Source organism: Bubalus kerabau, chromosome 9 (genome assembly GCF_029407905.1).
Source record: "Bubalus kerabau isolate K-KA32 ecotype Philippines breed swamp buffalo chromosome 9, PCC_UOA_SB_1v2, whole genome shotgun sequence".
NCBI lineage: Eukaryota > Metazoa > Chordata > Mammalia > Artiodactyla > Bovidae > Bubalus > Bubalus kerabau.
This window is the reverse complement of record NC_073632.1, coordinates 83,428,199-83,500,287: the sequence shown is the minus strand read 5'-3', so window position 1 is coordinate 83,500,287 and position 72,089 is coordinate 83,428,199. Positions and strand designations below refer to the sequence as shown.

General features: G+C 40.9%; 1 protein-coding gene and 1 pseudogene across 1 annotated transcript; both read left to right on the top strand.

Annotated features, from left to right (window-relative positions):
* The first annotated feature begins 29,085 nt into the window (after positions 1-29,085).
* OLIG3 (oligodendrocyte transcription factor 3) lies at positions 29,086-29,959 on the top strand. Its single transcript, XM_055534689.1, has one exon. The coding sequence runs from the start codon at positions 29,141-29,143 to the stop codon at positions 29,957-29,959; it is 819 nt and encodes a 272-aa protein (XP_055390664.1). The 5' UTR covers positions 29,086-29,140.
* A 5,314-nt stretch (positions 29,960-35,273) lies between these two features.
* Positions 35,274-69,511, top strand: LOC129659914 (DDB1- and CUL4-associated factor 13-like; annotated as a pseudogene).
* Positions 69,512-72,089: the final 2,578 nt, after the last annotated feature.

Below are 72,089 nucleotides of genomic sequence, written 5' to 3'. Positions count from 1 at the left end.
AGGCTCCTCCGTCCATGGGATTCTCCAAGCAAGAATACTGGAGTGGATTGCCATTTCCTTCTCCAGGGGATTTTCCCGACCCAGGGATTGAACCCAGGTCTCCGGCATTCTAGGCAGACGCTTTAACCTCTGAGCCACCATTCCCAAATCATAATAGAATCACTACATTTTGACAGGATATTCAGACTACCATAATGGCATATGAAGATTTATGCTACAGTTTAAACAATATCTCCAAATTTTATGTACACAAATAACATATGATATAATATTATATATATGTATTTCATGTATCTAGTGCTGCAAAAGTTTTTTTGCAAATCATAAATAAATAATACATACAGCATTTGTATTATATGAATACTGGAACAAAATAATAATTAAATTGTACTAATATGGATTTGGAGATAAAACATCTTTTTTTTTTTTTCACTTGAAAGTGTCATGATCAAATTTTGGAAAATGAGTAGCCACTAGAATTTACTGTTATTCTTTAGAATAATCAGTAATAGTCATTCCACAGGTGATGAGTTTATTAAACTCAAAATACTTATGAGGTTTCATTCTCACTGTTTCAATGAAAGCATTATGTGTGGTAAAATTTTTAATTTTTTTCAATAACTTAATAACAATATTCCTGATATGAAGAAATTATCTCTATAAGTTACCTATCAGAGTCCTATTTATTTATGTAATATTTTCATTAATATAATTTAATATTATTTAGGCCAGATACCAATTTTATTTAAGCTAAAGTCTTTTTTGAAAAAAGAGGGGAAAATTACACATCTCAGACTTCAGGCTCTCAGTCCTTAGAAACCCATGCAAAACTGACGGTCCAATAGTGGTTGGGGATAGCTGGTGCCAAGACTTTTGGAATCACTGAGCATCTTCCCTGCTGGCCACACTGGAACCCCTCATCCCAAAGCTGAGGTTAGCTTACACAAATAAAGGGGAGGAAAGCTTCAAAAGAAGCTTCTTACCCTTGATTCCAGTGCCTACATGGGTCAGGAGAGGATATAATGTTTGTAGAGGGGATTAACCCCCTGCTGATTCCTCTAGTCTGAGAACACTGAGTTCTGCACCCCTACCCCCATCAAAGTGGGGAGTGTCTAGGATCAGCTGACCCTTCCAGAGCTATAATTTCCCCAGAATAATTTCCTGACAACAAATGCTCAAAACTCAACGTAAATGGTATAGTGTCTGCAAACTCCACATTCGCCCAAAGGTTTCATCTCAGGCAGAAAAATAACAGCATGGAGTGGAGTGGAGGGGCAGGGAGTGTTCCCCTGAGAAAGTAGATAGATCAGGACGATGCAGCCTTTAAAGCAAAATTAATGGTAAAAATAGCTTCATCCTAATATCGACTTAGATAGTCATTGACTTCTGACTTTAGATAAAACTGTGATCTCAGAATCTCCGTTCCCCTGGAATTAGCCACATACAACTGGAATTAAAGTTCCGATTTTTCACCTAGAAATCAGAGGACAGGGAGAAATGTGCTTGTTCATTATCTTTCTCCTTTACAAAAATAAATCAAAAGGAGAGACTGTCTTTGGGGGCTTAGTGAATGTAAAAGTGTTTCCCCCACACCTCTGTTTGCTGAACACTGGAACAAAAGTGAACATGATAACCTGTATTTGATCATTAATATATTTATCCTTCCTGTTCCTAGTCTTTTAGGTTAGGAAACCTAGGAAGGTCAAGAATAGTGTCTGTTTACCTTGCCTGGTAACCTTGCATTTAACACAGCGTCCCACGCAATGAACACCTGGTTAATGCTAGCCCACCATCATGATGCTGGTGTTGATGCAGGTGGCTGGAGTTTGCTTAGTTCCATCTAGTCCTGTGTTGAGTACGTGGTACCTAGGCAGCCACAAGTTTAAACCCCAACCTGATAAACTGACAAGTATCACCTACGGTGAGCTAATTACTTGCTTTTCAGCCCCAACCCCTACTATTTCCACGGTTGGGCTCCAGCATATAGTAAAAGGCAGAGCGTCAATCATTAGCAAGTGTGAATAATACCCAAATAACACCACCAGATTGTGTTGGTCTAAAGTGTCAAATCAAATTTTCCACGAGCATTTCTGAGAAATACCCAAAATAATACTAAAATGGGGTGTTAAACCTTTCCAGATTGTTGGTGAGCTTTTGCTTGGGGGGAAAAAGAAACAACTGAGCTTCTTAGATGGGGGTCAGTGTTCTCCCATTCTTACAGGGGCAACTAAAAGAAAGCATAGCAAAAGAAGCAGCAGAGATGGGGGAACTTCATCTTCCCTAGGAGCTCATTTTCCTGTCTACACGTAGGATGCATGGATGAAGGAAAAGAGTCCACCAGCTTTTAATCCCATTTCTTTTATGAGATGTCATATTCTTCTTCCTTTTTTTTTATTTTATTTTAAATTTTATTTTATTTTTAAACCTGAAACACTATTAGTTTTGCCAAATCATTTTACTCAGGTAATGAAGGACTGAGTTTTCTGCTTTAGGTGATTTGTAACAAGTCTTTTAATTTGCTGAAGGATTGTGTTGCCTAAATTTTGTATTATTAGTAGCGTGCAGCATACCAAATGTGTTTCTTTGATGTATTCAGAAGGAAGAAAAGGTAAGTATTGATATATAGTACTAGAGTCACAAATTAGGATCTTATTTTGCTTCAGAATTCTTTGAAACAATTAATTATGAAGATAACTCTGTTTATGAACTTGTCCTTATTAACTTAGTAATTAGCAAGATCTTGGAATTCATTAGACATTGCAGCTGGAATACTGCTTCAGTTTTAACACATCCAAATGAACAAAAAAGGCAATAATAAATAAGTTGATATCCCTTCCCTGCTTCTTACATTTTTCTAAGGCTATGTTGTGCCTAATTAAACCATATTTTAGATTAGAAATTTTTTTAAAGTAGCATTATCACATTTTTTAAAACATGAAGACAGAATATAGTTCAGTTTGGAAAAGTCTGTCACCAATAAAGTTATGGACAGAGTTGTAGAGCTACGTCCTTTTCTTCATTTAACTCAACAGGCAGCCTTGCAAGCATGAGAAAAAGTTAGCAAGGTGGATTCCAGAAAGTTCCTTCCTGTCCTTTAATTCTCAAAGCAAACCCCGCCCCCCCCATATTCTAGAATTCTGTTCAAAATTCTACTCAATGCAGTAAGCTAAGTCTCAGTTCTAGATTGGTACTTGGTGAATAACCTCTTCATTAACTCTTAACACTTCTGGTATTTGTTTCAAGTATGAATTTAAACTCATTTAGAAATTATATATTCTTTTTCCATTTCGTGGTCAGATTTTTCTGTAATGTTATAAATTTCATGTAAATTCTGTGAAAGAAGGTTGGAACCCAGGACAGATTTACATCAGCAAAGCCAGGATTCAAACTGCAGCCATGATATTAAAAGACACATTCTCCTTGGAAGAAAAACTATGACTAATCTAGACAGCAAATTAAAAAGCAGGGACATCAGTTTGCCAACAAAGGACTGTCTAGTTAAAGCTATGGGTTTTCCAGTAGTCATGTATGAACGTGAGAGTTGGACTATAAAGAAAGCTAGCACCAAAGAATTGATGCTTTTGAACTGTGTTGGAGAAGACTCTTGAGAGTCCCTTGGACTACAAGGAGATCCAACCGGTCAATCCTAAAGGAAATAAGTCCTGAATATTCATTGGAAGGACTAATGCTGAAGCAGAAACTCCAATACTTTGGCCACCTGATGCGAAGAACTGGCTCATTTGAAAAGACCCTGATGCTGGGAAAGATTGAAGGCAGGAGGAGAAGGGGATGACAGAGGATGAAATGGTTGGATGGCATCACCAACTCGATAGACATGAGTCTGAGCAAGCTCTGGGTGTTGGTGATGGACAGGGAAACCTGGTGTGCTACAGTCCATGGGGTCGCAAAGAGTCGGACATGACTGAGCAACTGAACTGAACTGATACAGTTTATTTGAGTTCCTTTAGTGCCATCTGCAAAGGGGTATTCAGTTCATTCTGATTGGAAAACATGCTATATGGCAATTTCCCCCTTTTTTACTCTAAATTTATGTTAAATTTTTCTTTGAAAATTGCTTCTTTGTTGCATTAAATTCTAATATTTAATGATACAAGTTATACTTTCTCCAGACTCAAACTGCTGGATTCCCTAACACAGATTTAGATTCCTTCTGTATTCTGGCAGCTTCCTCCTAGGCCAGTCCTGCCTGTCAATGTCTCTTTGAATGTATAGGTAATACGAACATAGAGTAATACACGAGGACTGATCAGTTTATGAAGGAAGGTCCTATCACTTCCTTAGTTCTGAAGACCAGACACCTATTAATAGAGTCTGATTGTATTTATTTGGCAAGGTACTTTAGCCAGGATTGTTCCAGAAAATAAAGCCCAAGGTCAGAGCTCTTATGCAGATAAAAGCTTATGTGCAGACAGTGTAGTGGGGTTAGTAGAACCAGGAAATAAAGAATAAAACAGAATGAAGAAAAGTCAGAGGGTCACCACTGTGTGTAACTGGGAGTCTGTCCACCCACAATACTCTGAAGAGCTGAGTAATGCACCTCAGAACTGTCTGTGGGAACAGAGGAAGGTCTCATGTATCCACTGGCTCCCTTCCCTCATTAATCCCTAGTCAGGGGACGTCATTGATCCTGGGCTGTCAGGTCCCTCACCCTTCCAGGTCTGTGCACGGGCAAGGCCAATTCTGACATGAGGGATATGAAGACATGAGGGGAGTTAAGACATGAGGGGAGTCAAGACATGAGAGGTATGAAGTGCCCAGAAGTGAAGCCTCTCACCAGCAGCAATGGCTGTAAGAACAAGTGGGCTGAGAGGATGAGGGGGATAGGGACAAGAGGCATCCAGAGCAGATAACCTCATCCCAAGACCAAGTCATATTTAACTTGCAGTTTGCTAACCCTCTCAGTCTTTTATTTCTGTACTACTGGGTTTATTGTTGGTATTATCTAAGATTTCACAAGTTATATATCCCAAATATTCTAGAGAGAGATTGAACCTTTGAGATGATTTTAGAGATAAGAAAATGGGGGCACAAACTGGGGCAACAGATCTCCCATAGTCACAAAATTAATCTAAATAACTGCTTCAGTTTTCTGCTGCACTTTGTGGAGGTCTTTTAAATTACCCTTTGGGGAAATATCTCTTAGACTTCTAGAACTACAGAATGATGACCCAGAATTCGAATACCACCACCTTCATTAGGAGCTGTCTTTGAGCTTGATTCTGCCAATCATGCAGATGTTTATTTCTTAGCTCACTGAGTTCACATTAGTACTGGAGTTTGTTAGCAAGAGATGTTGTTATCATTGTCTTCATTCTGCTTTTCCTTATCATGCAACTAACACCCTGAAAGTGTTTATGTTTTCTTGTTGTTGTTGTGGATTTGAGATCCAGCAGCACAAATAGCTGTGTGTTCAGATCAGGTGTGTCCAGAAACAAAGGTAGCATAGGAGAGGTCAAGAACCTCCCTGTGCCCAGTTTCCTCTTCCATAAAATGGGAACAGTTATAGTACCACCATAAAGAAGGCTGAGCACAGAAGAATTGATGCTTTTGAATTGTGAGAAGACTCTTGAGAGTCCCTTGAACTGCAAGAAGATCAAACCACTCAATCCTAAAGGAAATCAACCCTGAATATTGATTGGAAGGACTGATGCTGAAGCTGAAGCTCCAATACTTTGGCCACCTGATGCAAAGAGCCGACTCATTGGAAAAGACCCTGATGCTGGGAAAGATTGAGGGCAAGAGGAGAAGGGAGTGACAGAGGATGAGATGGTTAAATGGCATCACAGACTCAATGGACATGAGTTTGAGCAACTCCAGGAGGTGGTGAAGGACAGGGAAGCCTGGTGTGCTGCAGTCCATGGGGTCGCAAAGAGTCAGACATAACTGAGCAACTAAACAACAATAACAACAACTCATGGGGCTATTATGAAGCTAACATGATTTAATGTTTGTTAGTGCCCTATAACGGAGAAGGCAATGGCACCCTACTCCAGTACTTTTGCCTGGAGAATCCCCGCCGTCTATGGGGTCGCACAGAGTCGGACACGACTGAAGCGACTTAGCAGCAGTGCCCTATAATAGTGCCAGACACATTATAAGTTTTGTTAAATCACACCTATAAAATCAGTCTCTGGGGGAAAACTTTTGTTTCATTGTTGGTTTTTGATTTATTTTTTTTAACTGCATCATCAACACTATTTTTTTTATTCAAAATTATCTCAAGTTTTCTCTTAGGTGTAGAAGAATTGGACATCTCTGTAGTTACTTATTTACATACATTTAGCTTATATTGTGTACTCTCTTTTTGCTACTTATGGTACAACTTTCTATTGCAGTATTAAATATAATAAGACCACTTCCCTACTAGACTCTGGGCTATAAAAATATTGTTTGCCTAAAATTTTCCACACTGTTTTTAACAGCAATTAATAATTTTTAGAAACAACAAATGAACAACAGCAACAAAATAACTCTAAAAAAGTAGAAGAAATAAAGATGTGTCAGTTGTACCTCCTGATACAAATTTAAATTGCAGTAACCACTTGGATGGGGTATTGTGTTGATGGTTCTTGTTTTGGTCTCATTTAAGCTGAAAAACATGTATCCACTATGAGCTGTATTTAATATGATTATGATGGCTTTTCCATCAAGTGGAAATAGCAATAGCCTCATCATCTTTCTCACAAGTTTTATATAATTGAAAATTTTCACTTTTGAAAAATGTAACACTTTTGCTGTTAAGCAGCATTTTGCCCATATGACTTGATTCAAAAAATCAGTAATTAGATATGCTACCAACTTTAAAATAGTCTGTTTGCATAAGTTATTATTCGTGAATAGACGGATTCGTTTATTCTTCCTGAGGATGGGAACACAGCCACATCTCCTTTAGAAAGTTCAAAAGCTGCAGTGCCTCCTTGCTGACAATTGCTGACAAGATAGTCAGAGGAGATTCAGGAGTTGTCTCAACAAAACAGTAATTTAGAAACTTACTGTCTGTCGGCTGCTTCTGTTTGAAATATCTTGACAAGGCAGTGTCTGTAGGATGATTTTAATTCTTGATCTTTCAACATAAATTTCCACCCCTTCCCCGCTGTCTATTGGCAGTAGGAGCACCAGCTCAGAAATCTGTAAACACGCCGGTGTTTTAAAGGAAATTCTGGGGCATAAAGAAGTCTGCCCATCGTGGCGGCCTGGCCTGCTGGGTTCAAGCCACTGAAAGCAGCCGCCGGGGAGTTTCTCAGCCTTTTGGAGACTGTCTCAGTTCTCTGAGTTTGTTCAAGTGTACCAGGGCTGTGTGCAATGGAGGACGCCTGCTGGGTGGGTTTGCTCTCCACCCAGGAGCTCAGAAAAGGTGAGAGGGCTCTTTCACATCGTCTCTTTTTCTTGAACTGACACAATGCTTTCTTCAGCAGGTCCCTCTGCCAGGGAGCGCTCTGTCTCGCATTGCTCACACTGGGACATTTTTCCACATTTCCAGGATTATGGCCACTTTTCCTTAGATCTATGTGTGCTGCCCCTACGTACAAAGAAGCACTTGGGGACAGGATTAGTAGGATTAGAAGAGATTCACATATGTCCAGTTCAAGCAATTGGTATTCAAAGCTTTACACTTTCAAATGCCACCAAGAGAGAGAAAAGGGGCAGGGAGCTTGCTTTGCATTTCAGCACCTTCAAGAGAGGAACAGGGCTTTTGATTGGTGTTTAAAGCGGAGGGGATAAACAGATTCCTCCTTGGTTTAATCCAGTCCAGTACCCTGGCCTCTAATCTGGGGACCCAAATAGCAGTGCCACCAGGCTCTAAAATCACAAACTTGTGCATTTGGGAGGTTGCTGGTGTTCCGGAACACACCACAGCACAGCTGTTTACAGCAAGTTCCTTTCCCAGTTGTGGTTTACTGTTTGATATATAAGCATTCCTTCAGGATTTCCCTTGGGAAAGATTCCTAACTCTGTGTATATGTAACTAACTGTGAAACTCAGCTTCCTGGCAATGACTTAGAGGAGAGGTTTGATTTGTTTTCATGTATATTGATGGTGGGGGTGGGAGGGGTGGTAAAGGGCAGAATGGATGACGCAAAGGGAGGGGTAATAGAATGACTCTTGAAAGCTGAAAAACAGCTGTTGAGATAATGAAGTTATTTCTTATATTGGGTTGGCCAAAAAGTTCACTTGTTTTTTTCTTTCACACAATGTAATGGAAACATCCAAATGAGCTTTTTGGCCAAACCAATATTTTTTTGTAAAGACAGAAGGAGACACACCTCCACAACAGAACTAATTTTCTTATCAATCACTATTTTTTTCAGGTCATGACACAACCTATATTTTCCTCTCGATCTCCCCATCCTAGAAAGACCCATTTTCTTTTGTGAAGGAACAAAACAGCCACTGAAAACAACCATGTTTTAAGGTTATACCTATTCCATGACTTCGTAAATAAACGTGTAAGAAAAGTTTTGCTGTAGATTGTATTATATGTTGTATTTTAACTTAGCAACACTGACCCCTTGATTATAAGGTTCTGTTTTGATGGATTTTGATAGTACTTTGACATCTTTCCCAAGGCTGTAGATTTTTTAAAAAGTTAACTTCTCATAAACTCTGAAACATTACTTTCAATGAAAAGATGTTGCTAAAAGTCCTATTTCTTTTTTTAGGAATAAACCTCTCTAACTAAATTTATTTTACTCATGGAAAAAGATTTACACTAGTTATTACTGGACCTGGGGTCCAGTAGCCAATCTGTCATTAATTAAATATTAACCTAAGGGAGTCATTTATTTTCTCTTTGCCCTCAGATTCTTCCTGTATAAAATAAAGAGATTGGACTAAAATGTTAATAGCTTCCATTCTTGGCACAGCATAGTTTAAAAACTGTCTTTACATACTTTTTAAATGTATTTCTGAATTTAAACACTCTGTATTTCTCTTCATAATCATTTTAAAAGAAGTCACTTATCTCTGCCATAGAACAGCCACATTTCACAAGACAAAGACGTTACCTTCAAACAAATTAACTGCAACATCTCTTGAGCAGGAATTACCTGAAGCAGATATTTTACAGTGAGATGGCATCTCTGTAAGACATGTTCTTAAATACCAAAAAAGCTTCTGTGGTGCCAAATTACATCTGTCTGTTATCTTTTTTTTTTTTTCCAGTTCATTTTCTTTCTATTATTCATATTAGATAAAATCTATTGTTTTGTCTTCAGATTCACTGCTTCTTTCCTCTGTCATTTCCTTTCTTGTATTTTACGCATGCAAAGAAATTTTTATTTTGATTACTATATTTTTCACTTAGAAAATTTTTGTTTGGTTCTTTTTTATTAAATTATAGTTGAGTTGCAATGTTGTGTTAGTTTCTGGCATACAGCAAAGAGATCGTCTTTTTGTATACTGTTTCATTGTAAGTTATTACAAGATACTAAATATAGTTTCTTATTCTATACAGTTGGACCTCATTGTTTATCTGTTTTATATATAGTAGCTTGCATCGGCTAATTCCAAACTCCTAATTTATCCCTCCCCTCCTTTCCCCTGTGGTAACCATAAGTTTGTTTTTCATGTCCATAAGTCTGTTTCTGTTTTGTAAATAAAGTTCATTTATACTATATTTTAGATTCCACATATAAATGATATCATATAATATTTGTCTTTCTCTGTCTCATTTAGTTCACTGAGTATGATAATCTCTAGGTCTATCCATGTTGCTGCAAACAGCATTATTTAATTCTTTTTTATGGCTGAATACTATTCCTGTGTGTGTGTGTGTGTGTGTGTGGTCTATATCTTCTTTATTCATCTATCGTTAGACATTCAGGTTGCTTCCATGTCTTGGCTATTGTAAATAGTGCTGCAGTGAACATTGGGGTGCATGTTTCTCTTTGAATTACAGCTTTTTCTTGACGTTTGCCTAGGAGTGGGATTATTCATGGGCTCATGTGGTAACTCTCTTTTTAGTTTTTCAAGTCATCTCCATACCATTTTCCACAAGGTTCCTTTTTCTTTACACCCTCTCCAGCACCCTGTTTAGTGATGGCCATTCTGACCAGTGTAAAGTGATACCTCATTGTAGTATTGATTTGCATGTCTTTAATAATTAGTGATGTTGAGCATCTTTTCATATACCAATTGGCCACTCTATGTCTTCTCTGGAGAAATGTCTGTTTAGGTCTTCTGCCCATTTTTTGACTGCGTTGTTTGTTTCTTTGTTATTGAGTTATATGAGCTGTTTGTATATTTTGGAAATTAAGCCTTTGTTGCTTGCATCATTTGCAAATATTTTCTCCCAGTCTGTAGATGATCTTTTCATTTTGTTGATGGTTTTCTTTGCTGTGTAAAAACTTAAAAGCTTGATTAGGTCCCATTTGTTTACTTTTGCTTTTATTTCTACTGCCTTGTGAGACTGACCTAAGAAAACATTGCTATTATTTATGGCAGAGAATGGCTTACCTATGTTTTATCCTGGGAATCCTTTTGGTGTCCTGTCTTATATCTGGCTTCCCTGGTGGCTCAGACGGTAAAGCGTCTGCCTGCAATGCTGGAAGCCCAGATTCGATTCCTGGGTCGGGAAGATCCCCTGGAGAAGGAAATGGCTATCCACTCCAGCAGTCTTGCCTGGAAAATCCCTTAAGCCATTTTGAATTTATTTTTATGTATTGTGTAAGGGAATGTTCTAACTTTATTGATTTACATGCTGGTTTTTTTTTTTATATCTCCCATTTCTTTGCCAAGTTCTTCCACTTTTTTCAACTGTCTCAAGTGTATTGGCAATTGTTCTTTGAAACATTTTTATAATGGCTACTCTAAAATCCTTGTCAGATAATTCAAATATCAGTGTTATCTTTGTGTTAGTGTCTATTGATTATTTTCTCTTTCAAGTTGAGGTTTTCCTGTTTCTTAGTATGATGAGTCACTTCCAATATGTCCAGGACATTTTGGGTTATCATGCTAGGAAACTCTAATTCTTATTCAAATCTGTTTTATTGTAAAGCAACTGTACTCCAATTTAAAAAATTAAATATAAAAAATAAAATTTAAAAAATCTGTTTAATTTGCAGGTCTTTATAAAAAACTACTCTAGTAGTGTTCATAAAATACTAGGGGGAGACAGGCACAGATTCTTTCCCACTGGGTGAGGATATTAATCCAGACTCTCTGCTCCTTGTAATCAGACACTGATATAACCGTTCAGACTGATCCAGTAGACACAGTACAGATTTGAAAGTCAGACAACACTGAGTTGAATCCTGTCTCCCCACTTATGTACTATGTCTCTTAGGAATATGCCACATAACCTTATTGAGCTTCAATTTCCCCATCTCTACATAGAGATGATAATATACACCTTAGACTACACCTTCCAGGACTGGAAATTTTACATGCAAAGGGTCCAGCACCTAGTAGATGACTGACAAATATTAAGCATCTCTGACTATAAAGAATCAGTGTATTTCAAAAGGACATGCTGTTGAGCACACATCCAAATGTTTTCTAAGAAATAAAAACTTTACAGATCTATTTTTTTCTCCACATTCTTTTTTACATAATTATTTTTTCTAAAAATTCATTTATATGTGATACAAACACATTTGTGAAAACCTCCTCTGGGTGTCAGTGGCACAACTTTCAGGCCAATACCTTTCAATTGACTTAGTCATACATTTACTTGCTTCTTGAATTACTTCACTTTCTGCCATAAGGGTGGTGTCATCTGCATATCTGAGGTTATTGATATTTCTCCCGGCAATCTTGATTCCAGCTTGTGCTTCTTCCAGCCCAGAGTTTCTCATGATGTACTCTGCATATAAGTTAAATAAGCAGGGTGACAATACACAGCCTTGACGTACTCCTTTTCCTATTTGGAACCAGTCTGTTGTTCCATGTCCAGTTCTAACTGTTGCTTCCTGACCTGCATACAGGTTTCTCAAGAGGCAGGTCAGGTGGTCTGGTATTCCCATCTCTTTCAGAATTTTCTACAGTTTATTGTGATCCACATAGTCAAAGGTTTTGGCACAGTCAATAAAGCAGAAAAAGATGTTTTTCTGGAACTCTCTTGCTTTTTTGATGATCCATCGAATGTTGGCAATTTGATCTCTGGTTCCTCTGCCTTTTCTAAAACCAGCTTGAACATCTGGAAATTCACAGTTCATGTATTGCTGAAGCCTGGCTTGGAGAATTTTGAGCATTACTTTACTAGCATGTGAGATGAGTGCAATTGTGCAGTAGTTTGAGCATTCTTTGGCATTTCCTTTCTTTGGGATTGGAACGAAAACTGACCTTTTCCAGTCCTGTGGCCACTGCTGAGTTTTCCAAATGCTGGCATATTGAGTGCGGCACTTTCACAGCATCATCTTTCAGGATTTGAAATAGCTCAACTGGAATTCCATCACCTCCACTAGCTTTGTCCATAGTGATGCTTCCTAAGGCCCACCTGACTTCACATTCCAGGATGTCTGGCTTTAGGTGAGTGATCACACCACCGTGATTATCTTGGTCATGAAGATCTCTTTTGCATAGTTCTTCTGTGTATTCTTGCCACCTCTTCTTAATATCTGCTTCAAAAGAAGAGTGAAAATTTTGGCTTAAAGCTCAATATTCAGAAAATTAAGATCATGGCATCCAGTCCCATCACTTCATGGCAAATAGATAGGGAAACAGTGGAAACAGTGGCTGACTTTATTTTTCTGGGCCCCAAAATCACTGCAGATGGTGATTGCAGGCATGAAATTAAAAAACGCTTACTCCTTGGAAGGAAAGTTATGACCAACCTAGACAGCATATTAAAAAACAGAGATATTACTTTGCCAACAAAGGTCCATCTAGTCAAGGCTATGGTTTTTCCAGTGGTCATGTATGCATGTGAGAGTTGGACTATAAAGAAAGCTGAGTGCCGAAGAATTGATGCTTTTGAACTGTGGTGTTGAAGAAGACTCTTGAGAGTCCCTTGGACTGCAAGGAGGTCCAACCAGTCCATCCTAAAGGAGATCAGTCCTGAGTGTTCATTGGAAAGACTGATTTTGAAGCTGAAACTCCAATACTTAGGCCACCTGATAATAAGAGCTGACTCATTTGAAAAGACCCTGATGCTGGGAAAGATTGAGGGCAGGAGGAAAAGGGGATGACAGAGGATGAGATGGCTGGATGGCATCACCAACTCAATGGACATGGGTTTGGGTGGACTCCGGGAGTTGGTGATGGACAGGGAGGCCTGGTGTGCTGTGGTTCATGGGGTCTCGAAGAGTCGGACATGACTGAGCGACTGAACTGAACTGAATTACTTCAATTACTTCACACAATTGAATGACTTTTTAAAAACTGCTTAAAAGTTATTATTAAAAAAATCTCATTAGAGTATGTTTGATTTTCAGGGATACTATATTTCTTCATAAGCTTTATGGTTTTATTTATGGAGTATTCTTATTTTACTTCTTAGTACTTATTTTTCATTGTGGTTAAAATGCACCTGACATAAAATTTACCATCTTAACCATTTTTTAAGTATACAGTTCAGCAGTATTCAGTATATTAACATTTTTGTGCAACCAATCTCCAGAACTTTTTCATCTTCTGAAACTCTGTCCCCATTAAACAGCAGTTCCCTACTTCTCCCTCCCCCAATCCATAGCAACCACCATTCTACTTTCTCTTCTTATGAATTTAATACTCTACATACCTCATATGTGCTTCCTAGGTAACTCAGTAGTAAAGAATCCTCCTGCCTAGCAGGAGACACAGGTTTGATCCCTGAGTCGGGAAGATCCCCTAGAGAAGGAAATGGCAACACATTTCAGTTTTCTTGCCTGGAAAATCATGGACAAAGGAGCCTGGAAGGCTATAGATCATGGATTCGCAAAAGAGTTGGACTTGACTTGCAACTAAATGACAACAAACCTCATATAAATGAAATTATATAGTATTTCTCTTTTTGTGGTGACTTTCTTATTTAATTTTCCATAATGTTCTCAAGTTTCATCCATGTTGTAACATTTTTTCTTTCTAAGAATGAATAATATTCCATTGAATGTATATTTTATATTTTACTTATTTATTCAACTATCAATGGCATTTTGGTTACTTCCACTCTTTGGCTATTTATGAAGAATCCTATGAACATGGGTGTACAAATATGTGTTTAAGATCCTGCTTTTCTTTTTTCTTTTTTTTTTGGTAAGTATCCAAAAGTGGAATTTCAGTAATATTAAATTTACATACCTTATTTTGAAAGAAAAGAGGAACTGAATATCCCCTCTCTATAGCCACACACTTTGCATATCATGTAAAATTTTTAAATGCTGGTTATTATGTTCAAGTCTAGGAATGCTAGTTAAAATGAATATGGCTGCAAATAACAGAATACCCAAGTATTCTATGACTTTAACATTATAAGACATTTATTAGGTTCAATAATAAGACTGTTAGGAAGTGAATTCAAGTCTGCTCTGGTAACTCAACCAATGCTTGCTCTTTGCTTCCCTTCTGTTCTGCCAGTAAATTGGCTTTACATTCTCATGCAGCCTCAGTGTCACAAAGTGACAGCCACAGTCTAATAATTTTTGTTCTCAAGAAGCAGGAAGTGAAAGTAAAAGAGATTTCCTTTCATCAGAGAAGGAAGCAACTTTCCCAGAGGCCTCCAGCAAGCTTTTTTATTCTTGTGGATAAAAAAACAGAGCCGTATGGCCACTTTCATCTCAAGCAGAAAAAGCAAGTATATGAAAAAATGGAAATAGATTACCCAGCTTGAGACCAGTCTTGAGTCAGCCCCTTTTGTATACATGACAATATGAGCACATTGTCAAATATACAAAATTAGACATCTGTTTACAAGGAAGACGGTGAGGTATGATTTGGGCAGGCAACTGGTGGTACCTGTATGGTAGGCCCCAAACCCCCAGCATCTGACTTTCCTATGTTTGGAGGATGAGAGAACAGCCATGTGATCACTGGTGCATACCTGCAGTGCTCCTGGGTATGGGTGGTGCTGGCAACCACACTGCACTTCCTTAACCCATTTACTTTCCCATTCTCCCAAAAGTCTATTTCATATCATGTATCTCTTTAACTCATCAGTTTCTCATTCTTCAATTCTTACTTTCAGAAGTAACCTTGCTTCTTATTCAACTGAGAAAATAGGATTAATACAAGATACTTTGCAGAAGCACCTACCACCACTTCTACCTTCCTGCACCTGAGCGTTCCACATAAGGTCTGTCCCCTCCTGTGTGCATAGGCCCAGCCCTTCTCACCTATTCAAAGGCATAGACCCAGCAGTTGTCCTGCCCCACATAATCAGTTTCCTTTCATTACTAGAGAGCTTCCCTCATGGCTCAAACAGTAAAAAATCTGCCTGCAGTGTCAGAGACCTGGGTTCAATCAGGAAGATCCCCCTGGAGAAGGGCACACCAACCCACTCCAGTATTTTTGCCTGGAGAATCCCATGGACTGGCAGAGGAGACTGGCAGGCTACAGTCCACAGTATTGCAAAGAGTCAGACAGGACTAAGGTTGTAACACTTTCATTACTAGATCATACCCAGAAATGTATAAACATGCTGAGGTTTCTCCCATCTTATAAAGGAAACATGGTCCCAGTAATTGCATCATTTTTCTGCTTCTCTTTTCAACAGAACTATGTGATTGAGTTTTTTAGTTACATTCTCCGATTCTTCCTTTCCCATTTTTTTTGGAACCTACTCCATGCTGACTTCTTCCTCCACTATATCATCAACACCACTCTAGTCTAGGTTGTCAGTGACCTGCATCTGGATAAATCCACAAGATGAGATCTAGGTCTTTATCTCATCTTTAGCTCCCAGGATATCACCAAGTATGGACTTTCCCACCCTAGTGGCTGTTCCTTCTGAGCTTCCTTTGTTGCCTCTTCCTTTTCTTCCCTCTTTCCAGGAAATGCACCAAAGCTCAGTCCTTGGAGTGTTCTCAACTTTATCTAAATCTACACCACCTGGGGTGTGCTGGGAGCAAGATGGCAGAGTAGAACGACACGCACTCATCTTTTCCTGTGAGAACACCAAAATTGCAACTCACTGCTGAACAACCATCAACAGGAGAATGTTGGATCCTATCAAAAAATGATACCCCATGTCTAAAGGCAAAGGAGAAGCACTAAAATCCTAAACGATGCTGCTGCTAAAGTTTTGCACTCAATATGCCAGCAAATTTGGAAAACTCAGCAGTGGCCACAGGACTGGAAAAGGTTAGTTTTCATTCCAATCCCAAAGAAAGGCAATGCCCTAGAATGTTCAAACTACCACACAATTGCACTTATCTCACAGGCTAGCAAAGTAATGCTCAAAATTCTCCAAGCCAGGCTTCAACAGTATGTGAACTGTGAACTTCCAGATGTTCAAGTTGGATTTAGAAGAGGCAGAGGAACCAGAGATCAAATTGCCAACATCTGTTGGATCGTCAAAAAAGCAAGAGAGTTCCAGAAAAACATCTACTCCGGCTTTATTAACTATGCCAAAGCCTTTGATTGTGTGGATCACAAGAAATTGTGGAAAGTTCTGAAAGAGATGGGAATATCAGACCACCTTACCTGCCTCCTGAGAAATCTGTTTGCAGGTCAAGAAGCAACATTGAGACCAGACATGGAACAACAGACTGGTTCCAAATTAGGAAAGGAGTACGTCAAGGTTGTATATTGTCACCCTGCTTATTTAACTTATATGCAGAGTACATCATGTGAAATGCTGGACTGGATGAAACACAAGCTGGAATCAAGATTGCCAGAAGAAATATCAATAACCTCAGAAAAGCAGATGACACCACCCTTATAGCAGAAAATGAAGAAGAACCAAAGAGCCTATTGATGAAAGTGAAAGAGTAGAGTGAAAAAGCTGGCTTAAAATTCAACATTCAAATAGCTAAGATCATGGCATCCAGTCCCATCAAATTAATGGCAAATAGATGGAGAAACAGCAGAAACAGTGAGAGACTTAATTTGGGGAGGGGGGGTCCAAAATCACTGTAGATGGTGACCGCAGCCCCATCTGTGGTCACCATCTACAGTGAAAATTAAAAGATTAAAATTTTAAGAATTTTAATTCTTAAATTAATTTTAAGAAGTAATTCTTTAATTCTTAATTTAATTTTAAGAATTTTAATTAAAAGAAATTAAAAGATTCTTGCTCCTTCAAAGAAAAGCTATAACCAACCAAAACGGCATATTCAAAAGCAGAAACATTACTTTGCCGACAAAGGTCCATCTAGTCAAAGTTATGGTTTTTCCAGTAGTTGTGTATGGATGTGAGAGTTGGACTGTGAAGAAAGCTGATCACCGAAGAATTGATGCTTTTGAACTGTGGTGTTGGAGAAGACTCTTGAGAGTCCCTTGGACTGAAAGGAGATCAAAGGAGTGAATCCTAAAGGAAATCAGTCCTGAATATTCATTGGAAGGACTGCTGCTGAAGCTGATACTCCAATACTTGGGCCACCTGATAATAAGAATTGACTCATTGGAAAAGACCCTGATATTGGGAAAGACTGAAGGCAGTAGGAGAAGGGGACAACAGAGGATAGGATGGTTGAATGGCATCACCAACTCCATGGACATGAGTTTGAGCAAGCTCCAAGAGTTGGTGATGGACAGGGAAGCCTGGCGTACTGCAGTCCATGGGGTTTCAAAGAGTCAGACATGACTGAGCAACTGAACTGAACTGACACTACTTGGTGATCTTACCTAATCTCTTTCCTTGAATGGCAGAAATGTTTCTACAACTGCCTACTTAACATTTTCATTTGGATAGGAATCACGGACTTAACATATTTAAAATACCTCCTTCCTCAGTCTTTCTCATCTCAGTTGTTGTTCAGTCACTAGGTTGTGTCTGACTCTTTGCAACCCTATGAACTGCAGGATGCCTGGCTTCCCTGTCCTTCACCAACTCTGGGAGTTTGCTCAAACTCATGTCCATTGAGTCCATGATGCCATCCAACCATGTCATCCTCTGTCATCCCTTTCTCTTCTTGCCCTCAATCTTTCCCAACATCAGGGTCTTTTCCAATGAGTCAGTACTTTGTATCAGGTGGCCAGAATATTGGAGCTTCAGCTTCAGCATTAGTCCTTCCAATGAATATTCAGGACTGATTTCCTTCAGGATTTACTTATTTGATCTTGCAGTCCAAGGGACTCTCAAGAGTCTTCTCCAACACCACAGTTCAAAAGCATCAACTCTGTGGTGCTCAGCTTTCTTTATAGTCCAGCTCTCACATCCATACGTGACTACTGGAAAAACCATAGCTTTGACTAGACAGGCCTTTGTTGGCAAAGTTAACATCTCTGCTTTTTATTATGCTCTCTAGCTTGATCATAGCTTTTCTTTGAAGGGGCAAGAATCTTTTACTTTTATGGTTGTAGTCACCATCTGCAGTGATTTTGGAGCCCAAGAAAAGAAAATCTGTCACTGTTTCCACTTTTTCCCCATCTATTTGCCATGAACTGTTGGGACCAGATGCCATGATCTTAGTTTTTTGAATGTTGAGTTTTAAGCCAGCTTTTCACCCTCCACTTTCACCCTCATTAAGAGGTTCTTAAGTTCTTTTTCGCTTTCTGCCTTTAGAGTGGTATCATCTGCATATCTGAAGTTGTTGATATTTCTCCTGGCAATCTTGATTCCAGCCTGTTCTTCATCCAGCTTGACATTTTGCATGATATACTCTGCATATAAATTAAGTAAGCCAGGTGACAATATACAGCCTTGATGTACTCCTTTCCCAATTTTCAACCATTGTTCCGTGTCTGGTTCTAATTATTGCTTCTTGACTTGCATATAGGTTTCTCAGGCAACAGATAACATGGTCTAGTAGTCCCATCTCTTGAAGACTTTTCCACAGTTTGTTGTGATCCACATAGTCAAAGGCTTTAGTAAGTCAATGAAGCAGAAGTAGATGTTTTTCTGGAACTTCCTTGCTTTTTCTATGATCCAACAGATGTTGGCAATTTGATCTCTCTTTCCTCTGCCTTTTCTAAATCCAGCTTGTACATCTGGAAGTTCTCAGTTCACGTACTTGTGAAGCCTAGCTTGAGGGATTGGAGCATCACTTGGCTAGCATGTGAGATGAGCACAATTATACAGTAATTTGAATATTCTTTGGCATTGCCTTTATTTGGGATTGGAATGAAAACTGACCTTTTCCAGTCCTTTCCTCAGCCACTGCTGAGTTTTCCAAATTTGCTGGTATAATGACTGCAGCATTTTAACAGCATTGTCTTTTAGGATTTGAGATAGCTCAGCTGGAATTTCATCACTTCCACTAGCTTTGTTCATAGTAATTCCTCGTAAGGTCCACTTGACTTCACTCTTTAGGGTTTCTGGCACTAGGTGAGTGACCACACCATCATGGTTATCCTGATCATTTAGACTTTTTTGGTATGGTTCTTCTGCGTATTCTTGCCACCTCTTCTTCTTCTGTTAGGTCCTTGGCATTTCTGTCCTTTATTGTGCCTATCCTTGCATGACATGTTCCCTTGATATCACCTGTTTTCTTAAAGAGATCTCTAGTCTTTCCCATTCTATTGTTTTTCTCTATAACTTAGCATTGTTCATTTAAGAAGGCTGCTTCTTCTTGCTGTTCTCTGGAACTCTGCATTCAGATGGGTATATCTTTCCCTTTCTCCTTTGCCTTTCACTTCTCTTCTTTCCTCAGCTATTTGTAAGTCCTCCTCAGACAAACATTTTGCCTTCTTTAATTTTGTCATCTGCACAATTATTTTCATTGTGCAGATGACAGAATGAAAGTTCTAAAGTAAGTGTGTACTTCTAAGAAAGAGCAAACCCTATCCAGGAAATTTGGTGGGTTGTGAAGTCTTTTTTGTGTAATATCTGCCTCTGGTCTTCCTACCATAAGGAAAACACTGTTATCAATGGGGAAGTGGCATCTCTATGTTTACAACATAAAAGTTATCCAAAGAAATATTTTATGTCTCTCCAGGAACTCATTTCCCCCACGATTCTATGGTATGTAGAAGCTTTGGCCAGAAGATAGCTTATTAGAGAAACCTACACAATATTCTTTGTTGACTTGTATTCGTTGCTGATGTTTGGTTTTGCTCCCTTTGTTATTGATGGCCTTATCAAACAGGAGGGAAAGGACACCACAGACACTGAGAGGAACTGTGCTGTAGATATTCTGTGCTGTGCTGTGCTTAGTCGCTCAGTCGTATCTGACTCTTTGTGACCCCATGGACTAGAGCCTGCCAGGCACCTCTATCCATGGGGTTTCTTAAGAAATACTGGAGTGGATCCTCCTCCAGGGGATCTTCCCAACCCAGGGATCAAACCCAGGTCTCCTACATTGCAGGTGGATTCTCAATCATCTGAGCCACTAGGGAAGTTATTCTAGTCCAGTCTTTAAAAAGGTTTTCAAACCCCTGGTTGCATATGCTCTTCAGATTTTAGTTTTTAGTTTCTATAGCAACTTAAAACTCTTAAGGTGAATTGTTTAGAGGCTCTTGATGGGCCCACATCTTTCCTGTCACATATCTTTCAGCAATATTTTTATATTGGGTAACTGTTCTTGGCATCACTTTGTCAAAGACATTATTTTCCATTTAATATAATTACTTCAAATAATAAATCTAATGGGAGCAAAAGAGCTATTACCCCTTGCTTTATTTTCACAGGGGACAAAACTTTGATAAAAATATAGGTCCATTCCAGCAAGAATACTTGAAAATTTTACACATAATTGTATTTGATATTTTTTGGACATAAAAAGATCACATATAAGAGCTTTAGGAAACCAGAAGGGAAAGAGACACATGTACTCCAATGTTCATCACAGCACTGTTTATAATAGCCAGGACATGGAAGCAACCTAGATGTCCATCAGCAGATGAATGGATAAGAAAGCTATGGTACATATACACAATGGAGTATTACTCAGCCATTAAAAAGAATACATTTGAATCAGTTCTAATGAGGTGGATAAAACTGGAGCCTATTATACAGAGTGAAGTAAGCCAGAAAGAAAAACACCAATACAGTATACTAACGCATATATATGGAATTTAGAAAGATGGTAACAATAACCCTGTGTACGAGACAGCAAAAGAGACACTGATGTATAGAACAGTCTTATGGACTCTGTGGGAGAGGGAGAGGGTGGGAAGATTTGGGAGAATGGCATTGAAACATGTAAAATATCATGTATGAAATGAGTTGCCAGTCCAGGTTCGATGCACAATACTGGATGCTTGGGGCTAGTGCACTGGGACGACCCAGAGGGATGGTATGGGGAGGGAGGAGGGAGGAGGGTTCAGGATGGGGAACACATGTATACCTGTGGCGGATTCATTTTGATATTTGGCAAAACTAATACAATTATGTAAAGTTTAAAAATAAAATAAAATTTAAAAAAAAGAGATTTTCAAGAAGAAAAATAATTTTGATTCTGGAAAGAATTTTAAAATTAGTTTATAAGTTCACATCAACAAAATAGAAATTGGCTTTTTCTAGCAATGAATTTCTAGTCTTGTATTCTTATTAAGGTAAATGTCTTGTATTATAAGCAAGTATTGGGACATTAAAGTTGTCCTTCAGTATAAAATTGATAAAGTTAAAAGCTTTTGTTTCTTTTTACCAGTGGAAAAAAAATCAAGAATTTGTTTGGAAACCTTCTCCAGCTAGGAGATCTATAGCATTAATATTTTTTTAATCTATTTTTTAGCAGGGTTTCAGTCTGATAATGTGTTCCATTTGCCATTTGACCTCTACAGTAGTTTTGATGGTACTTATAAGTACCATCGCAGAAGAAGTCCTCAGTGTTTTCACCCTCACAGCTTATCTCAAGGAATTTGACTGAGATACACACACACATATATTTGCAGGATGTGTGAATGGTGAACAAAGCACCATAGAAACAGAAAACTTGCTTTTCCTGGGTCTTTGGAAAATGGCTACAAGTGGGCTCTATATTAAAATATTAGAATTAACGTTAAATTTTCCAAAATTTTTTAAATTAAGAAAATACATGAAGAGCACTTTCATGCAAACAGCTCTTTAAAATGCACTTAAAGTGGATTAAGTTTATGTATTATGAACGAAGGACATATACAAGTGTGTACTATGCCCTCCCTTTTCTTTCCCCCTTTTACAAAGTTTTTTTTTTTCTAAAAGTCTACCCATATTTATTATGCTTGCCATTATGAAAAGGAGAAAAAACAAAATGCTAAGGTATCCAATTGAAATGCTCGCTTCTGTGAACATAAACAGTCTAATATTCTATTATTTCATAATTATCAAGGGTTATAAAAAACAATCAAAATTACTAAGGAAATATGAGGGTTTGGAAAATTATCGTTTCCTTCACCAATGTCTTCAGTAATGTTAACTGAATGTTAACTTCCATTGTCATTTGATGTTGTAAAAAATAACATATTCCAAATATCTAAGACTTTTTTACTACCAGTTCTCGACAGTTGAGAATATCATTTCATTTGAGCAGGAGACTCAGACTAGTCTACAAGTGAAATATAGAATAACTAAATATCTACAAATTTTAAGTAATACTTTTCCAGTTTCCAACCTGCTTCCTTTTTTCAGATCCCACTCCCAAGATAAAAGAAAAACAGTACTTGAAACTTCAGTTGTCTGGATAATTGCTTCAATTTTATTATATAGCATAATATTAGAGATGAAAGTGAAAATTCTGGCAATATTGTAAATGGTGACAATTTGGGCTTTATAAACTTTACATTCAGACTGTTGATGTTATGCAAACAAAATAAAACATCACTAAATAGAAAAAAACAATGGTCTAGTGAGAAAGGAGAGTATATCACATTTCTATGTATCTTTAGAAATGATGAAACAGAATTCACCTGGTCTGTAGCACATATTATGTATAAAATCAGTTAATCTGTGGAAATGTTGATTTTCAAAAACTGCCATTTTGACTTTTCAAGATTCAGTGGCTGGACTCTTTAATCATCATTTTTTTGAAAATAATGTGTGCAAATATAACATTTCAAATGCAATTCTACCTCTGAGAAGGTGTGTACTGTTTTTCTTTGTCTCTATTAGCATATGAAAACGAACTTACTCCTTTTTATTTAGAATTCAAAGGCTTCAAATAAATATTTTAGTGTCTTTAATTTTATGCAAATGTACATGTAAGTTTTGGAATACACATATATAGGTACTTAGAATAAAAAGCAATGTGATAAACTGAGAACATGAATGTTAGCATCTCTTTAATTCTCTGTCGCTCGATAGGTAGGTTCTTATCATTCTTACCACTTTGTGGTATATATTCACATACTTTATGTATAAACCTGAATTTATTGAATACAAAATGAAAATAATACTCATGCTACCCAAGATATTTATCTCTAAAAGAAATATTTATCTCTAAAATAAAACTAAATTCCTTAAGCATTTTAGCAAAGAATACAGCAATATGTGTTATATTTAACTATCTAATTGAATATACCAAGATGATAAAATAGTTTCCAAAAGAAAAAGCAGAACTTAATATTCCATGTTATTTTATATCAATATCAAATTGTACACAGTGACTTTAACTCTAAAATCATAAAAGAAGAAAATTAATAACAATAAAATACTAATAAGAAATCATCTACTTAGTCCTTGTTAAAGTATTGGTATTAATGGGGCCACAAATTCAAAATGTCAGGATGCATGCCAAGAATGTGTGTATATGTATGCAAATTTTAATATAAACTCATCAGTTTAAGTGATTGATCACCAGTGATATTTAAATCAACCTAAACGTTCCAATCTTGAGGAAAAATGTTTTCAATTTATTGGCTTTCTTTAGAAGGAAAACTCAGTAGAGGTTTTGGCAATTGAGCAGATGTTTCCAGAAAGAAAAAAAAAAGTACTTAAGTATGCTCACTAATTGAGCAAAATCCTATAAATGAAACCCAGAAGTTCATATCTCCTTTGACTTTTGTCAGTCTTTAAATAATTATAATGAGACTATAAGTTCTGGCCAGCCTAGTAGCTTATGCATCATTAAAATCAAACTTCTACTTCTGTCAGTGGATTAACTTGTCTATATATCCACATAATTAGCACTTCATCATTTTATGTTATTCTGTGATTTCCTCTCACCCTCCAATCTCACATCCAACATTGCGAAAAGCAGTTACAATCGCTTCATAAAATTCTGGTGTCCTTCAACTTCTGCTATTTTCCTCGTAGGAAAATCAAATTTTAAAAAGGTGAGGAGAAATACTGGACAGATCATGAGTGTTGGAGATATTATATATATGGGAAAATCCAGAAAACTAAAGCACTTTAGCCGACCGGCCCAGGTCCATCCCCTTGGGTCCTTCTAGCACCTATTTAATTGTTGGGTTTTCAATTTTGGCATCTCCGACTGCGGGGACAGGGGGTTTAGCACGCTCGCTACATTCCATCATTCAGGATGCGCTGCTGGGAGAAAAGATAATTTTATCTTGGCTGCGATTTATGTTGACATTTCATTTTTTAAAACTTGATGTCTTCTTCTTCTTCTTTTTTGTAACGGCTTCTTTGATCAACCTAACAGTCTGGATGACCCGGTCCCCGTTGCTATTGTTGTGAAGTGAATGTTTTACTCAGCAGATAAAGAAAGAAACTACTTTTTTGAGAAGTTCCTCCGTGGTCAACTAGTTTTTAGACTATTCCTCCGGTTGCCCATGACGGAGCATCTTTAGAGATATTTGGGTTTCCCTTTTATCCCTTTTGTTTCCGAAGGGGGATTGGGTTAAAAGGTGAAGCCCACAGGGCAGCCTCCTGCTGTTCGGTCTTGGCCAAAGTTTCTGCCGGTCAAGTTTGAGGCTTGAGCGAGAAGCCCGCGGACGTGGTCTACTGACCTGCTCCTCACAGTAGCCGCCTGGCAGGTCAGCCAGCGTGACATTTGTCTCTGGACTCTTACGAGGGCTTTGGGGGGTGGGGGGCGGTGGCGATCGTTCCTGAGCCCAAATCGCCGCGGGCTCGGGCACAGCGGCAGCTTCTGGAGAGGAACTCAGTAGCTGGAACTGCAGAGCGGCGCGCACCGGGCAACGGGTAAGACACAGACCCCCGGCGATCTGGAGATGGGAGGGGGTCGGGAAGAGCCGCAAAGCCGCTGGAGGGCGCGGTCCGCAGAAGCCGGGGCTGCGTCCCGTCTGGGGCTGCGGAGCTGAGGCTGTGCGCCGGGGGCGCGCCGGCCAGGCAGGGCGGCTCTCCCTCTCAGGTCCCCGCGCCGACCTGCTACTTTTTTAGTGTTATGCAGAGGCTGAGAAACTCACAGGCTATCCCCAGACCCGAGACTGCCTGGCCGGGAGCAGCCCGCGGGCCTTGGGACGCACCTGTTGCCGGAGCACGACCCCCGCCTTCCCGCCGTCGCCCACCCGGGCAGCCAGGGCGCGGGGTGTGGCCTGGAGAGCGCGGCCCCGCTGCCGCCCGCCCGCTCGCTCACTCCGCTCCAGGCCTGTCGGATAGGCCCCTGTCCAGGGCCAAGGCCACGGCGCGTCTCTGGTTGAGGTTCCTTTAGGCAGCCGCTGGCTCGGCCCAACGCCGGCTGCCTTCCTCTCCCCTCCCAGCTCGCGCCGGGGGGTGGACGATGGCAGAGAGGACCCTCGGAAAGCAATCCATGTGCTTGCTTTAGTGGGGTTTCCAACCTGCTCCCTTTCGGGGCGCGGGGCTTATCCCGAAGGGCTGAGCTCCGGGGTAGGGTAGTCGAATGTAAGTGCATTCTCCGAGTCCAAAGCGACTCCGCGAGACCAGCTCCCAGGAGCAGCGCCAGCGCTGCCTGGTGGACGTCTCTGCCTTTTCGGCCCTGGCTAGTACCAACCCATTTTATGGCGAGCAAAACTGTGGCTCCTTTAGGCACTCTCCCTCTTTGCCAAGAGCTAAAGAATGGGGAACAAGCCTCCTAGAAGAGGATGGGACTCCTGGAAGGCTATAAGTGTTTGCCTGGCTGGGGGCCTTGGGCCTTGAGCCATCCCAGGCTCACACAAAGTGACCCTTGGGGGAAGCAGAGGGCGACTAGAGAGGAGAGGACACGCGCGTCCCAGACTGTGAAAGAGGACCTCAGGCCAGAACACACTCCAAGCATTGCCTCCGTACTGGAGCCAAAAACCTTTTGGGGATGAAGTGGATCTTGCCCGTGCAGGCAGAGGCCTGGCGCCCCTTCTGCTCCCAATGCAGCCCTCCTTGGGCCTGGCTGCTGTCAGCCTATGTCCCTCTCTCCATGGAAAGATGCGGCGGAGGAAGAGAGGCTGGTTTTCTGACTTCCAGAACACAGCCCCCAGTCTCTTCAGCCCTACAAGTGAATTCTTCAGTTTGTATTGAGCGGAATGCTCCCCACCTCCCCACCCACACACACACTCTTTCCCTCCCCGCCCGTCCTCCACCTACCCACCCCGCCCCACTGCAACTTTACCTTCTCTATTAATTGGCAGGGAGGGGGGACGAGGGAGATTTTACACTTTATTTCATATTGTCCATTGAGAAAATAGGGATTTTTAAAAAGGTAAATACCTTTCAGCGGCCTGATTTTTCTATTCCTTTATTTGCAACCCTTCTGCTCAAACTAGACTTTGCTACTTCCTGAAGTCAAAACTGAGCAGCAGCATTCTCACTTGGGGCATGGGAAGGACAGAGATCGATACTCAAAGGTCAAGAAGGTGGTTTTGACAGGGGGCCGGGCCGGTGTACTGGCCCAAAGGCGAGGAAGCCGCTTCAGCTTGGGTCCAGAGCTCCCGGCCGCACACCTTGATCAGCAGAAGAGCTTCTGAAGGCTGAGGTCTGGACCACGCCTCTTCCCCCAGCTTCCGTCCATCACCTGGGGCGTTGTCCGAAAGTGTGCGTTCTGTAACCCTTTTGCTCAAAAGCAGCTCCGGGGATGTAGTTATCTGAGTTTAGATGGGCGAGTCCGGTGCATTAGGAAACATTCCTTTTGCTTGGATATTAGGAGTGCGTTTGACCATCAGAATCTCCACATCCAACCGAATTCCTTAGATTTTTCGTTTTAAGAAACTTTTTATGGAGGCGACAGGAGAATGAGAGGCTTGTGTCCAATCTTCAAGGGCTCTAAGATCCTGGCCTTGACGAAGGGGTGCTGGCCATTTCCTTTATTTTTTCTTTACGGAGAAGCAACGATCGGTGTCGAGAAAGGATCCGTCCCCACGTCTCGTCTCCCTACTCGACCTGCTTTCGCGGCGTGACGGTGACGAGGCACAGCCTCACCGAGCGCGCGAGCTCGGGACCTGGGGGTGCATCCCTCTCCGGTCGGCCGCTCCATTTGCGTCAATGGAAAGTGAAGCCTCTTTTACCTCGCGAGTCCTGGAGGCTTGCAGCGACTCTGCGGCGCAGTGTGAGGCCCTGACTGCTCGAGATTCCTGGATTATTTCAGTTTTGCACTTGCCACCCAGACACTCAGCCGCAACCTAACATTTTTCTCCTGTTTCTCCGACCCCGGAGCATGGAGGTGCCCAGGTTTTTCTAGAGGCCGTCCCTGGGGCAGCTTCCCTTCCGGGGATTTCTGCCTTCCGGCTTCTCAGGCGGCTTAGCTAGTTCCGACTGACAAAAACTCAGCAAGGGGGAAGAAAGGTCGGCGCCGAGCTCCCCCCTGGAACCGAAGGCTCCAAACTCCAGGCCTCCTCTTTATTCCCCAGCATGGACTGTGAGCGGGACCGCAGGGCCCACGCGCGCACGCACAAGAGGCTCTCTAGATCTTATGGTGCCAAACCACACACACACACATACCCACAGTCGTAGTTTATTATTCGACCCTGAGCTCCCACTCTCCCGGACCGCGGGTGTGGGGCGGCCCCGGCCGGGGAACGCGGAGCCGCAGATGCTCCGCTCGGGCGCGCACAGCGCTCGAAGGCCCTCGGGTTGAGCTGCGGGAGGGGGACCGCTCCGCCATCTTCAGCCAGCGCCGGGGTCCGGGAGTTGGAGGGTAGCCGGAGAAGAAACAATCTCTCCCGGTGTTCTCGGGAAACTGCAATCCTTAACTCCCTCCCTCCTCCTCGGCCACTTTTCCTCTCCTCTCCTTCTCAAGTGGCTCTCATTGTAACGCCAGGGTTGGTTTGCTTCCTCATTTCCAGGTCTAAGAAGTTACAGAATCTGGCAACATTGAAATTCTTTCAGTAATCTATTTTTCAAAACGAAAGAAAATATATAAAAAGCCAGAGACCCATTCTCACAGCAGTGTTGGGGATACAACCCCGTCACCAGATACGGACATCCCATTACAACCACACCGGAGGGCCCCATAAACAAAATAAGCACAATGTCAGTGTTTAGGGAAAGAAACCTATTGAAATGACCTTCAGGCTGTGCACGTCGGCAGGCATCCCCCTGCCCCTCCCACCTTGACCCCGGCGTGTTGAACCTGCCCTTCATGTGCATCCCCGTCACTGAAACCTTTCCACTGAAGCTTCTTTTGCCCACGTTTTCCAAAACTTGGGAGTAGCGGTTAAAGAGAGGAGAGAATGTTACAATTCCTCTTTCCAAACCCAGAGGAATCTCCACCTGGCTCCCTTCCATTTCCTTCCTTCAGTGCCTTTAGGTGTTCTTTGGTTAGAGAAATTAGGAAGGGGAGTGGGATGGAGGAAAGTTGTTTCCTTTTCTTTCTGTCTGTCTTTCTTTTTCTTTTCTTTTTTTTTTTAATCCAGAAGGCGCGAGCTGGAGTGGTGAGTGTGTCAATCAGAGGGTTTTGTGCCTGGGGGCTCCTAGCAGTTCTGAGCAGAGGTGTCCCAGGGCGGCCCCACAATGAATATGAATAGGAATCCTTGCTAAATGGGACAGCAAAGCGCACCGCCCTGAATGATGGCACGTCATCCTAACCAGCCCAGGATAGATAGGAGGGTTCCTTTTGTCTCTTTTCTCCGGCGCAGCTCTATAAAAGCCCCTCTTTTTCAGCGTGAGGTTAGTTCAAGCACACACCAACGAGCTGTCCAGGAAAGAGCCAAACCAGAAAGAAGGGAGAAGGGAGGGAGAAAGGCGGGGAAAGGCACTGCCTCAGCTTTTCTTTTCACGTCTTGCCGCTCAGAAGTGGGTTGCTGGGCTCTGCAGCTTTTTTCTTTTTTTTCATTCAAGATTTTCTCTAATTTCCCGCCTAAAGCTTCCCCACGGTAGGGCCGAATCCCTTATAATAAAATGAATTCTGATTCAAGCTCTGTCTCCAGCAGAGCTTCATCTCCGGACATGGATGAGATGTATCTGAGGGACCACCACCACCGCCATCACCACCACCAGGAGAGCCGCCTCAACTCGGTCTCGTCCACGCAGGGCGACATAGTGCAGAAGATGCCAGGGGAGAGCCTCTCGCGGGCCGGCGCCAAGGCCGCGGGCGAGAGCAGCAAGTACAAAATCAAGAAGCAGCTGTCGGAGCAGGACCTCCAGCAGTTGAGACTGAAGATCAACGGACGCGAGCGCAAGCGGATGCACGACCTGAACCTAGCCATGGACGGGCTGCGCGAGGTCATGCCATACGCACACGGGCCCTCGGTGCGCAAACTCTCCAAGATCGCCACTCTCCTACTGGCCAGAAACTACATCCTCATGCTCACCAGCTCCTTGGAGGAGATGAAGAGGTTGGTTGGTGAGATCTACGGGGGCCACCACTCGGCCTTCCACTGCGGGACCGTGGGCCACTCGGCCGGCCACCCAGCGCACAACGCCAACGCCGTGCACCCGGTGCATCCCATCCTGGGCGGCGCGCTCTCCTCTGGCAACGCCTCGTCCCCTCTGTCCGCTGCCTCGCTGCCCGCCATCGGCACCATCCGGCCTCCCCACTCGCTGCTCAAGGCGCCGTCCACGCCTCCCGCGCTGCAGCTGGGCAGCGGCTTCCAGCACTGGGCCGGGCTGCCCTGCCCCTGCACCATATGCCAGATGCCGCCGCCGCCGCACCTGTCCGCTCTGTCCACCGCCAACATGGCCAGGCTGTCTGCCGAGTCCAAGGACTTGCTCAAGTGAGCAGCGGGCCGGCCCGGCTGCGGAGGTTGAGGGGAGAGCGGCGGGCGGGAGGGGTCGGGTCGAGGTGCCGGGCCCAGAAGGAAGGGGGAGCTGGGCGCGTGGCCTGTGGGAGGGTGGACGGCGGTGGGACCCCCCCAGTGGCCTCCCACACTGCCTAAGAGATCTCAGATCCTACTTGACCCCCGGAGGAACAGAACTAAGACCAAACTGCAATTTCTAGGTGGTAACGAAGGGGGACTCGAATCAGACGTCGTGTGTCTTGCATGCATGCTTCTTTTCTCCATGCCGCGCCACTTTTTCTCACTGCCATAGGCTCTTGTCAAGACTGCATTTATTGTATAAAGACAGGATCGGTGTAGTTAAACACTTGGCGAAGGGACTTTAGAGTTGGCTCTCTCTGGCTCTGCGTTCTTACCTTGGAAAAGACAACCATCCCTTTTGTGAGAAACAAATGTAAATATTTCCTTGAGATGGGTGCAGTTATGACTGTCTATCCGCTTGACAGTTGATTTTCTAGAGACAATGTAGGGAGAGAGAGGGGGGGAAAGAGATAAGAGGGAAAGACAGAGGGAGAGAGAGAAGAGAGAGAGAGAGAAAAAAAAAATGTATCTCAGAGACAAAATGTATCTCAAGACCCAAGTTTTGAATTTCAACTCCGGTCCAGGAGGGCATGATAACTCTTCTGTGGGTTTTCCTTAAGACGCAGTGTAGGTCGAAAGAATGCATGCACGCTTCTAAATGAATCTCTTCTAAACATGTTGTGCAGGCCATGGTGCCATTTTCCTTGTAACAAGGATTTATTAGTGAATTCTCCGAAGTACTCCATACATCTGTCTGTGGTTGTAGGAAATGAACAAGGGGGCAGAGTGCAAAGACCCAAACTCACGCACACGCGCTTCTCCCCCACCCCCACCCGCTTTCAAACTTCATTCCCAACTTTCCTGGGCTGTTTCAGGGGCCGGTGATTGCAAGAGCTTGAGCTCCCTTTACTAGCTTGCCCCACCCCCACCCCACCCCCCTTGCTCAGTTATTCTGCATGCGGGGTCGCTCTCTCCATCGTCAGCTTTGAAAACTTCCTGTGGTTTGGGGAGGGGTGCTGGTTTTATTTTCCTGAACATTTGCTTGAAATATTTTGTTAGGGCTTCAAAGACAAGACCTGTCTTTATTTTTTATATATTCTTGATAACTATGATATATTTATTAATAACCAGTGTTTCTGGATGAGATTTCAAATAAAAAAGAATCTTTAAATCCTGGCTTTGCCTTTGCCTAAAATTTTTGAAGATGGGGGTAGTGGGTAGGGAACATGTGTACTCAGTAAAGTGTAGCAGAAGTAGGGGAGAGATCTGGGTGGGTGGGCTAACACAAAGCTGTTTTTCCTGATCATTTAAAGGTAAAGAGGTCAGACACATTGGTGTTAATTATTACAATTAAATGTCCTTCAGGTGGGGGGGCCTTGTCCACATTGGTAGGCTTGTGATATTTCAACTTTTTTATGCAATAATCAGACCTTCATGAACTCAGCAATTGAGATTTTTTATTTCAAGTGATCTGGAAACCCAGAGTGACAAGAAATGAGAGGCAGAGTTGTGACTGCACTGGCTGTGTTGGCAACAGATGAGAATGAAACAGTAAGTTAACTTCTTTTCACTTTCAATTGTCTGTGTGGCTTTTTAAAAAATCAAGCAAAATTCAATCCAGTATATGTTTTTAAAATCAAAGAAAAGTAATCTTAAAAAAATAATCGAAATCTCAGCTCCCCACCAGCCTCTTGGTAGCAGATTCCTTGGAGGTAAGGAAGGCCCCTCTGCTTTCTAAGGTGAGCCTGGAGTGAGGCCAGTGACCACCCAAGTCTCAGCATCTGCAGATGTGTAGTGGGAACTTTCTCTTCTTTCCTCCCTTAGAAGATTGCAGATCTCATTAGTTGAATACAAATTATTTGGAAGTGTTATTGGGTAGGGGCAAGGAGAGAAAGAAAGAAAAGTCTTCTACATAAATAATGGCTAAAATGGATTATTTTAATCAATTACTTATCTCTCTTGCCACCCCATAACATTTCCAGATAGTTTGTATAAGCAAAAATAATCCAGCAAGAAAGTTTTGTTTACTTGTTTATAGAGGACAGGAAATAAAGTTCTAGGGATGATAATCTGAACAGCATGTGCCTCTGTTCCCCATCAAGGATAATAGAAACCTGATTGCAATGTACCACCCCAGAATCTGTCTCAAGCTTAGCTGTATTATCACTTCCCTGTTGGCTGAGACCTAGTTCTGCTTCAAGAGGGGGAGGCAGGTGGTTTCTCTCCATAGAGCTGTCTCTCTCCAGGATCCAGCATAGACATCCCATCTAGGAAGCATCTGCCACTTCCTTCCTGGGTCCCACTGCCCCTCCCTGGGAGCACACCTCTGTGGGTCCTGGGTCTATTTAACTCATTCTCCTTCATCTCTTTTTACCCTCAGCTCCCCCACTGCCAGGGAGAAAGATCTAAGTGAGGGTCTACAGTGGAGAGTGCTTATTTCCTCTGGTTTTAGGCAGATAAATGGGGGAATAACCGTCTGTTTCCCAAGGGTGATTCATTTCTCTGGGTGAGGAAAGAGCTTTTGAGGATTTATTTGAAACCAACACAAGGCAGCCCTCCAGTCTTTCCCTGTGAGTTTATTATTTAGAAAAGAGAGAGGAGGGAGAAGTTTCATCAATCAGGAAAACGACATTCCCTGAGTCACTGGCTTCTTTTGAGTCCTGTTTTTAAAGGCATGAGTCTGGGGAAAGACAAGAGGCCTGACCACCGGCAGGGTGGTAGGCTTCATTCCTTCTTTAGAATTGGGCGCTGAAGAGAAGAGACACTGTTTCTAGTGTTGAGGAGATCCTCTGGACTGATCTGTCTCTTTTCTGGGTAACACAAACTCCTCAGACCTAGAGACTAGGAGAAAGTATTCCTTTAAGAAAAGGATGGGAGAAAGACAAAGTGGGAGCCAGATAAATCTGGAGTTTCTAGATTTATTGAGGATGGAGCAGCCCCTCCATCCTGCCCGACTTGCCTCCACTGGGAAGGGACTTAGCCAGGTGCAGGCTGGTTTGCAGGCGATTCTAACTGGCATTATCCGTTAAATTCTCGATTTACTGATGCGAGAAAGAAGAGTACATGGCCACAAAAATAAGAATGAATTCTTGGCCTGATTTTCTTTTCACTACAATTTGTCACCTTCTCAAAAGTTCTTAAGTTTAAGCAGTTTTGAATTCAATCTAGAATTACAAGGATCCCTTCATTCCACAGAAAACGTTGCTCTACATTTAAAACAATGGTGAAAACCTAGTGGGCTAAGGTATTTAGAGAAACCAGGGCTAGAATCCTCAGGATGCCTTTTAAGCTAGTGACCCGTCTTTAAGGCAGGGAGAAAGTCACACTTAGAAAAGGAAAACCGACAGGCAGTTGGCAGGATCTGCTAAATCTTTGTTCCTAAAGACCCTCTTTAAAGGGTCTTGGATCTACAACCCTCAAAAAGAGCGGGGAGGAGAGACCGGAGCTGGTCCGCGAAGTCCAAAGTTCCCTTACTCCTGCAGGCGGAGGCCTTGTGTTGCCTCAAGCTTTTCCAAGCTCCTGGGTCGAGCAGTTACACCGCCTCCTCTGGTACCCTTTGCAGAAATTGCAAAAGCTCCTTTCCCCAGGGAGGACGATGGGTACTCTGAGCACCTCGCTCAGCTAACAAGATTTAACTGCTCTTTTCTTCCTTCTAGAGACTTCGGGCCTCTCTCTCCGCGTCCTGTCCCGCAGTGCATGTTCAAGATGGGTTGTCAAGCCCGCGCGCCCAGACGGCTACGCCCCCTGCCCTCCCAGAAGATGCTCCCCCAGCCCCTCTGTGCCTTTGGGGACCTGGCCAGGCCTTGAGGCTGGGGCTCCGCGGAGCCTCCGTGATCAAAGAACCGAGTCCCCAGAGACTGGCGGGTCCAGGCTCCTAAGGCTCAGGAAGCTAGGCAAGAGGAGGTGCCACAGCTGAAAGGCGTTGGCAGTGTCTTTGGAAAGAAATGGGCCAGGGAAGGGGTCGCGGCGGGGGTGGGAGGGGGGGCACCTGCATCTTCCGCCCGCCTCTAGGCAAACTTGCTTTCCTTTCCAACCCCTTCAGAATCTCAGAGCCGCGCGTGTACCCATTTCCTTATAAATAGCCGAGAGGAGTCAAACCCCGAAGGTTCGGCTCTGCACTCTCTTTTTAGTTGTGTCCGTTTTCATTGAAATCTTCCCTTCAATGGGGCCGGAGAAGGAGGGATTCGGGGAACTAAGAGGGGAAGAACAGGTCAGTCGCGGGAAAGAGCGATCGCCGAGGCCACCTAGGAGTCCCGGGACCTAATCCTTCCAGACCACCTTCCCACCCCCCTCCCCCGATTTTGTCGCCAGCCCGCTGGGTGGGCAGCTCCTCCCTCCACGCTCTGCACTCGGCGGCTGGGAGCGTGATTCCAGGCTCGCGTCTGGGCCCCGCGCCGCAGAAACTGGCCCCGCACCTCGTCTCTGTCCCTGGAGTCTAACGCGGAGCTGGTTGGTGCGGAACCGGGGGTCCTGGGGGGCGGGGCTGCGTCCCCTGGGAAACCTCGGTCTCCGCGACCCGACCCCCGACTCCTCTCCTCCCGCTCCGCAGGCCCAGTGAGGCCGGGGGCAGAAGACAAAAGAAAGATGCGCGGGAGAGGGACGTCGTGGAGCAAGGCGCCAGACTGCGCAGACACTTGCAAAGAGCCTCGAAATACCAAAGCGTTTGTGGAAAGTGAGTGGAAGAAAATGCAACAGTCACAATCCCAACCGAGGCCGAGCTTTTTGATCTCTGTTCCCTGCGACCTATAGGCGCGCGGACACTGGGTCAACTTTGTTTAGGAGATCTGTCCGAGGCGGCCAGGGCGGCCCGGGCTGCCTCCCTCCCCGAGGCCGAATCTGGCGCTGGCGCGGAGACACACCTAACCCAACCCTGCCCATGTCCCAGGCTCCAAAGTGAACACGGTACCCTGCAGCCAGCACTCGAGACCGGAAGTTCAACACTCCCCCGGGAATTCGACAAGTCCTGGGGGAACAGGGATCCGGATGTGCTGGGGTCTAGGGCGTGGAGAGGGAAGTGTGCGCAGATCTGAGTGCTCAACTGGCTGGGGCCGGGGGCAGTGGTGGTAGGGAGCGGGCTGGATTTTGCTGCGGTGTCCTGGGGTTCGGATGAAAGCCGAGTGGTTGGGTGTCTCCTGCCAGAGAAAGGCAGTGAGGGACGGGATAGCAATGAAGGGTCTGGGAAGCAACTTGGAATACCTGCCCCTGAAAGTTCTGGGGTTCTGTCTGGCAAGGACATGATCAGCGCCAGTCTTTCTCTATGGTCTTCAACCGATACTTCAGAGTGTGGAAGCCTGGAACGGATTGTGGGGGCGCCACAGTTTACGTGTAAGATGCAGACTGTCAATCATTCATCCCCCTTGGGCCTGGGAAACCACCCCGCACCCTCCGCCCCCAACCCCCGCCACCGCCCCTGCGTGCTGCTGAGCTCAAGGGCCGAGAACACATCTCTGCCACAGGTAGGATTCTTAACACCACTGGAGAAAACGGAGATTGGAGCAAGTATACTCTATGAAGACTCTCTTCTCCAGGTTACTTAACTGCCTCTCCCTCCCTTCTACTCTGGTGAAGGGACAAGGGAATTCACAAGATTCGTTGCAAGCCTTAACGTTACTTCCTTTGGTATTTCTCTTAATCTTCCTTCACTTCAACAATCAACATTTTCTGAGTGCTTTTGTTGTGCCATGCACTGTGACGGTCGCGGGAGAAAAAAAATGAACAAAACAGCTAGAGAAGTAGGACATTCAAATGCGTAAGAAATGGCCCCTGCCCTTGGAGTCCTCAGACCCTAGTGGGAAAGCACGGCATCTGAGTCCCAAGGTAAAACCTCCACTGGCCGCACAAAACACTGAGTGTTGCAAGCCTGCTTTCCAGAGGCTTTTTCAGATGCTGGAAAACTCACTGTCCTGATAGGGAACAGGAGCAGATGCCTTTGATTAATATGGAAATAAAAAGAAGCAATGGTGGCAGTACTTTGCTTCATTGCAGTTGTTTAGAGATTTATTGACATTGAGATAAGCTTCAGTCTGTGGCATCTCCAAAATTCATGTCCCCATTAGTTATTACCAAATGAGCAAATCGTTTTTTTTTTCTTTTAACCGGTTTTTAAAAGAAAATAAATAAATAAATAACAGGGTGGGGGGAGGTTGGGAGAAATCTTTTTTTAATAAGATTAGAGTCATTATTTTCCTTGCCTCTGTGGGTCCCTGAGCTACAGAAACTTGTCTCTCCACTCCCGAGTTCACCAGGCTGTGTTCTGAACATAAAACAATTCTGTAATTTCCTTCAAGAACAAAAGTTTTCAAAGAAATGACCTGCACGGTATCCCCCTCAATAAAGCAGAATTGACTTAATGGTCTGTTAATTACTCTATCCTCCCAGGGGGAGGGAAGCTTCCAAAAGGATTGCTACAAACCCTCTGTTGATTGAAGCTGTGGTCTACCCCTAAATGTACAGCTGGGGCTGGGCCATTAAAAACCCAGACAAAACAAAATCCCCGATAAATAACCCTACCTAAAACACAAAGATTCAGCATACAATAGTTGAACCTTCACTAGATCCTCAGAAAAACCCAGAGTGAGCTCTTTTGGGGCTTCCCGGGTAATCTTTTAATTTGAGGCCAAATGTTCTTGGACAAAAGTTTAACAAAGCATGGTTGGCCCTTCCGTCATCTCATCCTCCTATGTCGAATTCCTTTCTCTTTTATTTGAGACTCTGATAAAGATTTCTTTTATCCAATCTTCTTTTGTATTAATTACAGTTTGTTTCATCATTTAATATATTTTTGTTTGGTCATTTTTTTCCAATTTTTTCTCTATTAGTGATTTAAAGAAGAAGACAAATTTGATTGTTCTAGTAAAAAAAGGGCATAGTAGAGAATCAAAATGTAAGGGACAGATTGGGGTTATTATTCTCTGGGACTTTTTCACGTCTGTAAGGTGACCACTGCAGCATGCAGCTAAATATATTTCTAAAATAAAAAAGTTTTAAAATCCTATTTAAGCTGAAGCAGCATTGAGCAATCATCCAGTTACATTGGCATCAGAAAGCAGAAAAATTCAATTTTTAAAAGCATTTCTTTACAGAAGAAGATATGCATGTTGTACACTAATTGAGAAAATATTCATTTTAATTTGGTGTACATTTAACTTTTGTGGACCATTGAAATAGAACACTGCCGAAAGATGAAATGTAGCATCTAGAGAGAGGGGTCATGAAAATGATCAAGATGTGGAGACGATCTGTTTTGAAAATTAGTTCTTTGCCTGAACTAGGCAATAACAGAAAGAGTGTGTCAAGCCACACAGTTTCCCACATTTACCATCTCTTTTTGAGGTAGTGATGGTATCTCAAAAACACTTAGGTCATTCTTAAGTGATTACTATTACTCAAGAGTCATGTGTTGATAGAACTCAACCTCTTCTTTCCTTGCCATGGTTGACTGGTCCCTGCGTGGTGCAGGAGCTAATCATGGCGAGGAAGGGTAGCTCAAAGACTTTAAATTGTGCCCATAATTGTGTTTCATATCAAATGGTGACAAACACATACTTTTCTCTGCTTTTGAAAACTGAAAAAAAAATCTAGTGAATCGAAAAGAGACCCATCATTTAAAGTCAGCCTGACCCCCAGGTGATGCTGAACTTTTGATTTTGTGTCCTGTTGACTGTTCACCCCAGTTATGTGAGAAATGGGTTCTACATACAGAGTGACAGACCGTGTGGCCTGTGGGCTCAAATAGTGTTGCTCCTTTCAATAAAACCCGTACAAAAGGCTATCTTTGCCTTTCTCATCAGTGATGTCCTTACAATCCTGACTGCTCCGCAATACTACATAGCTAATAGACAAAAATGAAAAACAGGAAGCCATTCCTCTTGCTAAATAATCCATGGAGAATACTAAAAGAAGAGGAGGCAATTTGTTTCCAATTTTTGCTAGCTTTATATTATGAATAAATAAGACTGCAAGGTTGAATAAAGTAGTTTTAGAAATTATACTGACTAACCACGTGCTGCAGGTCCTATTTTTCCCCTTTGCAGAACTTATGCTCAGGTATTAATGCCCCTCCCCAAAGGACATTTTGATTTGGAAATTTTTTTTTTCTTTCATTTTTTGCCCTTAAAAAATGAAGCATTTCCATCACTTGTAGAGTACTGTTTTCCAGGCTCTTGAGACACTGGATCTCTGTGGAATCACAGAGTATATTAACTACAATCAGTAACTTTTCATCATTTTTGATCAGGGCAAATTTTTAAATAGAAACTACTGAGAAACATGCAGTAACATTAGATCTCAGTTAAATAAATACAAGGGAGGTATAACTTGAGGGAAACTACTAACAGTAAAAAAAACTTCTTGGAATATATTTAAAATGGAAAGAATTTATCTTTTTTGGGAAACAATGGTTTTATTTAAACCCCAGCAAATGTGGTACTTGTCCTTGGGTGGTGGAAGAAGAGGGCAGAAGAGGCAGGAAGGGAAATACTACTTTTCTAAATGTGGGTCCCATGAACTCTACTATGCAGACCCTGAATGCATATAAGTGGATGGTGAGCAGTGACAGGCTTTTCTTACAGTTCTGTACTTGATCATAATGGATTCTTTTCTTCTTCTATAATTTATTTCCTTTGTGATTTTATGTGAAGCTTGCTCATCTAAAATATATACAGTTATATAAAAGAATCTTCTAGAGTTGAAACTAGAATTAGGTTCACTGAAACATTTGATGTTTCTCTACATTTTAAGCTTGAAAGGAAGAAATGGGAAATAGAATCTACGAAGCAGGAATAAAACAGATTAAGTGGAGCAGGTAAGGCAAGAAATATGGTGGCCACTTTTTAAAAAAGGTAAAACATTTTTGCTGGTGACGTGACATCAAAGGTTACTGTTAATAGTTTGTGCCTCACATATATATGCTATAGGTGAAGATACTTCTTAGAAAAAAAGGACCGTGTTTGCTGACTTCTGAGAGATAAAAGATTATAGCTGAATTCTTCTCTTTCTCCTTCTGTCTTCCACCTCAATTTTCTTTTCTTCCTCTATTCTTCTATCTAGAGTCTCAGTCATCTCCTCATCTCTGGCTGTCTATCTTCTTCCACCTCTCTGCTTCCAGTCTCTACTTTATTTTCCATTCCAGCTCATCCCTCCACTCTATTTGTCCACTACTTTGGCCACTTCATTGCTTTAGAGGAGCCTGGGGTTGACATTCCCTTAGCCTTCTCACTCAGTCCTTGAACATGCAACCTGCCTGCTCCTTCAACAAATTTCTGTTATTCTGAGCAGGTCTGTTAATACCTTCACTCTCAGCCTGTGTTATGTTACAGGAAAAAAAAAAAAAAAAAAAGTGGGTGGGTGGAGCTACATGGAAGTGTATCTATCCCAGAACTAAAGATGTTTGAAAGCACTTTAAATTCCAAAAAGCAGCATCATCATGAGAATACCTTTCCAGGTGATAGAAGTATGCATGTCTTAGCTAGCTTATGTTAACTTAGGGGAAATGTTTATATTAATAATTATAGAAAACAGAAAGTTCTTAAAATGTGCCAGTCACGGTTTTAAATACTCAACAAATAGTAACTCATTTAATTCCCACTGAAAGCCTACGCAGGTGGTGCTATTACTATTTCCATGTTTGCAAAGGCACAAACTGAGGCGCAGAAAGGTATATAACTTTCCTGGTATGTCCTATATCAGTGGTATCCCCAGACCTACAGGATAAGTTCCCTGGGCCAGCAGCAGCAGCAGCATCCAGGACCTTGTTAGAAACACAAATTCTGAGATTTTATCTTGCTTGCCAACAAATAAGATAGGCTATCACAGTTTTGTGGATGCTGGCAGAGGACGCAACACTCCTGGGTCCGAAACAAGGAACTTTATTTCTCACTGTGTGGAAAGTATCATGAACATCATGTTCACATTGATTCCCCTGGTTCTTTAATCCCCACAAGAACATTGCAGAGGTAGCAAAGTTTGTCAGTGTCTCAGATCACAAGATGCGGAGAAAGAAATGCAAGAGATCTGTGAAAAGTTTCTGCCGACAGAGGGTTGAGACCAGTACACTCTTCAAGCAACTGGCCCTTTGTCATTTTTCAGGACAAGGCCACTGTCTACTCCCCTTCTTCTTCCCATGGACATGATATTCATCTTGAATGTTTATGAAGTACCGAATTCTTTTATAACAAGCAATGCTTCTTTGTATGTGTACCCATTTTTAATTTATGTGTGAACTGTGTTATAGTCCTTCTTCTATTACTTTTTTCCCCCCTCAGCATTAGGTTTTAAGATCCAATTCATTTGGCTGTAAGTTAATCTTGTTCCACTCCTTTTTTATTGAATTATATTTGACATATAATATTGTATGTAAGTTCAAGGTGTACCATGTATTCTCCTGATGCGTTTATATTGCTCTATGATTGCCACTGTAGAAACAGTTAAACCTCTGTCTTGTCACATAATTATCAGTTCTTCCAACATTGGGAACAATTAAGATCTAGTCATTTAGCAAGTTTAAGGTTTCAGATACTGTTTTGTTGTCTGCAGTTACTGTGCTGTGTATTACGTCTCCAAGATTTATTTATCTGCTGGTTGCATGTGTATAATGTCCTCCAGTTTCAACTCTGCTGAGTATTTCGTACTGTGTGTCCATCACATTTCATTCTTCATGTCCCTTGGGATGAAACTTAGCTTCCCTGTAGCACCCTATCACATGTGATAACACTGCCGTGAAAATCTTTACTTATTTGTCTCCTCTTGAATCTCTTCAAGAAGTTTTCATATATATATAGATAGATAGATAGATAGATAGACAGATAGATTACATATCTTGGAAATTATACACACACATATATATATATAGAATACTGGGCTTCCCTGGTGGCTTAGCTGGTAAAGAATCTGCCTGCAATGCAGGAGACCTGGGTTCAATCCTTGGGTTGGGAAGATCCTGGGTTGGGGAAGATCCCTGGGTTGGGAAGATCCCCTGGAGAAGGGAAAGGCTAGCCACTCCAGTATTCTGGCCTGGAGAATTCCATGGACTGTATAGTTCATGGGGTTGCAAAGAGTCGGACACGACTAAGCGACTTTCACTCACTTACTCATATAGAATATTGATCACAAATCTTGGAGATTGTATATATTAATTAATTGATTATATATATATATATAATATGTTATATATATAATCAGTATTCTTTGTTCACTTTTCTATCAGGTTATCTGTTTTTTTCAAGGGTTCCTTGTACAGTTTAGATATTGAAAGTTTTAGATATAACAACTGTTTTCGCCTAATATTTTAATTTTGTGTTTTTGTTTCTTTTCTATGGAGGGTGCCCAATTTTCCCAGAATTGTCTGTTACCCAGTCTGTCTTTTACCTTTTGCTTTGTGGTGGCGTCTTTATGCTGTATCAAGTTCCTATATTTTCACTGGTCTTTTTTTGAACTTTCTACTCGGTGTCATCGGTATATTGGTCTGTTTCTTTGTCACTACCGGTATATTGTTATTGCTGTGACTTAGTATTATGTCTTAGTAAAATGAATCCAAGGACAATAAATTTTTCGCAAAAGGGTCATATTTGCCTCCAAACTGAGTACATTCTAGGCCAATGAGAATAATGATTTTTTTAAATCAGTGCTGATATTACCAGATTTCTATCACTTGTTCTTTTAGGTGGTAGAGTGTTGGAGGGAAAAGAGATATGTGCATATGCAGGTCTCTTAGAGTTATCATGATATTTTCATTTTTTCACTCTATTTCCTCAACCTCAAAACTGATAATCATGGACAGAAATTCTCAAGTTTTATGACTTTCTAGTGCCCCACTGATCTGGGCTGAGAAGCAAGTTTCTTTCTGATTATAAAATGTAGAGATAGTGTCCGTTGTTATATTCCATTACCTTATATATTCTACATCATCGTGTACCTACTATTCAGCGTCTTCTACAGAAGAGAGTAGAAACTCTTCTTAAGGAGGGACTTCCTGCTCATCCTGAAAAAAACATTTTGCAGATGGATTCAAGTCTGAATAGAAGCCTTTCAAGTTTACTCAGGCTCTTTCAAACCTCCAAGCCTAGACACATTCTAATCCCTTTGCCTGAAACACTTGCTCCCACCCTATCCCCAGTTGCCTGCCTATTCACAGCCAGTCTTCACTTCCCAGCTTCCCCCGCAGCCTGGATCAGTGGTACTTAGCCTCCCGTGTGCTCTCATAGCCCAGTGTACAGCCCCTTCACAGCACTCCTGACCTGGAACCACTTGCTCGTCCTTTTCTTTTACAAGAATATTAACTCTATAGGGCAGGACTGTGATGGTCCTGCTCACCCAACATAGTGTCTGGAATATAATTGGTGCATAAAGGACATTTTTCTGAACTAATGAATGAGAAATGTTGTAGAGGAGATAGATCTAAGCTTTGAATGCATCATTGCATTAGATGGTCTTTAGTTTCCCTTCCATCTATGAGATTTCACAAAGATATGCTACAAAAGCACAAAGTCTGATTCAGATTTTAAAGTCTGGATATGTTATTACTGTTTTAAAAACCTGTAGCTCCACTGGAGTAGGGGCTTTTATGACTTTGTTTCTAGGCACTTTTTGTAGTGGAAATTAACTTTATAATTTAATCAGATAAAATGAAGAGAATAGAGTCGCTTTATTACCCTGATGCTCCATTTTTGTATGTTGTATGGATAGTAGCTGCCATTTAATGAATAGCATGATGGCTATTTCGTAGATGTCTTGGTAATCTGGCAAGAGTGTCATAGTGCCCCTCTACAGGTGAGGAGAGAAAGGTTTAGGTTAAGTAACTTGAAAAGGATGCCCAGTCAATAAATGGTACAGCTTCATGTTGAACACTCTGCTGTGTTACTCTAAAAGTTAGTGCTCCTAAGAGCTGTCATGCATCTTTATGAATATCCTTGTGACCTGTTTCTTAGCTTCTCCCTTTCCTTCTTGGTGGCCATTCCCTATTGAAGGTAACCTACATAAGACGGCTCCTGTCCAACCCTTCCTAACAGTTTTCACCTCTGTAACAATGTCTTGTTTGGGGTCATCAGGGGTTTTATAAATTTTTTCTCTAGTCATTCACTCATTCAATGAAACTTGCTTGGCTCTGGGCATGGTACTAGGTTCTGAGGGTGCTGTAGAGAATAAGAAATGTGCTATCAGCACTCAGAAATCTTATAGCTCAGTGGGGAAACTAATCAAGCAAATGGTGAAGCAGTGTCCTAATACTATGCTAGAGGATACAACCGCCATCCCCATGGACATTTAACCCTGTGTAGGGGTATGTCAAGCTGAACTGTTAGGGGAGGAGGTTTGGCAACAGGCAACAGCATTTCCAGAAGCCAAAGAGCAGAGGGGATGTGAGAGACATTTCAGTGCAGCTGGAGAGTAGGATTCCTTTGTGAGAACAGAGTTAGAATGGAGCAAAGCAGGATCTGATACTGCAGAGGCAAGAGTGAGTCAGTTGCCAAGAGGCTCTGCAACTGATTCACTCATTGTTTTTAATGCATATTAACTAAGTTCCTAAATAATCCATAGATTGTACATATAGCACTTATCAAGCACCATGCACAGTTCTACCTGACTATATCTACTAACTCATTTAATCACTGCAGCAAACCTATGAGATAAATAAATATTATCATTATTCTAGTTATAAGGATGAGAAATCCAAGACCCAGAGTGTTGGGTAAATGTCCAAAGTCACACGGCTGTTAAATGACAAGGTTGGACTCAAACTCAGGTAACCTATCTCCAGTGCCTATGTTTTTAATATTAGAATAAACTGCTTCTGGGAATAAAGTGATGCACATGACCACTTAGGCTCTCTGTCCTCATTTTAGGGAGAAGACAGAATATAAGCAGGCAAACAACATAAAAATTAAGGAGACAGAGATGAGAGGTCTGAAGAAATCCAAACAGCAGAGTAGCTTGAGTTTGACTTAGGTAATTAAATTTAGCTAGGGAAGCCAGGGAGAGCCCTACCAAGGGGTGGCAAGGAGCTGTGACCTCAAGTATCAACTGAGGTCAGAGAAATCCAGGTAGTGGGAATAAGCATATATGGGTTGGGTGGTAGAGATGTGGGAGAGTTAATGTTATGTGTCAGCTTCATGAAGCTACTGCATCCAACTGATTGTTGTGAAGTCCTTTTGTAGATACCATTAACATTTACAGCCAGTTGACTTTAAGTAGAGGAGATGACTCTCCATGGTAGGTGGGCCTTGTTTAATCAGGTGAAGGCTTTAAGAGCAAAACCTAAAATTTCTAAGAGAAAGCATTCTGCGTTGGGACTGTAACATAGAAATCCTTCCTGAGTTTCCAGCCTGGCCTAATGATCTCAGACATAGCAGCCCCAGCAATCACATGAGCCACTTCATAAAGTGAAGGAACTCCGTCTCCCTGTATATTGTTCAGTCTCTGAGTCATGTCTGACTCTGCGACCCCATGAACTGCAGTCTCCCTATATGCGTATATGTAAATGTATGTTATACAATATACAATATAGTATTTGTATATATATGCTGTACAATATATATACAATGTATATATTTTAGAAATAATAATTCTTTAATTCATAGGGTTATTGAAGTTTATATATATATATATATATTTTTTTTTTTTCTGGAGAACCCTGACTGACTGATACCTAATGATCAGTGAAGACTCAACCCCTGCCCTCACAGAGTTTCCTGATAGAGAGACTACATAATTAAGAATTTAATTCCAAGAGCAGAGACTGTCTCTTTATGCTTCTCTATACTTCCTTAAGTGCTATGATCAGGGCCATAGAGCCATTCCCTGGCTGAGGGAGTAGTATCTGGAGTCAGGATATGCCAGTGCCAGTTCTACCATGCCAGCTGAATGACCTGAGTTCAGGTCTTCTGAGCCTGTTTCTTTCTCTATGAAATGAGAATGTTGGATTAAATGATCTTAATGTTCTTTCCTTTATTAATTATCTGTGATTCTTTGAGAGCAAATAGGAATATGTGGATGATAACTGATCTACTGATGGGAGCAGCAACCTTCAGAAATATGATCCTAGATGATGGTTGTTGTTCATGGCACCCCATGAGACATTTTTAAGATCCTCAAACCTCACTCCCGGCATCAGCTGATTCACAGTCAGCTAGGGTCTGTGGGATATGGACGGAGAACATCTGGGCCAGTGAATTTTCAGTGCTTAAGTCAGAACAATTTTTAGCTTCTCCTTAAAATGAATGTTAGAAGGAGAAAAATCAGGATTTTTTTTCTTTTATAAGATGAAAATTTTCCTTTTCTCTATACTTGTTTATAGAGGCTTTCTCCAATGTTTCATTATTATAAATCAGCTTGAATAAATAATTGGGTGTATACAAGTCTGTACCTAGGGTTTTTTTCTTATCTACTTAGAATTACATTTCTTTGATAACAAAGAGGAACATCTTTTAATGAAATAAAAATTTGGGGGGAAAGGTGTATGGGCTGTCCTTTAAGTTCTTTCCCAGATTATAGAGATACTGCAGTAAGCAATGTTGACATGATTCCTGGATCTTCCAGTGTTTATAATCCTGATGTTATGATCATCAGAAAATAAAATTACCTTTAATGAGAAGTGTTAATTTACGCTTTTTATAGAATTATGTATTGAAAACAATGTTCTGCTAAGTTTTGTGAATGCTTTGTGTAGCAGTTGGTACATTTTTCTTAAAAATGTATTTTCTAGCTTGAATTTTCCTTTTAATTGTGATTCCTTTTGTTGTTGTTTTTTCCTTTTTCTCATTTCTGTCCTTTAAAACTTTTTTTCATATAATTAATTTCTTTTGGTAACTTTTCTTACAGCATAGAGGATTTACAACTACATATAATTATAACCATGAATTCATTTATTTCTGATTGATTTTATGCTTTGGCAAGGCCTCTGTATCCAGAAGTTGATAAGCATGGATCTTTTATGCTAGTAATCATATTTGTTGTTGTTCACTTGCTTAGTTATATATAACTCTGTGTGACCCCGTGGACTATAGCATGGCAGACTTTCCTTTCCTTCACCACCTCCTAGAGTCTGCTCAAACTCATGTCCATTGAATCAGTGATGCCATCCAACTATCTCATCTTCTGTCATCCCCTTCTCCTCCTGCCTTCAGTCTTTCCCAGCATCAGGGTCTTTTCCAATGAGTCAGCTCTTTGCATCAGATGGCCAAAGTATTGGAGCTTCCAGCTTCAACATCAGTCCTTCCAATGAATATTCAGGACTGATTTCCTTTAGGATTGACTAGTTTGATCTCTTTCTGTCCAATCATATAATGCGAGTCATTAACAATAACTAGTGTTAACAAATAGCCAAACTTACATTTTAAACATTATTATATTTAATCCTAAAACATTCTTTTTAGGTAGCTGCAATAATTGTCCCCATTTTATAAATGAACAGCAATTTATGGATGAGAATTAGAAAAGCAAATAATCTCACCTCAATTTAAACAGCTTCCACTCAAACGTGAACTATAGTGTCTCCACCTGGCAATTATTTCAGAGGATGGTGCTGGATGAGAACCAAAATTGATTTTATTCCTGCCATGACTAACCACATTTGCCCCAATGGTTTACTGGTTCTCCCTTCCCTCCCCCATTTTTGAGGATTTTTCCAAACAGTTATATGTAGTAAGGACTTTCCGCATATAGCCAGGGCTTCTCGTTTTTAGTAAGCACATTATCTATACTCCTTCTGTTTTATTTTGATTTGTTTTGTTTAGCTTTGATTTGGAGGGAAAAGTTTTAAAGTTTTTTGTTTTTTGTTTTTTTTTCAATAAAAATATCCTGCTTGTTTCCTTTTTAACTTCCTTTCTTAGAGACCGTCAATGAAACTTCTGGGTATAAAGCTACCTTCAGACTTAACTACTTTAGAAAGAAAACTATTACGTATAATTATTTTAGGTAAATTTTGTTGGTTCTGTTTTTCAGGGATTTTTGGACTAAAGATAGTGTTGGATTCTTGAATTTCAATTTCCCTATTCCCGACTCAATTTAGAAATATCTGGAAAATTACTTGTATAATGGAAGATGTTTTGCCAAGTGTTCCAAGCAGAGTAATGATTCACTCTAATTTCTACTGTTTCCTAAAGAAGATTTGGTGAACTTGAGGCAGCTTTATGCAGATGAATAATGTAAAGGACCCAACTGTGTCCTCCAAGCTCAAGGCCCCACCTCATTCTAGGTCCATTAATCTTCAACCAAAACAAAATTACTGCCATGGAAGAGAAGGAAATAAGAAGTTCATGACAGACTTGAAAAGAGGAAGCTGAGGATGTTTTCCCTCGGAAAAATATAAGGATGTTTCCAAAACTAATAGGAAGAAATAATTTGGCTGCCCCAAAAGAACCTCTGTAACATCTATTTGGTTTTTCTGGCACGACAGCTAGGAAAAGGAGTATGTTTTCAAGCATCTGTATGGCATGCTTTTGCTGTCAGTTTGCCCTTTCTGGAAGTTAGAAGACTGGATTTTTAGTAAGTAATTGGTTGAACATCAATGACAGGGGGGCCTTGCTTGGGCAGCCACCTCTCACCCATCTAGTGCACAATCAACTTTGGCCCTAATTCCATACAAATCTACATACAATTTAACACTAGACTAGGTTAAAACAACAACAACACGTCTCTTAAATCTTTCCTCTAAAAAGATCGCTTGCTGCAGAAATTCAAGGAAGTGAAGACATTAAATCTCAGTTTCTTGTTTTAAAAGTGCTTTACATATATCACCACCAACCAGCTTGTAAATTTTAGTCAATCCTCAAACCAGCCTTTTAAAGGAGCTGAAAAATGTCCCCATACCCTCAAAGGACACACCTGTTATCTGAAACAGTTTTTAACCAGCTTGTTAAGCAGCTTTGACAGATCAAAGACTCCAGACAATGGACACAAACTTTAACAATAGTATAGCCTTGAGCAAAGGTTCTGTCAAACCAGGCTTGTGCCCATGGCATTATGGCCGGCAATTGAAAATAAATTTTACTTGAATAAGTACCTCAGCCGATCAGAGGCACTGAGGCTGCTGAAACAAAAGCAGTTGAGGATAAGTTATTGACTCCACTGACAGCCTGAATGAACTTCATTATGCCAGCCCACTCCTGGTAAAATGTGTCAGGTTTTAAACTGAATTAGGTGGCAGGTGCATGGACAATTTTCCTGCCCCCCTTGAGACAGCAGACAGCCAATCATCACCTGATTCTACAGACAAATGTTTAGATTTGTTTTTCATATTGCATGGCCATAAGTGAAAGCACATTTAAATCTTTTTTCCTTCTCCTCCTTCACCGCTGGGTTATGTTCCCATGAGCAGGCATACCCACGCTTTGGTGTAATGGGATTCGTAAAGGCCTGGACTGCTACCCCCATCACTCCCCTCCCTCCAAGGCACAGATTTCAGGGGTGATCCAAATTCTTCACTTGAGGTTATTGGATTTTAGCTTCAGAACAGAAGCTCCTCTTCTGTTCGAGAAGATTAAAACACAACGACACACATCCAAAATCTCTTCCATCTAAGAACTTTGAAGGACAGAACCATGGACATTCTGATAGGTTTTAACCAGAATGATTAAGCTATACATTGGCTTTTCAGTTGGGAGCTAGGATCCAGAACTCAGATATTTTAATCTATAAATAGTATATCCTACCAGCAAACCTTGTAACCCCTGCTGGGACCTCTGAGTTAAAGCAGAGTCAATAAGAACTGGCATTTTTCTACTGTATGTGTCTATCTATCTGCCTTTCTATCTGTGTTTGTATATTTGGCTCTAAAATATTTTGTTTTACGATCTTCCCTTGCCTATAAGGATAAATGCAAGATCAGCTAAACTTCAGATACTTTGATGCCAGCTCTCATTACTTAATCATGAGACACAGGACTATAAAGACTCCTAAAAATGAAAATCCAGACTCCTAACCATAGAGGGAGAGGGTTGGCATATGCCTTTGGCTGTGTGCCTTATTAAAGTTAATGAGCAAGAAAGACTCTCTTTTCCTAAGTATCTCAAAGAACTGAAATCTTTTCTCTTAGCGAAGCACCATTTTCTTTGGAATGTTTCCATTACTCATTATGAATAACTATACTTTTTTTGGACATACATCTTGAATTTTGAAGCAGAACACCTTCTGGAAACTGTCAGCACCCTCTCCTCTCAAAAAACACAGGAATAAAGATTTTTTTTTCTTAATCTCAAGTAAAATGTCAAAGACATATCAATCCAGCCACTTTTGTTCTTGTAGTGATGTCTATGCACAAGCTGGCTCAAGTCTCCAAAGAAACTTTGCTCAGTTCTGGGCTATATTTATTCCACAAAATTTTTGCTGGATTTAGTGGTTTAATGTTTGCATTTTAATAGAAAGATCAATTCAAACTTTTTTCACCTTTAGGAAAGCATCAAGGTTCTACAATTTATGTATGTACCAATCTGGGCTAGACATACTATTCAGGAAGACAAAATTGGATTTCCTTTAGAGCTACTGAAAGGCTACCCTGAATTAACACAGTAAGGAGGTCTACGATGACTCTCACTTGCTGGAGCCCTTCCTCCCCCAACCACGGCAGATGGTGTTTCATAGTTGGTCACAAATGGCTGTCAGCGAGTGTTTGTCTGCCTGCCAGTAACCTGTGGTTCAGGGACTCCCCGGGAGAGTGTACCAGCTCTGACTCTGCTGATAACAGCATCTGAGAAAATGATCCGTCCTTTCTTGTCAGGCACAAAATTAGCCATCTCACTTTCTAACTGTAGACAAGGGGGACATGAAAGAAAAAGGATGGTGCCAGCCCAGCTGATGTTTCCTCTGCTCTCGTTCTAGGGGCCCAAAGCAGACAAATCCAAAAGCAGACTATGGGACAATGGTGTTGTCACCAAATACATGATGTTGGAGTAACCCCAGTTCTGGTACCAGCATTTCCTGCAGTGATGTGCTGGAGCTCTCCCCAGGGCTAGCTCTGATCTTTAGAGCAACAGATATTTCCTTACCCCAGGGCATCCGTCAGACTTCGTGCTGCAGTGACCTTGAGTGGCTTGAGCCCAGATGAAGGGGGAGGAAGAACAGAGAGTGGTAAAGGGTCTGAGCAGCTGTCCTTCCTACTCTGGGCACCACCACCAGCTGGAAGGCAGGGTGCCCACCCCACTGCCTTTGAGGATGCAAACAACCCTGAAGTACAAGAGGCAGCCACTAATGAACCAAAGCAGAAGACAACTAGGGAGGTTGAAAAAGCAAGAAGGTGAGGGAAAGGAGAGAAGAAACAAGAAGGGAAGTAGCCCCAAATTGGGAAGAGACTAATACTTGTTGAGAATCTATTAAGGGCAGGCATAGACTGGTACATCACACGAGTAATCCTCCCAGCAGTTTCATATATCGGGTACCAGCATCCCTCTTCTGGGCTTCCCTCATAGCTCAGTTGGTAAATCATCTGCTTGCAATGCAGGAGATCCGGGTTCGATTCCTGGGTTGAGAAGAGACCCTGGAGAAGGAAATGGCAACCCATTCCAGTATTCTTGCCCAGAGAATCCCATGGATAGAGGAGCCTGGCAGGCTACAGTCCACGGGATCACAAGAGTCAGACACGACTTAGCGACTAAACCACAACCACCATCCTTATTCTAGAGATGAGGAACATAAATAACATCTCTGCACCATGAAACTAGAAAGTGACAAAACCAACCTTCCAACCCTGGCCAAAGCACTCAAGCTTAACTGGTTAGACTCAAGGACTAGGTTCCTGACTTTGAGCCTGGCTTTGTTACCTACAGGCTGTGTAAACTTGGCAACTTAACCCATCAGTGCCTCAGTTTCCCCGTTTGTAAGATGGAGCTCTTAATAATACCTATGTCATCGAGTCATTGTAGAGAATGAAATATATTCATATACAAGAACTCTCATTAGTACTTAGATGGTTGAAAACACTTTACTGTTTGTTTTTATTCTTTACTGCTTCTGTGTTTTTCAATATTTATTTTAATCACTATCTCCTTTTTGGTAACTAGCCCTTTCAAAACCCTTAATGTAGCAAAAAGAAAATTTTTTTCCAGTGGTCTTACATGTCTAGTTATGCTACTGTCTTGTTTGCTTTTTTAAGCAGATGAATCTAAATTCTAAGACTGTGCTGCCAATTTTGTGTATACATGTGTAAGAAACAGCAACTTTTGTATCGGAAAGCCATTGAATCCTACTTATGGCATTTTTAGCTGGGCAGGTTACCTGTTATCCTGGGCAGGTTACTAAACACACCCATCTGTATAATAAAAAGTACTTACCAACTTCTAGAACCACAATTATGACTAAATGAGAAAGGTATATAGAGTGCCTAGCACGTAAGAGGCATTCTGTAATCAGAGTTGTTATTATTTTACTAAATAACTAAGCACTGGTTTATATTGTGTAGCTCCACATGTCAACTCAAATGTGGGTCATGGATATTATACCAGAATGTCTGGGATGTATCCTTAGATTGATGAAGCAGTCCTAAATGTAGCTCTTTTTCCTTCTGTGACATTTCTCACATTGAATCCCTCCGAAGCACTATTCTGGGTAATGACCACCACCTGCTGTAACCGTTTTGTCTGGCAAAGGAATTTCTTTACTGTAGACTGTGCTCCCGTGGCTCTGAGTGAGGTGATGCTTGGACCTCAGGGATAGCAGAGTGGGCTCCCTTTCAAAGGCTCCATCAGGTGAGGTCAGCACGGTGATGAAAGAAAACATCCTTCAACCCCCAGAATCTCTCCGGGAGAAATGAAGGGAATCTCCTGCCAATTGTTAATGATAATGGTCTTATAATTTCAACACCACATTTTACCCAGGAGGATCCCAAATGCTTTACACGTCTGCAAATAGCTTTACCCACTCTGTCTGTAGGCATTAGGTAGAGTGAGCTTGGAACACAGCCACTGTGGGGAGCATTACCTTCCTATTTTTTAAAATGTGTAAAAATACATATGCATATATTAATATATGTGTGTGTGTATGAGTGTGTGCATGTCCAGTCGCTCCAGTCGTGTCTGACTCTTTGCAACCCCATGGACTGTAGCCTGCCAGGTTTCGCTGTCCATGGAATTAACCCAGGCAAAAATACTGGAGTGGGTTGCCATTCCTCCTCCAGTGGATCTTCCTGACCCAAGGATAGAATCTGTATTTCCTGCACCTCCTGCATTGCAGGTCAATTCTTTACCACTAAGTCACCTGGGGAGCCCCTATATATGTGTGTATTTATATGTAAATATCTCTATTTGTGTATATGAGTAATTACAAAACATAGATATGTAAATACTTTACTTATGTGTCTTACTTAGTAGTTAAAATAGGAGTAAGAACGAGAGAAGAGGAAGATTTGTGCTTTATGCTATTTTTTTTTTTATTAAAAACTTACTCATTTTACCACTTCTTGAAGTATGGAGCTCCCAAATGAGCATAGGCTTATGTTTGTAGGTCATTAGTTCCTTAAGAAAAGGGCTTAAGGGATAAGAATCCTTAAAGTACTCACCAAAAAGAACAGAAGGCAACTCTCAATTATGAAGCATATTAAGGAGAAATTTCTGGGAGACTTATAAAAATAGTCTTCAAATGCAGCTTTAACATGCTGCATGTGTCTTTTTCAAACTATCTATGACTAGGTAACAACCTATCCCAAATATGGTGGCTTAAAATAACAGCCATTTCATTAAATCCCATGATTGTGTATTAAGTATTTGAGCAGAACATGGTTGAGCACTTCTGTTCCACAAGGCATTGACTGAGGGCCTTTCAGTGGCATTTAGCAGGTGGCAGGGGCTTCCCTGCCCCTGCTGGCTTAGATGGTAAAGAATCTGCCTGGAGTGCAGGTGACCCAGGTTTGATCCCTGGATCGAGAAGATCCCCTGGAGAAGGGAATGGCTACCCACTCCAGTATTCTTGCCTGGAAAATTCCATGGGCAGAGGAGCCTGGCTGGCTACAATCCAGGCTTGTAGCAAAGAGTCCAACAGGACTGAGTGAGTAACACACTATTGGGCTAGTCTGGAGGGGTAAAGAGTAGTTTACTCTCATACTTAGCATCTTGGTCAGAAAAGATAGGAGACTGGGCTCAGTTTGGTCACTTGCTATGGAGTGTCAGGACCTTGTCATGTAGTTTATCTAGCAGAGTATTAGAACTTTCCTAGAGGCTCAGAGAGCCAAGAGGAGCCAAAACCAAGTGTTCCAAGAAAGAAAAATTAAGGTTGTCAGTCTCATAAGATCTGAGCCCACAACTGCCACTTCCACCGTGCTTTGTTGGTCAAAGCAGTGATGACCCACTTAGATACAAGGGAATAAGGCCAAGACCTCAGCTCTCAACGGGAGGAATGTCAAAGACTTTGTGTTCTTTTTTATTTTTAATTGGCCACACTCGAATAAAAGCAGTTTGAAGTAGAAATTAATTAAGATAGATCTTTATACTTTGTTTTGACCTTCTAGGAAAGCATTCTGTTAAACAGTTTAGTACTTCAACTGTTGTACAATGCTAAGTTCAGTGTAATTACCACAAAAGCTGGGAGCATAGACTCTCAAGGGTTTTTCTAGGAATCTGTTAGCTAAAGCCAACTACTGCAAGGAGTATGTCCTCTAGAGACTTTGTTCAATCTAAATGTCAGCATAAAAAGACAAGAAAACAATGGGCTAAAATTTTCCCTCAGAGAAAAAGAGAGATAATTCCAAAACAAGAGAGGAAGGGGGACATTTTGCCATTGGATTTCTCTTCATTCCAAGGACTGACTTGTCCCTAAATACATGGCTTTCAGGACCCAATGGCAACAGCAGCAAAGATGGATGACTAACAGAAGGGTAATTCCTAATAGTGGGATGTCATTAAATCAAGTTGTTAGTACAGTATTTGTGTTTCTGTGTATGTATATTTTGTCTTATGTATTCTTTCTTCCTCTCACAGTATTTTCTTATTATCCCAAACTTGCCTAAGCATCTCACCATTCCATCTCTTTCTAACTTTCTAGGCCATTGCTTTACGTTAGACCCTACAAATAAATACTTTAAATTTCTTTCTGGAGCCTTAGACCTATTATCTTACTGACTTTCTGCCATTCCCAACTCAATAATCTCCAGCCTAGAATAATCCCCATCATATACCTCCATATTGTGAATTCCAAATAAGGGATCATTGAGATGATCCTACATTTGAAGAAATGGAATTTACATTCTTTAGTGTGGCTTTGTCAATTACCCATAGCTTACTGCTTGCAATTTACAATATTGCTACCTCATCACTTGAGTTGTTTAAATTTCTGTTCTCCAACCTCTGTGTCTCTTGGGTTCATCTGCTTGGTAGACACTTGTCTACTCTCAAGAGTCTGAAAAATGTAGTTCAAGTGTTTCACCTAAAGAAGGCAGAATTCACAATGACTGTAAAGGCAAGTGATTTTATGCAGGTCCATATGACTGATGTCCAGGATGGTCCACCTGTTGTTTGTCCAACAACATGTATTCTTCTACATTCAGTCTTCTAAACAGTAAAAGGAGAAATTATACACTCCATTTAACATAGCACTGCTATCCCTCAAAAGTGAGGACACCAACACATTCTTTCCAAAAAGGCCAGATTCAATCTTATTATTTACTGACTCTTTCCAGTATTTCTGGGTGAGGTTTGTTGTTGTTGTTTAGTCATCAAGTCATGTCCAACTCTTTTTGCAACCTCATGAACTGTAGCCCATCAGGCTTATCTGTCCATGGGATTTCCCAGGCAAGAATACTGGAGCAGGTTGCCATTTCCTTCTCCATGGGATCTTCCTTACCCAGGGATAAAACCTGTGTCTCCTTTGTTGGCAGGTAGATTCTTTACCACTGAGCTACCAAGGAAACTCTTGAGTGAGGTTTATTCCTCCTGTTAGAGTCACAATCTCACCTTGACTTTCTATAACTTTAAACACTAGATTAACCACTGCCAACACCTGTTTATAAAATTTGAAAAAATCTAAGACATTTATCATTTGTAAGATGCATCATTATCAATACTGTTCCACTTAAAAGGAAAAAAAAAAAAAACAAAAAACCACTGTCATTAAACCAAAATATGTCATTAGCTGTTAGGTGCCATCCAGTTTCTGAGATGTCAAGTATGCAAAAATGTACCTACACACATTTCATGGATGTTAACATATGAAGAAACAAAATAAAGTTAAAAAGTGAAAGAAAGGAAAAATTAATGAATTTATGTACATACTAATGACTATATATGTATATAGATACATATATTCACAGCATGAAAAAATGTTGGATACCACAGTCCTCATTTTGAGAAAATATCAAAGATGATGGTTGGTGTCTGTAACTTTCTTCTTCAACTGCTCAGTCTATGATTTTTTTTTTTCCTCATTTAAACATAATTTTAAATTCAGTGGTAAACTTACTCTTCTAGGTTGCTATAAAAGTTGCCAAGCAGTAACTTAATTTCCAGACTTTTCTTGCAGACTAGTAACATCCTCATCTTTATGAGGCTGAGGAACACACTTTGTAGAGTGCTGCTCTGTTTTAACTCCTGTGGCTCCTTGTGGGTATATATTATTTTAGTCATGAATCTTGTTATTTCGTATACTTGTTTCTACTTACTGGTGTGATGTCCTCCTGCCATAATTTTAGAACACAAATGTTTTACCCAAGCCATGGGATTGAGGCCTTGTTATGGATTGAGTTGTATCATCCCAAATTTATATATTTGAGTTTTAACCCCCAGTAACTCAGATTGTGACTTTATTTGAACATGGGGACGTTGCAGAGGTAATCAGTTAAGACGAAGCCATACTGGAGTAAGGTGGGTCCCTAATCCAGTGTGACTGGTGTCCTTATACAAATAAGAAATTTGGAGAAAAACATTCACACAGGAAGAGTGCCATGTGAGTACAAAGGTAGAGATTAAAGTGATGATTCTACAAGTCAAGGAATACCAAAGACGGTCAGCAAACCAGCAGCAGCTAGGAGAGAGGCATGGAACACAGTCTCCATCAGATCCCTTAGAAGGAACCAACACTGCTCTTACCTTGATCTTGGATTTCCAACCTCCAGAACCGTGCTACAATAGATTTCTGGTTTTAAAGCCATCTAGTGTTTGTCCAGTACTCTTGCCTGGAAAATCCCATGGACAGAGGAGCCTGGTAGGCTGCAGTCCATGGGGTCACGAAGAATCAGACACGACTGAGCGACTTCATTTTCACTTTCATGCATTGGAGAAGGAAATGGCAACCCACTCCTGTGTTCTTGCCTGGAGAATCCCAGGGATGGGGGAGCCTGGTGGGCTGCCGTCTATGGGGTCACACAGAGTTGGACACGACTGAAGCGACTTAGCAGCAGCAGCAGCATAGAGCTTCTCCATCTTTGGCTCCAAAGAATATAATCAATCTGATTTCAGTATTAACCATCTGGTGATATCCATGTGTAGAGTCTTCTCTTGTGTTGTTGGAAGAGGGTGTTTCTTATGATCAGTGCATTCTCTTGGCAAAACTCTGTTAATATTTGCTCTGCTTCATTCTGTACACCAAGGCCAAATTTGCCTGTTACTCCAGGGATCTCTTGATTTCCTACTTTTGCATTCCAGTCCCCTATAATGAAATGGGCATCTTTGCTGGGTGTTAGTTCTAGAAGGTCTGGTAGGTCTTCACAGAACCATTCAACTTCAGCTTCTTCAGCATTAGTGGTTGGGGACATAGACTTGGATTACCGTTATATTGAATGGTTTGCCTTGGAAATGAACAGAGATCATTCTGTCATTTTTGAGATTGCACCAAAGAACTGCATTTCAGACTTTTGTTGACTATGTCAAGTGTACGTTCCTCGGTTCTGTCTTGTCACAACAAAGATTTGGAGTGATGGACATTAAAGCCCTCAGTGCGTCACAGCTCTTGGGTCTTGGATGGACCATGTTATAGTACTTAGACAAATCAATGTTACAGCTCTATTTTATTTAGAAAATAGCAAGAGAATCCATCCTTGAGGAGTGAAGGCATGTCAACCCAAAGATGCAAAGAGAAGATAGTTGGGGAGCACGCCAGTGCACAGGAGAGAGAGAGAGAAAGCACTCTTTGGCTCCTCTTTTTATATGTTTTTTTTCCTCCCCCTGGGCCTGTCCTTTGCAAATTGGGCTAGCCAGGAGTGCTGTTTGTTCTACCTGAGGTCCTCACTCAGGTGCTCAGATCTTCCTTTGACCTTCCTTTGTTCTATTTTCACGGGCTTTTCCCTTCCTTGTCTTTTAACCACCGCCATTTTGGACTCCTGTTTCCTATTCTAGCTACCTAACAACTCTGAGGACTACTCCATTTCTTATAAGGGATTCTTGCCCACAGTAGTAGATATAACAGTCATCTGAGTTAAATTCACCCATTCCAGTCCATTTTAGTTCACTGATTCCTAAAATGTTGATGTTCACTCTTGCCATATCCTGTTTGACCACTTCCAATTTACCTTGATTCATGGACCTAACATTCAAGGTTCCTAGGCAATATTGTTCTTTGTAGCATCAGACTTTACTTCCATCACTAGTCACATCCACAACTGTGCATTGTTTTGGGCTTGACTCCATCTCTTCATTCTTTCTGGCGTTATTTCCCCACTGTTTTCCAGTAGCATATTGGGCACCTACAAACCTGGGGAGTTCATCTTTCTGTATCATATCTTTTTGCCTTTTCATACTGTTCATGGGGTTCTCAAGGCAGAATATTGAAGTGGTTTGCCATTCCCTCCTCCAGTGGACCACATTTTGTCAGAACTCTCCACCATAACCTGTCCATCTTGGGTGTCCCTACAAGGCATGGCTCATAGTTTCACTGAGTTAAACAAGGGTGTGGTCTATGTAATTAATTTGATTAGGGCTTCCCTGATAGCTCAGTTGGTAAAGAATCCACATCAATGCAGGAAACCCTGGTTCAATTCCTGTGTCAGGAAGATCCACTGGAGAAGTGATAGGCTACCCACTCCAGTATTCTTGGGCTTCTTCTGTGGCTCAGCTGGCAAAGAATCTGCCTGCAATGTGGGAGACCTAACTACAGCTTCCTAACTACAGAAGCCGTTGGTGTAGAAAGACGAGTGCCCATCTTCTCCTGCAAGAACTCCAATATTACAACTCACTGCTGAACAACCATCCACAGGAGAATCTTGGATCCCACCAAAAAAAGATACCTCATGTCCAAGGACAAAGGAGAAGCTACAGGAAGACGGTAGGAGGGGCAAAATTGCATTTAGAATCAAACCCCATACCCTCCAGAGACACTTGGAAGGCTCAAACAAAACCTTGTGCACACCAGGAGACCCCACAGAGACTGAGCCATGCCTGCCGTTGAGTGTTTGAGTGTCTCCTGTGGAGATATGGGTCAGCAGTAGCCTACCTCCAGGGTCGCGGCTCTGGGGGCAGCAGACCTGTGTATGGCACAAGCCCTCTTGGAGGAGGTCTCCATTAACCCAACCATAGAGCTGCCAGGACTTTCACAGGACCAGGGAAACTGACTATTAGAGGGTACAAGCAAAACTTTGTGTATGTCAGGATCCAGGAGAAAGGAGCAGTGACCCCACAAGAGACTGACCCAGACTTGCCTGTGAGTGTCCAGGAATCTCCAGTGGATGCGTGGGTCGGCGGTGGCCTGCTACAGGGTTGGGGCCCTTGAGTGTGGCAGTGCATGCGTGCACAGGACCTTTTGAAGGAGGTTGCCATTATCTTCATTACCTCCACCATAGTTTGGTCTCAGGTCAAACAACAGGGAGGGAACACAGCCCTGCCCATCAATAGAAAATTGGATTAAAGATTCACTGAGAATGGCCCTGCCATCAGAACAAGATCCAGTTTCCCCCACAGTCAGTCTCTCCCATCAGGAAGCTTCCATAAGCCTCTTATCCTTATCTGTTAGAGGGCAGACAGAATGAAAACCCCCACACTTACTCCCTGGTAATCATAAGTTTGTTTTCTACATCTGTGACTTTGCTGCTGCTAAGTCACTTCAGTCATGTCCAACTCTGTGCGACCCCATAGACAGCAGCCCACCAGGATCCATCGTCCCTGGGATTCTCTAGGCAAGAATACTGGAGTGGGTTGCCATTTCCTCCTCCAATGCATGAAAGTGAAAAGTGAAAGTGAAGTCGCTCAGTCGTGTCTGACTCTCAGCGACCCCATGGACTGCAGCCCACCAGGCTCCTCCATCCTCGGGACTCTCCAGGCAAGAGTACTAGAGTGGGGTGCCATTGCCTTTCTACTTTATAGGTCAATTCATTTTAGATGAATACTCATTAAAAAAAAAATTCAACAGAGCATGAGATTTAAAATGTATATGAGACTACAGTGGAAAAATTTATCTAAGTAAATTTGAAAACTTGGATAAAATGGATAACTTTACAGAAAATTTAACTTACCAGAATATACTCAAAACATGTAAATAATTAGCCTTGGAATCATTAAATAGTTTTACTTAATAGTTTAAATTTATTCACAAAAATAGTCCAATTGGAATGCTTTTACTGGCGAACTTTTCCAAATATTCAAGTACATCTCATTGATGTATCAACTCTACAGGTATAACTCTCTAAATTTCCTACTGGCTTTTTCTCAGTTTCTGCTTTCATGAATCACACCATTTAATCTACTAAATGGCTTTTTACTGGAAAGCTTAGCTATTTGCTGCTGCTGCTATGTCACTTCAGTCGTGTCTGACTCTGTGCGACCCCCATAGACGGCAGCCCACCAGGCTCCCCTATCCCTGGGATTCTCCAGGCAAGAACACTGGAGTGGGTTGCCATTTCCTTCTCCAATGCATAAAAGTGAAAAGTGAAAGTGAAGTCGCTCAGTCGTGTCTGACCCTCAGTGATCCCATGGACTGCAGTCTACCAGCCTTCTCCATCCATGGGATTTTCCAGGCAAGAGTACTGGAGTGGGGTGCCATTGCCTTCTTCAAGCTATTTGCTAGATTGGTACAAAAGTAATTGCAGTTCCAAACCCTGAATTTTAAATCATTATAACTAAGCTCAAACACATCTTTATTAATCAAAATAAGAGCCATTACAATCAACACACTTTTGCCAATGAATAACAAATTTGTTTATTCCTATAGCTTAAAAACATGTGCTTTGGGATTTGATGAACACTTGAAAAGCACTTTCTTCATCCTGCTGGTTGTGGAATCATTTTCCCTGCAAAAAGTTGTCGAGATGCCTGAAGAAGTGGTATTCAGTTGGCGAAAGGTCAAGCGAATGAGGCAAAACTTTGTAGCCCAGTTCATTCAACTTTTGAAGCATTGGTTGTGCAATGTGAGGGCAGGCATTGTCCTTGGAGAATTGGGCCCTTTCTGTTAACCAATGCTGGATGCAGGTGTTGTAGAACATCTTTTGATTTGCTGAGCATACTTCTCAGATGTAATGGTTTTGCCAGGATTCAGAAAGCTGTAGTAGATCAGACCTGCAGCAGACCATTAAACAATGACCGTGATCTTTTTATGGGTGCAAGTTTAGCTTTGGGAAGTGCTTTGGCGCTTCTTCTCAGTCTAACCACTGGGCTGGTTATCCCTGGTTGTCATATAAAATCCACTTTTCATTGCACATTATAATCCGATCGAGGAGTGGCTCATTGTTGTTGCATAGAATAAGAGGAGATAACACTTCAAAATGCAGAATTTTTTTGATTTGCGGTTTGCTCATGAGGCACACACTTACTGAGCTTTTTCACCTTTCCAATTTACTTCAAATGCCAAATGACCATAGAATGGTCAACATTGAGTTCTTTGGCAACTTCTCATGTAGTTGTAAGAGGATTCAGCTTCGATGATTGCTCTCAATTGGTTGTTGTTAATTTCCAATGGCTGGCCACTGAGCTCCTCATCTTCAAGTCTCTCATCTCCTTTGCAAAACTTCTTGAATCGCCACTGCACTGTATGTTCATTAGCAGTTCCTGGGCCAAATGCGTCATTGGTGTTGTGAGTTATCTCCACTGCTTTATGACCCATTTTGAACTTGAATAAGAAAATTGCTCAAATTTGCAATTTCCATAGTCTAAAATACATATAAAATAAACAGCAAGTAATAATTCACTGGGCTTCCCTGGTGGCTCAGATGGTAAAGAATCTGCCTGCAATGAAGGAGACCTAGGTTTGATCCCTGGGTTGGGAAAATCTCCTAGAGAAGGAAATGGCAACCCACTCCAGTATTCTTGCCTGGAGAATCCCACTGACAGAGGAATCTGGTGGGCTACTGTGCATGGAGTTGCAAAAGGTCAGGCATGACTGAGCGACTAACACTTTCACTTTCAATAATTTACTAGCAAAAAAAGCAAGAAATGCACATTAAAATAATGTATAACATAACCATGTTTATTTAAGGATGTATTCCAATATCAAATGGCAAAGTTCAACAATGCAAAACCACAATTATTTTTGCACCAACCTAATAATATCTCTTGAGAGTCCCTTGGACTGCAAGGAGATCCACCCAGTCCATTCTGAAGGAGATCAGCCCTGGGATCTCTTTGGAAGGAATGATGCTAAAGCTGAAACTCCAGTACTTTGACCACCTCATGTGAAGAGTTGACTCATTGGAAAAGACTCTGATGCTGGGAGGGATTGGAGGCAGGAGAAGGGGACGACAGAGGATGAGATGGCTGGATGGCATCACTGACTCGATGGACGTGAGTCTCAGTGAACTCCGGGAGTTGGTGATGGACAGGGAGGCCTGGCGTGCTGCGATTCATGGGGTCACAAAGAGTCGGACATGACTGAGCAACTGAACTGAACTGAACTGAATAATATCTCGGTACTATTGTATCTACTGTTCTTAATCTGTTCTTCAAAAAATATAACACTTGAGTCAGCCAAAATTAACACTATTTTTAATTGGTTTACTGAATGTTTGTGACAGAATCATGGAGTTTCTCCATAAAAATGATAATGAATATCTCGACATGACATTCATTGTTACACATACTTTCTCTACCAGTACCTTAGTAAGATGATTGGAAAGTTTCACATCTACTCCCTCTAAAGTAAGACTCTTGGCAAATACAACCACATTTTAGAAACACGACATGAATGGAACAAAGTATTATGGTATTAGTCTAATTTTATTTGGCTGCTCAGAATGTCCCCAAATAATTGTTTTTGATTTGCTCTGTGACTCCCTGGTGTCCAACTGAGTAACATAAATTCTTTTAATTTTATCCTTTAATTAGGAAATGTTTATCAAAGTGGAATCTGTTTGATGCCAAATATACGAAAATGTGATTTGGTATTTGAAAATTATGGTAAAAGAAATAGGAATTCTTGGGTGATGTTCTTGAATAGTCTGTTGGATTATAGCTCTCTTCCATTGAAAGTATTGTCTATGCAGTCTCTCAATTCACACTTCTTCACACCACTTACGTATTTCATTGTGGCTAGGATAATTACTGCCTTGAATTTAATAAGTTACATACAATATTGCAATACAAGCCTGTTGTGGCTTCTTTGCCCTTGAGGCAGGGGATGTTCTTCCTGCCACCTCACTTCTGTATTGTAATAAAGAGGTTCATCTCTATTAGGAGATTCAAACTTTCAGCAGCCTATGCTTATGGTTTGACAAATAATTTTTTATTTACTCAATCAAATCACAGAATTGAGACACTGATTTCATTAACTCAAGAATTTAAGAAACTTCCTATTTCATGACATTCATAATCTAGTAGAAAATAATGATGAACAAAACTAACATGTGAAACAAATCCATGCGTATTGGTGTATACAGAGATAAATTTATGTGGAAAGTACAACTTGATAATGATTAATAATGACAGTAAAATATTTATAGAGTTTATGATGTACAAGACAGCTTAAAAATAGCTTTTAAAGTTTGAATTGTTACTGTCCTGAGTATTATCTAAGCCTACAGTGTTTAGCATATGTAATAACAGTTAATATTTATTAATTACTTACAATATGACAAGCTGACAATGATAGGTTATGGTAGGCTAAGCACCTAATATATATTAACTTGTCGATAATGGTACTATTACTTTCCTGATTATTATCCCCATTTTACAGGTGAGAAAATCAAGGCACAAAGCTATTAAGTGGTAGAGGTATTGGGTTGACCAAACTTATGGAAAATATAGAAAGTAAACCAAAACTGTCTGGCTCAAAAGAACTTGTTCTTAATTATTTCAAAATATCATCTCTCTGGTAAATAATCATTATATATTTATTCATCAAATTTTATTGAATGAATCAATCTGTAATCTATCAATGAATGAGTCAACAAAACAACAAATACACAATGAAAAACAAATCAGGAGATCCAGAAGTCATTTAGTTGAGTTCATGTAGATATGCACCACAGAGTATTTAGATTAAAGAGCATATCTCTATTTTAAGGCTGGGACTACATGGTTTGGTTAATCTGTTGCTCACAAAAACAACCAAAAAAAAAAAAATACCCACAATTTTCCTCATTTTGTATGTCTCAAACACAGAGAATGATAAAAACTTCTCCCCAAGATTACTTTCCTCACAAAGTGGGAGGAAAACTGGTTGCCTCTCAATATTTGCTTCTCTTAGCAGAATGAATTTAGATTCTTGGCACTTATCCATAATTATTTGAAACTCTTTAGCCAAATGCTATGAAGGAAAATAAAGCTTTCATCTTTGAGATCTGAAATCCTTTTTAATTAACATGACTACATATAGTCAGGGTACTAATTAGATTGGTATAAAACTGATGGCAATGCCAAAGAGCATAAGTATTGATACTTAATAGCTTTGGATGAAAGAAACTAATGAGTCAGAATGATTCTCAGAGCTCAGCATATATAGAGCTATTAAAAAACTTATTCATGTAAATGAGGGGTTGATTACTTTAAGCCATCACTATGAAGTTTAGAATGATCCATTTACATTTGGCTAACTTCTCATAGTTTTTGTAATAAATAAGGTAGCTTTGTATTTAATTTAGAAAGTTTAATTTCCTACCTATCATTATTCCATTTGTACAACAGGGAGAGAAGTGAACCCATATGAAGTTAAATTTTTCTGGGCATCTATGAAAAAAATTGTTTAACTTAAGGGTTTATTTTTATTAGACATATAAGCCAGATGTTCCTGGCTGCTGATAAGCATTTCAAGTTATGTTTATTCACAGAAGTTTAATACCAGGAAGAACAATCAAGTGATTCTTGAGGTCGGAGTACTGAGTTAGTAATAGTCTTAAATGTAAATCTGTCAGTTTGTTTATTGGGAAATAAAAGATCTTAGAATACTTACATTAAAAATTAAAATATACAAGTAGACACATAAATAGATGTTAAAGAAACACTGATAAGAAAGCAAATATGGGAATAAAACTGTGCTTGGTGTCTTTAAGTAATCTCAAAACATACTTTCTAAGCACTTACTGGTGGCTCAGATGGTAAATAATGGCTCAGATGGTAAATAATCTGCTTACAATGCAGGAGACCGGATTCAGTCCCTGAGTCGGGAAGATTCCCTGGAGAAGTACACGGCAACCTATTCCAGTATTCTTGCCTGGAGAATCCCCAAGGACAGAGGAGCCTGGAGGGCTACAGTCCATGGGGTTGCAAACTCTGACACGAGTGACCAACATTCACTTGCAGTACCTCCCTGTTATGGTCCTCTTTTTTCACTTTCACTGGCATCTTTTGTTATTGTTCAGTCGCTCAGTTGTGTCCGACTCTTTTGGACCCGATGGACTACAGCACACCAGGCTTCCTTGTCCTTCTCCTCCTCCCGGAGCTTGCTCAAACTCATGTCCATTGAGTCGGTGATGCCATCCAACCATATTTAAGTGATGTCAACACATACTTTCTAAGCACTTGCTAGCTTAATCCTTTACCAAAACCAATCTTTTCATTTAGCCATTTCAATCAAGAAATGAAAAGTCTATTTTTATTTAAGATATTGATATTGTAACAAGCATTTATTAGATAACTAGATGATTCTCTAATGTTCTGAGAGGTTCAAAAAGCTGTTTAAAATTAACTATTAAATCACTGAACCAGCTTCTGACATGAAGAAAAAATTCTGACAATTTTTTCCCCCATGAACTAGAGGCTTTGGCAATAGTAGAAATAACATTACCCTCTAGGTACATGCTCACATTTTACTCTTCAGATTTAAATAGTTTAAGTAATGTGTGATTAAAATACAGATTATATACAGTATTCCTAAGCTCTGAAAATGAAGTTAATCTATTTAGAAAAGTAAGTCATACAGAAATCTCTTTAAAAGAAAGTAAACTACCAAAAAAATCATGATTAACATTTGACAGATATTTTTCCCCCAAACCTCTAAGCACACAGTGCATATAACAAGAATAATTTATTTCATAACATGCTTTACTACTGTCTACAAAATGTATTTTCTAATTGTTTTTTACTGATTATAAAAATGCAGTTGGTTTTTTTTTATATTGATCTTATAGTCCTCATGTTAAACTAACCTGTAAATTCTTATAATTTGTCTATGGATTGTATAATTTTATTCATATAGAATTCAGTGAATTAAGACAACTTAAACTTTTTCTTACAAATCTTTATACATTTTTTTTTCTTACACCATCTGTGACCTTAAGTTCAATGCTGAATGGAAATGATGATATTAGACATCATTTTCCTAATGGTAATTTTAAATGCTTCAAATATTTCATATCTAGGAAAATGTGTCCTATTTTTTTAAATTACATGTAGATGCTGAATTTTATCAAATGGGTTTCTCTGCATCTATGGAAATTATCATATTGTTGATCATATTGTTTTTCTCCTTCAATCTTTTACTGTGAATAGGTGTTCTTATGGTAAATTCATTTGCATTTTGGTGATATTTGCTAAGCAATCAGAGTCAATTATCGTTTAGAGTTGGGCATTCTTAAAGTTAACACAAATTGTTTCAAGATTTGTTATTGCCTAGAGATGGTCAGAATTTTTTGAAGAGTTTTGCCATTATTCACTATGTAGAAGTAATATGAATTACGTAAACAAGAAAACACATAAGAAAATATAACAAGTATGCTTTTATGCAAAGAATTCTTGCCACTTATCTGGAAATAAGAAAACAAATAGAAAAATGGACTAAGATGTAAAAAGGCGATTACAGAAGAAGAAATTCAAATTGCTCACAAATATATAGTGTGTGCATGTGTGCCAAGTTGCTTCAATTGGGTCCAACTCTTTGCAACCCTGTGGACTGTAGCCTGCCAGGCTCTTCTGTCCATGGGATTCTCCATGCAACAACACTAAAGTGGGTTTCCATGCCCTCCTCCAGGGGATCTTCCTGACCCAAGGATCAAACTTGCATGTTCTGGGGCTCCTGCACTGCAGGCAGATTCTTTACCACTGAGCTACCGGGAAACCCAACAATATATAGACAGATATTAAAATCCATAAATGATCAGATAAACACATGTTAAAACAGTAGTGAGAAGTGTCTTCATACACATCAGATTAGCAAAAATTGAACATTTTTAAATACCAAATAGGTCATGTAGGAAAACAGAAATCCTATGTTCTGCTAATGGGACCACTGAACACTTACTTATCTATGCCCTAGAGCTTCTGCCCTTGATCCATAATCCAGAGAAATTATTACTCAAGATCATAAATTTCTCATACCAAGATGTTTCTTGGCCTTGTTTGTGATAGCAGAAAGTTGGAGGCAACCTACTTGTCTACCTCTAGAGGAATAGACAAATAAGATGTGGTCCATACAGGTCATGGAATACTACACAGCTGTTAGAAGCAATCTAGATGCATGCCCTGCAACATAGGTAGATTTCTAACAAAAGGTACTCAGGAATAAAAATAAGAAACAGAATGAGGTCTACAGCCCAGTGTATTTAGGTAAATAAAAACAGTCAAAAGAATAACACTACATATTTTACAAAGATATACACAAATTCAAGGTTATAGATCAAACACCTTAGCATGATTTCCTGTGTGGGGAGGTGAATGGAAGTGGAAAATGGGATTAAAAGAATAAGCAAGTAAAATGTGAAGGGAGCCCTACAGCAATAATAGAGCTACTTGAATAGAAGAGTATAAGGAATTCAACCCCTTACACTTGAGAGGGACGTGTGGTAAACTAACAAACGTGCATTAATGCAAAGGGTTATAAAAGGTTCCTTGCTCATTTCTGTCATTGACTTTGTCTGTGATCTGATACATTTTCCTTACAGACATGATTACAGTAGAGGGCTTAATCAACTGGGCTCAGGCATGACTCAGTCCTTAGTTCAAGTTCTTCCTCCACATAATTATTAACTGCATTCTTTAGGGCAAATTACTTTCTTAGACTTCTAGTCAACTTTTTCATCTATAATCTGGTGCCAATGGTACTATAGAATTTTCTTAACATTGCATGAGAGATTAGATACATAAAGTACTTAGTGTAGCATCCGGCACGAATAATTGTCCAATAGATGGTAGCAGTAGTTGTTATCCTCATTCTACAAACTTTGGTAACTTTACTCACTTGATTTGTGTGATTTGTGTCCTTCAAAAAATCATTTTAATCAATCAGATCAGATCAGATCAGTCGCTCAGTCGTGTCCGACTCTTTGTGACCCCATGAATCGCAGCACGCCAGGCCTCCCTGTCCATCACCAACTCCCAGAGTTCACTGAGACTCACGTCCATCGAGTCAGTGATGCCATCCAGCCATCTCATCCTCTGTCATCCCCTTCTCCTCCTGCCCCCAATCCCTCCCAGCATCAGAGTCTTTTCCAATGAGTCAACTCTTCACATGAGGTGGTCAAAGTACTGGAGTTTCAGCTTTAGCATCATTCCTTCCAAAGAAATCCCAGGGCTGATCTCCTTCAGAATGGACTGGTTGGATCACCTTGCAGTCCAAGGGACTCTCAAGAGTCTTCTCCAACACCACAGTTCAAAAGCACCAATTCTTCGGTGCTCAGCCTTCTTCACAGTCCAACTCTCACATCCATACATGAGCACAGGAAAAACCATAGCCTTGACTAGACGAACCTTTGTTGGCAAAGTAATGTCTCTGCTTTTGAATATGCTATCTAGGTTGGTCATAACTTTCCTTCCAAGGAGTAAGCATCTTTTAATTTCATGGCTGCAGTCACCATCTGCAGTGATTTTAATCAATAACTGGGATGAAATAGTGGTGCCATCCTTATTAAACTGGGAGGCCACAGAAGTCAAGAGGGCAGAGCCAGATGGAAACCCACAAACTGAAATGAACTGATGTTTCCCTGGCTGGTCACTGAGATGGAGTCAGTCGCTTGGCAAAGCATCCAAAGAGCCTGCCTACTGTATTCTCTGAGGCATGTGATGGAGAGGTTAGAATTTGGAAACTGACTAAATGAAAATGTATTCATATGGTACAAGCCCATGAAGATTTTGTATAAGGAATATGTACTTGTTTTGTGGGACTTTTTTTTTTCTTTTTACTGTTGGTAGTTAAAACTCTGAAGCAATGGAAAATGGGTGGACCAAACTATGGGGAAGAGGAGGAATTGTTGCACACAGTATTAGGAAAGACACGATATACAGGAATTCATCATCACTGGAAAGAAGTTGTTTTTGCCACATGTGGATAGCAAGTAGACATTTAGGACAAACAAAGAGTCAATCCTATATGTTCAATGACTTGGGGATTTGATGGTATAAATGATGTTAACTTCAACCTAATTGAAACATTTCTCTTGGGAAGCTGAGCTTCAGGAATATATTGTATGATATGAGGTAAGCTACTTCTCTGAAAAAGATCATCTTGGATATGAGAATCAATACAATCTGCTGAAGCCCTATGGAAGCATTCATTCTTACTGCAGCAAATGAAGATGATGACTTATATACTTTTAATATGTATGCTCTGGACAGTCCTGTAATGGTACATATGGTTCATGTACTGTGGGGCTTGATGTGGATTACGCTACCACTGGGAAATTATTTGTGTCTGCTAGTTTTGATAAATCCATATGAACCTTACCTGTGTACAAAAGTGTATCTCACACAGAGAATGCAACATGTTATCTGTGGGACTTCCCTCATTGAGATGCTGCACTTCCAGTGCAGGAGGTGTGGGTTTGATCCCTGGTCAGGGAATTAAGATCCCATATACAGCAAGGTGGGGCCAAAAACAAAACAAAAAACCATGTTATCTGTGTAAAATGTGCTTCTGACAACAAGAACTGTACATTGTGTATGGATATAATGAAATAAACATTCATCTATGAAAAACTAATGCTTCTGAAAAGTTGGGTGTGCTTACACCTTGAGAAAATACAGCCGCAGATTATAACCAGAAATTAAAGGAGAAATTTCAACATCATCCTCACCTGAAATGTATCCCTTGTCACTGACATCTACCAAAACCTATTTACAGTCAGATTTAGGAACAGCATATCATGAAAGAAGCTTGTTGATGAAAGGAACTGAATCGTATCAAACATAGAAAGCCTGCATCTATGCAGCTTGTGTCAGAGAAAAAAACACACAGTGGCAGTAGTGAAATAATATTTGGTATTCCAACCGATGTTGATGTGTAATTATTTGCTATGTTTTGAATTGTGAACTCTACAAATAAAACTAATGGCTCTAGTAAAAAAAAATGAAATAAACTTAATTGATGTTACCAAGATAATAAATAACAGGGATTAACATAAAATTGAATAGCATGGCAAATCCAGAGTGATGAGAGCTGAATAAAAGCCACATGTAAAAGACCCCAAGGATTTTCAGCCAATATGAATCCACAGAGCAATGATGCTGTTGAACAAGTCAACACGATCTTAGATCACATCGGTAGAACTGGACCAGACGTGGTCCAGAGTCCGAGAAGGTCTCGCTCCGGGTGCATATGTCATATACTCCTGGAGACAGTTCTCAGTTCTGGGGATCAGACTTTGAGAGGAAGGATAACTAACCAAAGAATATTTGGAAGAGAGTGAGTGGAGAAGGCAGAGGACTAGAAACCACCAGATGCAGAACCACTGAAAACACTGAAGGGGCTGTGCTGAGAGAAGAAAGTTCCTGGGTAGGAAACCTAAAGCTGTTCTCAAAATTATTTAGATGTTAGGCCTGCCTCCTCGGACCAGCTGCCTGCAATCAATAAAGGGGTGTTTCATAGGGAAGATCTCAGCAAACATAACCACTACGTTTCTGCCAGCCAGAACTGACTGAAAAGGGGAGGGCAGACTTGCAGGATGTGGAACCCATTTGTGGAGGCACTTACACAGAATCCAACGATTCCTTCATCTGGGAATGTCATCCAGGAGACTCTTGGACAGATAGAGGATCACACTGAAAAACTCCAAAGCCGTCCACGTCTCTTTTCTGAGACTCAAATACTCATTTTCAAGTACTTATCACCTGCTGGGACCCAAAAACCTTCAAGGGGGGATATGATTCTGAGATTGCCATCTTGATCAGCCTGAGGTTTTGATATAGATTTTTAGGAATACAAGTGTTTCATGAGCCATGAATTCTTGAATAGTTTTCAACTGCTCTCATCTTAAGAATATTTTTTTAATTTTTATTAAAATATAGTTGATTTACAATTGTTGTGTAAGTTTCAGATGTATAGCAAAGTGATTCAGTCATACATATATATTATGCATATATATAAAAGATATATATATATAAGTATATATATTCTTCAGAATAACTTTATACTTCCCGCTAAATTAAGCCAATCACCTTTCTCTCAAAAATTTCAGCTTTTTCTACTAGTGGTTAGCATTTGTTCTATCAACTTATGGAAGGTGTCAGGTTAACTAACTTAGTGGTTTGCTTTCACTAAGCAATAACTTCTATGAAGTTATCAGCTACAATGACTCTTCAGAACTATTGAAGATCAAGTGCTTGTTATTTCTAGTTTCTAAAACTCCTCGTCTCCATTGCCAGCTATGTTTCCAAACAGGAGAGGGAGGCAAGATTATTTCAGGAAACCATAACCACTTGCTTTTATGCCTTGATCCGAAATCTTTCTATGGAGAGTTGTTTGGTAGCTGAGTTGAATAGGCCATGTGTGACAGATATTAGAAGAACTGGCCTCAGGGAGCAAGTGTGCTTTCTACGCTAGTTGATGGTTTGTACAGTAATCTTGGGGGCTGAGAAAGTAAGCAATCTGAGAGCAGGAACCTTAGCTTCTACATCTTTGTATCCCTCCCAGCTCACAGCACAGCCCCTGGTGCATAGTAGGCAGACAATATGTTTACTGCCGGAATGAATGAATTAGTGAATACGACTAAATGAATGGATGGATAATGTGGACAGATGGCACCGAGGAAGAATCTGCTTGAGGCTTTAAGTTAGGCATGTTGGAGTTCAGCTCCAGTTGCTGAGCTAAATTTCTGCCCCTCATCTGACCAACTCCCCTTCATGGAGCTTGACGATCGTGGAGCCTGTGGGTAGAATGTATTCTGGGGGAGATGAGAGCTGCCTGATATGAGAGATGATATCAGAGATTAGTTAACCGTATGGGCTTTGTCCCAGGGGAGGTGTGTGAAATGAATCAGATTAAACAAAATTGATAATGTGAATGCTTAATCAAACAGACAAAGGTAGTCTGCGCAGCTAATTAGGGGCAAATAGAGCGTCCCTCTTGTACCTCATTTAACTGACAAATTGTGCAGACAGTTTTAATGGGAGTCTGTTTAGCAAAGAGAAGGCTGTATAGTTGACAGCTTGGCAAAATGTGGTTTCTGTAACACCACATGATGCTTATGGAAATTAGCCTGGTGCAGCTGAGCTCGGAGCAGTCCTGGGATGTGCAAATCACGCAAAACGGACCTTGCACACACTGCTTGCCGTGGCATTCTTAAAGACAAAGAACTCATTTTTAGTATTTTCAAAAGTCAAAGGGTTTGGACTCTGAACGTTCAGTGAAATCTTGCCATTGCCCTACCCGATGCAGAAGCTGAAAAGTAATGTGAGAGAAACTTCCTATTTAGAGAAGTTTCATTCAGACAAATGACAAGCTGTGACCTTTTGCCTGTGGAAGCACTGACTTCAGGTAAGCCAGGAGACTTCAGGAGATCAGAGTGACCCACAGCTAAAGATAACTTCATCTATGGAAGCTCCAACAGGTTAAGATAAATCGTCCCAGAATTTCCCAGCATGTCT

Bases quoted from the DNA above. Each gene is read 5' to 3' on its own strand.
- OLIG3 (XM_055534689.1), top strand. From the start codon at position 29,141: ATGAATTCTGATTCAAGCTCTGTCTCCAGCAGAGCTTCATCTCCGGAC.